This window comes from Leucopleurus acutus (genome assembly GCF_964270905.1).
Source record: "Leucopleurus acutus genome assembly, chromosome: 8".
Lineage (NCBI taxonomy): Eukaryota > Metazoa > Chordata > Mammalia > Artiodactyla > Delphinidae > Leucopleurus > Leucopleurus acutus.
In genome coordinates, this window is record NC_139151.1 from 42,299,347 (window position 1) to 42,371,435 (window position 72,089).

Here is a 72,089-nt window from a genome sequence, read left to right on the forward strand (position 1 = left end):
TATGTGTATGATTAATTTACTTTGGTAACTTTTCAGAACTATTTTGCTGAGCTGAGTCACCTAAGCTTTTGACTCCTCAGCCATTTCTGTGGCTACACTATTGTCCCCTCATGCTCCTGGGCCTCCATCTTTAGGCTGGCCAGTTTAGCCTCCACATGGTCTTAAGAGGGAATAGTTTCATTACAAGATTCCTGTGTTCAAATATAGATGGCTGTTTTGGACTTCAGAACCAGATGAACTATGTAAAAATGGCTGTAAAAGATCTTGTGCACACAGTGAAAAACAATCTGGACACGAATTCTCATCATGCTACCTCTGGTCAACTAAACTACATTAAGATAATTGGGTCATTCTTAATATTTCAACAAATAAAAACTTTCATAAATGGTCCCTTGAATCAGAGAAAGAAATGCTTCCTGGGCTTTCTTAATGTGACTCAATTATAATACCTGCTATGAATTTCTAATTTCTTTTAACATGAGTCTTGTGAGAAAATAGTATTGAGTTGGAATTGAAAACAAAACAAAACTGTGGAATGACTCTTGAACAGCTAGGAAATGTCTTAGAATGTTTGCATTTTAATAGAACAGTGTTAAGAACAAGACCATTAATACATGAGAAGTTAACTAGAGATGTTTATTTTAAATCAAGTCCAGTATCTACTTTAATAGAAGAATGTTAAGCATGAAGCTATTATCATATGAACATTTAACAAGAAACAGAACAAGCCAACATTTACCTTTAAAATATCTTCACAGCAGAGTTATCGTCTCACAACTTGTAGTTTCAAGGTTTATGGGCTATGTAATGGAAAAAAAATCTAAATAAGTGAATTTGACCACTGGAGGGCTGTAACTTTAGTAGGAGCAAAGTAGACATCTATTATATGGCATATGGACTTTTAGTTATAAATGAAGGCCCTTAGAATACAATGTTGAGGATTAATTTATTAACTCACCTAGTCATTCAAAAATATTAAATAATTGCCTTCTATGTATTAGGCCCTGGATAATGTAGGTATGTACCTACAAATAGGAAGGTAGGAAATGGTCAAGCAATAAGTGATTGTGTATAATACTCCTGTAGGTTGAAAAATTCTCCCCAAGTGTAAAGAATGATATTCCTAATCACACGGAGAAGAAGCATTATATTGCTAATTTCAGTCATTTCACAAATGTGCTTAAACATTGTTATGAACCAAGCAGAATGCCAGATCCCTAGAGTCTAAGAAGACACATAAACCCCATGCCTTTACAGTGACTATAGCCTGATGTAGAAGACCAACAATTAAATCAACAATTAAAATCATTTATGAGCGGGAGGTCAGAGGGCAACTCAATATTGTGTGAGAGGTCATAGCAGGGATGTCTACCTAGTCCAGGGAATGTCAGAAAAGACTTTCCAGGGGAAGTAGAACATCACCTTCCAAATTAAGGAATTCCACATCAAATAATTTTACAGCATGCTATATAGCCTGCCAGGCCCTACACTTATCTTTGTTGCTCTGTGCTATTACATGTGGTATAAAATAAAGAAATTAGCAGCTGTCTTGTCTCTTTAGAGTGAATCACGAGTTCACAGAGTTAATACTGACAAGCAGAATCTGGTGTCAGTGAGGCAGGATTTACATCAGTCACAAGGTCTCTGAGGGACTGGTGGTCTGTAATATGCTCCACAGACTGAGAAATAATAAAATAGATTGTGAAGTTATGCCTCGTAAGTTTTACTTGCTAAGAAATGATAACCTAAGCATTCTATAGTGATATGAAATAGAGAGGTGGCTAACACCTAGCACTGTGCCCTGAACATGTAATAGTCAGTGATGATGGGGAAGAGGGGAATAGTGGTGGTAAGGGTGTATATTATGAGGAATAAGCTACTGGTGTCTGTTTGTGGCTTTTATGTACCGTACCCCAAAAGAAATTTCTAGGGCTTTTCTTCAAGGTATCTTCAACTGACAAGGAAGGGTTTATTAAGCAAATTTAAATTTTTATCAGTTCAGTCTGTATTCAGACTCTTTGCCTTTACTATTGCTTCTAGAACATTCTAATTCAGAAGGAAGGCTAGTTGCTTGTTTTGGAGTGTCTGGAATGTTGACTAGAACCATATCAAATACAAACTCAAGCTTGCAGTGGCTCTCAGTGTCCTTTAAAAACTCAAACCTGGCTCCTCATTTTGTGAAGGTTGACATCCTTGCTTCATTCTCAAGAAGTAAAAGGAAATAACATTTATTGAGCATGTGCAAAATGCCAGAGATATTGACTTGTTATCCAAAATATCCTGTGAGGCAAGTTGTCCTCATTTTACAGAGGAGTTAATTGAGACCCTGAGAAGCTAAATCATAAGCCTAAGTCCATCTGTTCATATTGCTAATACATGGAGGAATCTGGATGTGACGCCAGAAAAACCTGAGTTCAATATTCATTATTTTGACTAAATTTGTGCTAAAAGCTCATTTTATATAGTTATTGTGAAGAGGATTGTCAGTCATGCTGGCATTACAAGGCCAAGCATAGTTGATGATGTTTTATTTTATAATGTGGTTAAATGTATTTATATGCCAACCGGACATCACCAGTGCTTAAAATGCTCATTTTTTGCGTATTAGATATGATTGGAGACTCCAATTCATTCAAGTCACTAGTGTGCTGTTTAGGCCATCAAATCAACTTAAACTATGAAACCTTCAATATATGTAAAATAAATCACGAGTTTTAATGATATGTTGTTAGATGATGTTTATTACTGCAAATTCAAACATTTTGCTGTGGAATGTAATGCATGGTTGGATGTATATGAATATGCCTTCAAGTTTACATACATAGTTTGGTATTTTCTAATTATATTCTGAAAGTTACCAGTTCTTTCTGTTCAGTGGTTAATGAGCTGCCTTGAAAGTAATCCTTTAGTTATGGACAAATAGTTAATAGGTATGTTGATGTATGAATTATTCTTATTGTGCCAGTTATAATACCTGTAATTTGATTATAAACCTACACCACTAAAAATGTTTCAAGCCAATGATTACTGGCATTATCTAACTGGAGAGTCTTGACTGAATTTCCTAGGCAGCTATGACTATCTTCCAAAGACATTAGGGTATAATTTGAAAGGAGTGTGTGGGAAGTATCATATCCTCATATATTCAGTTAATAAAAAACAGGATTTCTGTGTCATTTTCTAATGGCTGCTTTGAAGTTCACTCTGTAATTTCTTTCTCCTTCCATTGTACAATTACACTTAAAAGTCTGATTATGAGAGAATTTCAGAGACAAGTAAATGTTTGATTAGTCGAGACCAAACCTCTCTGAGTTTGTCCCATTTCTCTCTCAGGTATAAAAGATAAACCTTTGGCATTTGCAGCATAATTGGCAGTGGCCAGTCAAATGAAAGTCACATTTATGTTTAGCTCAATAATATTCCTGGGATGAGCTGGTTATAAAAACAGTGGACCTAAAAAAGAACGAAAGAATACTTTGGAACAATTTTTTCAGAGTGAGTTATAAAAACATGTTTTAAAAGGACACTATTTGCATGCCTAAAAAACATGCATTTGGCAGAGTATCCAAAGCTTGATTTCAGTTACAATAGCAACATGTTTATGACACTACATCTAATGCTAAAAACATGCATTTTGAGCAGAAAGTTGATATACTGTTCCTCATCCCTGTGACTTTATTTTTAATTCAATTGAAGACTAACAAGCCTCTTTGTGTTTCGGTTTGAGAGAAAAAATAGTTTGGAGTGGTTTTAAAAGCTTTTCTTCTCTCTCCATTCTGGGAAGGAAAGATCAATTTTCAAGACCTAAATTTCTCTAACAATTAACATCGTATAATGGCATAATTTATTTGCTTTTTTTCCCTATGTACTCTGTTCTGTTGGAAGATTGCTCTTAAATCAGTAACCATGGACCTGCAAAAGCAATTTGTTTAACTTTGAAATTATACAAAACGCATCTGGATTCTGAGTTTCCTCTATTTTGAACAGAATTGAGATGTATCTAAAATTCCCTTGGATTTACTTAATGTGGGATCTGTCCCTTTGATTTGATTCAGAAACACTTCAGGTTTCTTTAACACAGATAATTTGCTAATCTCAGATGCTCTACATCAGAAAGTCTATCTGGATAGCTTTCCATGAGGTAGTAGGAATCAGATGCCCAGACAGTGGCAGCCCTAAGATGTTTGGCTGTCCATACACTAACGCCATTTGGTTACCCCCTTTTTTTTGCTTGCTTTTTATTTCTCTCCAGCTCTACCAACTTCATTCTGATAAGTGAATTGGTAATAAAACCAGAAGAGGTGGAAAATAGAATAATTATTTTTCTTTTTTTCTTGCAACCTTCTGGAAGGCCCTGAGAATATAAAAGTTCAGGAATAAGGCAAATAGTACATTACTGTTTGTTTTTGACTTGTTCCTTACTTACCCAGGACCTTAGTGAGGGAAACAGTTATGTAGCCTTCCTCCATATTTACCTCATTCTCAAATCGTCCCTTATTAAACTTTTTTTTTTTTCGGTACACGGGCCTCTCACTGCTGTGGCCTCTCCCATTGCGGAGCACAGGCTCCGGACGCGCAGGCTCAGCGGCCGTGGCTCACAGGCTCAGCCGCTCCGCGGCATGTGGGATCTTCCCGGACCAGGGCACGAACCCTTGTCCCCTGCATCGGCAGGCGGACTCTCAACAACTGCGCCACCAGGGAAGCCCTAAACATTTATTTTTTATCAACCTTCTCCAATGGAAACTTTGCTGAATGTGTTGTGAATCTGGAGAGTGTCTAAAAGACTCAATGGTAAATTGGGTTGCTTATAAAATAGCAATAACAATAGTGATAGTAATACCTAACATTTATTGAATATTTTCTGTCTGCTGGGCATGAAAAAATTTTCTCTTTTAATTCTTACTGTAGGCTTATAGGGCAAGTACTGGTTTTACCCCAAATTTAATAATGAAGAAATAATGCTTTTAATACTTTTAAATTTGATAACTTGCTCACAGCTACCCAAACTATAAGGACTGAGATTTTAAACCCTGATAATCAGATTCGATCTTTGTTTTAAACTCCATCCACGTTCTGAGGCCAGACAGTAAATCAAAATCTATTGGAGTTGAATTTCCTTTTTTTCCTCTTCATTCATTCAATAAATGTTCAACTTATCCTATATGAGATAGACAAGTTCCCTGCCTTCATGAAAGGAAATTATGGTAGAAAATTATGTAACAAAAATATGAACAAAGAAGAGATAAACAAGCAAAAAAAAAAAAAAGATTGCTGAATTGTACTAAATATTATAAACAAAAGAAACTGAGCAGTCTGTATTATATAAGGTGGTCAGAGAGGGCTTCTTTGAAGGATGACATTTAAGTTGGTAGCTGAGTGATCAGAAAGAGCCAGGCATCAAAAACACCAGGGGAAATGTTATAGGTAGAGGGACACAAAGTGCAGAACCACTGTCATGGGAATAAACTTAGCATATTCTAGGAACTGTCAGAATGCTAGTATGAGCTGTGCATAGTGAATAAAGGGGGAGTAACACCAAAGAAAGTTAGAAAGTCAAAGAATGGCCTGATTTTACTGGGCCTTAAAACTAGAACTGCAAGATAAAATACAGGATGCCCAGTTAAATTTGAATTTCAGATAAATAACTAATGCCTTTTTTTGTGTAAGTATATCTCAAATATTGCACAAGACATACTTATACTGAAAAAATTCATTGTTTATCTGAAATTCAAACTTAACTTGGTGTCCTGTATTATTATTTGTTAAATCTGGCATTCCTACTTATAATTCATGGTAACTAGGTAGAATTTTAACATAAGTGGTATGGGAAGCTACTATTTTAAGAAATAATTTTTAGAAAAATGATGTATTACCTTACTTACATTTTAAAATGATCCTTCTGGTACTTAAAGAGAATAAACTAGAAGGAGATGAAATATAAAAAGAGGTCACTTAGGAGGCTATGGCAGTAGTCCAGAGGAAAGGTGATAGTAGCTTAGACTGGCATAATATAGGTAGCTATGGGTTCAAAGTTTATTTTGGTGTTGCAACCAACTGAATTTGCTGAAAATTTAGTGCTGGGTTGAAGAAAACAAAAAGAAATCCCCAGATTTCTATGGAGTGTGATACTGCTTACTGAAAGGCAAAACACCAGGTTGGACAGGAGAGGTGAATACAAGGACCATGGTTTTTTGAGGAATCTCAAGTAGAGATGTCAAATAGATAGCTCAATGAATAAATAAAAGTTCCTCATCCAAGAATATTTTTGTCTTAATGAGATAAATAGAATGGACGGCAAAAAAGTGAATGACTTCTCTGTGCCAGGACTTAACCTAGGGTACTAAAGATACAGCAATGTTTAGAACAAATTAATTTGGAGAAGAGCTCATGATTAGGGGACATTTTGTTTTGTCCAAAATGTCCACTGAGACATTTGGTCCATGCCAGAAGGTCCTATCACAATTGTCCACACTTAGAAAACATCCTTGGGTTCAAATAGCCCATAAAGTTCATTTATACTTTTGGTTTACAGGATTAATACCTAAAATACTATCATGTTTTATTTGTCCAATAATTGTATTGTGGCTGTATAGCCAATAATAACCTTTCTTAGCCTAGCTGGTAATGGCACCTAAGGTTAAGGTAGATGGATTGGGGTTCGAATCTTGCAGAAGAGTGGGATTGATATTAACTATGTATATGAAGGAAGAGAGTCCTACAGTTAGAGAAATGCACAGAGGACAAGTTGAAGATGGATCTCTCTATGCAAGTTGCATTAATATGGCACTGGGCATTTGGTTGAATGTGGCTGGGTTGTTCAATAAGAAAGAAGTTTGAAAGGAGGAGCTTGATCAAGCCCCTGTATCAAATGGCCTAGAACACATTGAATAAACTCATTACAGAGCATCTTGATTGTTCGGGAGGAGTGAAAAATGAATGTGGCTCTCCTACCACATAGTGATCAGGTTTAATAGCCTCCATAAGGGGGATACTGGGTATCTAATTATCCCCCTACAACTGTACCATTGCCCAGGGTTAATGGGTGATGTTTCCCTTGAACTGACATCCTATAGAGGTATGATCTGGTAGACTGAAGGAAGTGTCTGTTGCTATTTGTAGGGGTTTTAGTGGTTGTGACTTCCATGCTAACCTGCCAATCAGTATGGACCACCACACCCTTGGCTGGTGTCTACCTACTGACTGGTTCAGCTTGGGCCAAATGGGGTGTTGACTCCATAAGATGTTAGTAAGTTTTTTTTTTTTTCTTTACCAGTAAACCAGCAACCATTGGTTAGATGGTTGAAATAAGAAGAAGAAGAAAAAAATCTCTCTTTTTGTACTTAGTAATATGACATCTTTATTTGAAAATTCTCAGTGGAATATGGCAGAAATAGTGTTCTTATCAAAAGAAAAGTCAATATTTCATTATAATAGTTTTAGTTACCATTTAAATTCCTTTAACAGAGATAGGAGTAAAAGGTACTGGCTCTGTGAAGAGATGAGAATCTGCAATGCCTCATATACAATCAGTCAAAATAACATTGGATAACATTACAATCATTCATAATGGGACAAGATAATATCAACACAATGTGGGTGTTGAAGGGGAAGTAAGGAAAACCATGTAGATTAAAACAACATGCAAAATAAGAACCAAATGCAACATCATCACAAGTACTTCAAAGTACTCTCATGATACGTGTGAAGAGGTCCTGTTAATGCTACCAGAAACTTATTAAAGAAGCAAGTAAATAGAATTCAAAACAGACATTCACCTCCAAACCCAACTTCATTGCATGGAATTGAAATTCCAGAAGAGTATAAAGTGATCAGACGGGGAGAACCACTTTCTTTTATGCATGATTCCAGTGCTCAAGATGACAAAAGAATTCTTATGTATACAACTTATGATAATATTTGTTAGTTAAGTGTCAGAACCACATTATTCAGTGATGACATCTTCAAGACAGCACCAACATGATTTACTAAAGTTTTTTACTTACTGTGCATGGTATAGTATTGGGTTGTACTATGCCATTGATTTCTACACTAACAATGAAAGGGTGAGAAGACATTTACAAATATATATGCATATGAGAAAGTACTTGCATTTACATGGGAAAGAAATCTTTACATTAACACTTCATTGTGCATGATAGATTTTGAGATGGCAAATATAAATGTGATTCAACTACAAATACCAAATGCACAAGTAAAACGATGATTGTTTTACTTTTCACAATAACTGTGGCAAAAAAAATCCTCTTTGGATCTAACATGCAAGTATATGAAAACCGAAAGTAACACCATTTTGGACTTCCATTTGTACCTTTGGAGTTAGTAAATGAAGCTTTTGAGTACATTGTGGAGAATGCAGAAGAAAATTTGGATGATCTAATGGATTATGTCGAGAGAGTGTGTGTCCATGGAAGGCATGGCAGAGGCAGAAGAAGACCACCAGAAACTTGATTTCCACTGAAGACTTGGAATGTTTATGCATCAGTATTGAATGACAATCACAGGAAAAACAATGCAGTGGAAGGCTGGCACAGCAAATTTCAAAAAGCTGATGGTAGTGCATCATCCTTCAATGTGGAGATTTATTGAATTGTGAAAAGACAAAACAAAACCATGAACAAATTATGACCTAGATTCTTGGTGATCACACTCAAATAGGGCCAGCAACTTCATGATGATATTAACAAAATAAAATTTGTACAACCAAAATTGTTAACAGTTATACCAAATAAAAAAGCCAATAATCAAGTCAATATATATTTGAGAGTGAGTGCTAATTGACTTAAGAGTAACCCTGCTGAATTTCATGACAAGGAAGAACAAGAATAAATGTGAAATCCACAATTCATCCTGAATTCCAATAAAAATATGTAAATAAAAATTTAATGAAGATAATGTATTATTTGATGAATCATGGACCAAATGTCTCAGTGGATGTTTTGGACAGGACCAAATATCAAGGACATTTTGGCGTGAAACAAATGTCTTGAGGGAAATGATGTTTTAGTAGGAGACAGATATGTAAAGAAGGACAGTACAACTGGTTAACTGCTATAGAAGAGGTATCTGCAAGGTTCTGTGTGGGCATGGGATGTGTGGAAGCAGAGAGGAGATTAATTTTGCTTAATAAAGGGTTACAGCTGGGTTGGGTCTTCAGGGAAAGTAAAACTTTGTACAAATATAGTGTGGGGAAAGAATGTGGCAAAGGGAAGAAAAAGCAAGGGAAAAAACAGGTATGAAGAGGCATGGCTTGTAAGAAGACCAGGGAGAAGACTCATGTAACTGGAACTTAGTGGTGCTGGGAAAAGGTAGGAAAGAGGGCGAAAAATGTGGGCTATATTGGATAAAGCATGTTGTGACTGTGTGTAAGCCAATTGGACTATTCATTATAAGTTTTGTTCATTTTAACTTCATGTACTGATAAAATTAACTGTTAAAATAACACACGTGCATCTCTACTTCTAATTCTCCCTTATGTCATAAAAAGTTGAATTTTCAGCATGAACTTGTAGTAATTTTGTATGCATTTCCTTCCCATTTCTTTTAAGTCTTATGTCAGATCAACCTTCTCCACAGTTGATTCAATGGAAAATATGGAAGAAGAATAATTAGATGAAGTAGTGGAAGATATAATGTTTACTAGTTTGTGATACTATGTAACTAATAATTAAACATGCTATAGAGTTACCCCATACTTCTCTTGAGACTAAGGTGCATATGCAGGAGTAGATACCCATTTCTACATTTGAAAATTGTGTTGTCCTTCCTCTAGATATTTTTGCCTTCCAAAAATACTCTGAGTCAAAGATTCTAAGAGGGTGCTAATGTACTTTTAACATTAACCCAGGGCAGGAAGAACTAAGGACACGTATTATTTGGTAAATATGTCAAAGTTCTGAAGTTTTCTTGTAGGCAATATTTTGTTTCTGTTCATGGGGCCACAAAAAAGTTGTGCTATGAAAGTAAATCACTTGTGCATTTTGAATGATCTTTAATAGTTATTAGGTATTATTTATTAAGATGCTACTAATGCATCGACTTTTTAAAATTGAACATTGAATTCTAACAAATTAAATATAAATAATTAATCTAAAACTAATAGAAATGGATTAAAGTGGGCAAAATATGATCCAGGATCTTTTTTTTCCCCCTTAGCTAAAAAGAAATTAAGCAAAATAACATGGATGAATACTTATAGTTTGTGACTTGGTGGACTTCCTGTGTTTGATTCATCTTCCAGATAGAATCCCTAGCTGTTGTTTGGTGCCTTTGTGAATTCTCTCCTGACTCAAGAATCAGTTCCTTAGAGTAATGCCTTCATCTCTAATTACCCCATGACCTCACAATTCACTTGTTATTGTCAAACCTGAGTAACTCATATTCTGAACAGCTACTTCACTTTGGCTTATTCATAGAGCAGAGAACAGATTATGTATGATTTTCTCATGTATGGCTTGTGTGACCTTCTTCAGATAAGTCTGAGGTCCAATCAGCCATTCATTTCTTTCTCAGAAGTAATTCAGAACATTGTCTATTTCTCCTTAAATCTAGACCCCACTCAGCCTAAACTCAATGGACTTGAATGCTAGAAGTAGTGAGTTTATACAATTATAGAATTATAATCCTAAAAGGAACATTAAGAGATCATGCATTGCACTGCTAGTTCTGCTCAGGATCATGTGCAAACCAACCCAGATATAAAGATCTATCTTAATTACTGAACAAGTTAAACTCATTTTTTTCACCTTTTTCAATGTTTGTTTTTCAAGCTGGACAGTGAAGACTGGTATCTAGAGTCCCTTGGCATCAAGAAAGATTAGTTCAGCTGTGGAAGAGCCACAGCATTTACAGCCTTGTCTTATGACCCCTCCTACTCCACTGCTTAGCCTATCTCTTTTCAGCCATCCTTGCTTCTCTTCATACCAATGAACAGAGAAATAAAGTGCAATCCTACTACCAGTGATAAGAGGAAACATATTTCTGTAGTACAAAGAAATGAGTTTGGGAGACCAGATAGACCCGGGTTCAACTCCTGCCTTTGTCCCTTTCTCTTTCTGAGAAATTGTTAAAGTTTCTTAATATCACCTAGCTTTAGTTTCTCCATATACACAACGGGTTTAATAAAGCTTCCTTCCAGACTTCATGAATGATTGCAAGGATTAGAGATGACTGCAGTGGAGATTTTCAGGTTGTGGCATAGTTATCAAATCTCTCCCCAATTTCCCACATGTAAGGTATGTCAACCTCCCCAAAATGTAAGAAAATGGAGGCGTGGGGGAACCACTCACAGCAATGAAAACCAACAAGTTATCAGTAACTGTGTGTGCAGTGACAGACGAAAGGCAAAGGGATTTTGACAATATCAAAAGATAGAGAACCCCCAGATTTCCCGAGATTCTCACTGGAACATGTCTAGGCCCATCTGAAAACAGGAGCCACACCCTGGAAAAAACTTAGTAGCTCAAACTCACTTGTGAGAGTGAAAGTTAGACAGCACTCGAGCAGTCTAGACCCGGGAACAAGCCAAAGAAATTTTCCAGGAAAAAATGGCAAACTGAGAGAAATTGCTAGAAGTAGAACTGAAATTTAATAGAATGAGGATAAGAGGGAGGAAGAAAAGAGTAGAACCAGATAAAAGTGGGAAGGAGCAGATAAAAGAGGAAGGAGCAGAAGGCACAGATTTCAGAAGGGGAGAGGCCATGATTTGAGCACTCAAAGAACATGATAGGAGAGGGGGCTCCAGCAAACTGTGACGCTAAGGAAGACAATGGAGCTCACAGGCTCCTGTGAAGAGCACGAGAAAAGTCATCTCGCAGCACCATCAGAACTAGAAAAGCATGGCAGTAAAATCCTGTATGTGAAGTTTTTATTAAAAGAGAAAGTATGACAGTGGGAATGAAAGAGAGAGAGAGAGAGAGAGAAGCAGAGTAATTCTTCTACAATGAAGGCATTTCAGGATACATTTCTATGAAGCAGGTGAACACCATCAAACACTGTGACCTAAAATTTTCAAACAAACAAATTAAAAATAGTAGAAACTATGAACAAGCAGCATAAAATAATAAACAGAACTACACAGACATGAGATGACGGGAGGGAGAATTTTGGAACTTAGGAAAGAATTAGAAATAAAAGGAAGGGCCACTCCCAGAGGAAGTCTAAACTAACAGAAGAGCAAGTAAACACTTCAGAAAAGTCCTTAAACAAAATAAAAAGGGAAAGGAGAAAATATAGTAAAATCTAAAACAAAGTAAGAAAGAGATAAAAAAGTTTCAAGAGAAAGTGATACAGAAGATGAACAAAGAAGACTCATTCTATGCATGGTAGCTGCCCCCAGAGAAGAAAAGGCAAGCAATGCAACAGAACAAAAGTCAGGTATTACAATCAAGAATATTTCCTAGAAATAAAGATGTAAAAGTGCACATTAAAATGCTGACCCACACACCTGGGAAAAATCCAACTGGAGCAGGTAATAACAAGACAGATTTCAGTAAAACTATGACTTAAAATATAATAGAGGGCTTCCCTGGTGGCGCAGTGGTTGAGAGTCCACCTGCCGATGCAGGGGACGCAGGTTTGTGCCCCGGTCTGGGAAGATCCCACATGCCGCGGAGCGGATGGGCCCGTGAGCCAGGGCCGCTGAGCCTGCGCGTCCGGAGCCTGTGCTCCACCACGGGAGAGTGAGAGGCCCGTGTACCACCAAAAAAAAAAAAAATTATATATATATATATGTATATATATATATATATACACATATATATATATAAAAAATAGAAAATAAAAAGAAATCCCTTTGCATCCAGGGCAAAACTGAGGTCACTTAAAAAGAAAAGAAATTGAATTATCATCAGACTTTTTAACTGCAATAGTTTATATCAAAAGACAAATGTCACCAAAGAAAGAAAATATGAGCTTAGGATTTTATATCCAACCAAACTATCCTTTAAGTTGAAAGTCTCTAGAAAATCTACCACGATTATTTAATATCTCAGGAAATAACATTACCATAAGATTTCCTTGAGGAATCTACTAGAGAGCAAATAAAAACAGATAATATCATGAAAAATTATAAAGGTCTTCTGTGTGTGTGTGTGTGTGTGTGTGTGGTGTGCATCTTCTGACCGAAATACAAACACAGTACTGAAAAGAAATTGGACCAGAATTAATAAGAATATGCAGCTTAAAGTACTGATATACAGGGAAATCATGGGACAGAGACACATGCTGAATAACATTATGGATGCAATAGCAAAACCCAGATTGAAGGATATTCTAAAGGCGTATCCTTTGTTTTCTTTACCAAATAAAGTAAGAGGAGAGATAAATATTTTTAGCTGAACCAACTGTAAAAATTGAGACAACTTAGAATATTTGAACATTGGCTTGATATTTGATGACAGTAAGGAGTTATCAATATCTCAAGGTACAATAAAGCTTGTGTTTTAAAAGATTTCTTATCTTTTTGAGATACATGAAATATGAAATATTCATAGATAAATTGATATTAGTGACCTCTGCTACTACATTTGAATATCACATAATTACATCTTCATTAATATCACTCTGGTCAAAAGACCATCATCTTTCGCTTGCACTAATACAGTGGATTTCTCACTGGTCTTCCCACTTCTACTCTTTGCCCTCTAAAGTTTATCCTCAACACACCAGCCAGATAATCTTTTAAACATATAATTAAGATAATAATCTTAGCAAACATTTATGAAGCACATGTTTTATTTCGGGCACTGGTCTAAGTGCTTTACATATGCTACTCATTATTAGTAACAGCAATCCTACGCAAAATTGGCCCCATTATTATGCCTGTTTTATAGATAGGGCAATGGAGACACATCAAAGTTTAATATCTAGCCCAAGTAAAGGAGTCAAAAATGAAACTTATGCAGTGTGAAGTCCGTAACTGTTGTATACTCTGCTATTTTTAGCACTTGCTCAAACTCTTCAACCACTATCTCCAGCACTTGTAATAAAATCCCTTTCCTTTCCATATGGTTGGTTGTGCAGCTTGTATTTCTTCCTCCAGCTTGCTGCTACCCAAGCCCTGTCTCAGGGAATAAGGTTATGTCAACAGAAAAGACGGAGCACCTTTTTCTAATTTCCCAAAGAGAGCACTTTTTTCTAATTTATCTGCTCTGGTGAGGCACATTTTTCCAATTTGTACAGAGGTGCCAAATGTGCTACTGCAGCCCTGACAAGGCCCTGCACAGTCTGGCCCTGTCTCACTCTTCCCCCCATTAGGTGCGCATCTCTCTCTTACTCATTTCATTCCAGTCACGTTGGCCTCTGTCAGTTTCTAGAATTTACCAAGCTCTTCCCTAACAGAGCATCTTTGCTCTCTGCCAGAAACACTTTTCCTTGATCTTTATCTTGCTGGTTTCCTCTCATCTTATGGACTCTGTTAAGTTATAACTATTTAGAAAGGACATTTCTTACCAACTTCTCTATGTCCTTCTCCGACACAGCATTCTGTTTGTGTAAAACACAAATTAGGTCAGTTCATTCTCATGTTACACTCCATTTTGCTCTTATGATAATGTTGAGTTTAAGGGTAGAAAAAGAAATTGACACCCATTAATTTCCCCACTGGGTTTAGAATTGAGAAGTCCACACAAGAGACAGAGAGATCAAGAGCCATGTCATCCTTAGTGGTAATGATAATTGGAGAATATGTCTTAGCTGTGAGACCACAATGGACCTGTGACTTCTCTTCCCTGAACTTCACTTCAGAATTGCAGGCTCCACTCTACCCAGGAAAAGCCACTTCCAAATGTTTTCCTGCATGTGTGAGCAGGTCAGGATGTTCTCTCCTTGTGGTCACACAGATTTTGAAAAGAGAATGTCTGCAAGGGTCACCAGCTGACATGTCCAGTTTCTTTTCTCAAATTCACTAATCAATCAGGTAAGTCACTCCTCTTGTCTCTGGTGGGAATGGAGGAAAGATAGAATGGTTGCTGCATATTTTTATCTGCCTAGGAATACAATGGATAATCTCCCATCTCTCCCTTCAGTGGAAACCAGTGTGGTGAAACCCGAGGGAAAACCTACTTGGGATTTCTCCCCAACAAATGCAATCCAGTGTTCTTACTCTGCTGGATTGTCTCACACTGGTTTATTAAATTTTCAGGAATTTTGTGAGCTAGCTTCGAAGCTTTTGAGAGTGTGAAATTATTCATGAGGAGAGTATTCACATCATGAAAATTGAAAATTGGTGAGTGCTACAGATCTGTGAGCAGGTTGTTAAAATGTCCCAACACGCCCATTGAGGTACCCACCTGCCCATCTTTCTGACCTCTCCAGTTACTACTCTTACCTTCCTCACTGAGTTCCAGTAATAGGTCTTTCTGGTCCCAAAATGCTAAACTGGTTTCTGACTTAAGTCCTTTGCACTTGTTCTTCTTTGGAATGATCTCCTATACCTCTGCTTGGCTTACTCCTTCTCATTCAGATCCCCAGTGAAACACTACACCCTTGGAGAGGACTTCCCTGACCATCCAAACTAAAGAAGTTAACAGTCACTGTCTATCATGTTGGCTGTTTCTGTTTTTTTCATAGTCCTTCACCATCTAAAATTTTCTCAACTATACTTTCTCCATAGGATGTAAATACTATGAGAACAAGATCTTGATATATCTTGCTCACTGCTGTATTTCCAATCCCTAGAACCATGGCTAGCACACAGTTAACTGAATATATTTAACAACCATGGTTCAATCCTGACTATAGATTCCAATGGGTGAAAAATAAAGCAGTGATAGGTCCAACTTCAAATCTGGATAAATATATTTTTTTTTCTGATGCCATAAATGGTACATTCCTTACTTATGAAAAATAGGATACTACCACACAGAATGAACTCTTATTCATGGTATTTACAGTATACATCATACTTTATACTTGGGATTCTCCAAAGAAAATTGGTGATGCAGTTTTTTTCTTGAATGTTTCTTGAAGTCCCAAGTAGGGATTTCAAGGGCCAAACCCAGTGATTTCCTTTCAAGTAACTTCCAGGACTTTTTCCTATAATAGGAGACCTGAAAATGTATCTTCCTTTTATAGAAATTTTGATTTTAAATCATACTTTGCTTTCAGTGAATTTTTGACATTGTTATTTTTCTAGAAAGCTTTTTCCTAAATATTTTATAATTGGTGAAGTCTGAAATAAACTGGTTAGTTGGAATGGAAAAATCTCTTATTATCAAGCTTGGCATTTATTGTGAATGTTGGCTTTTGTGTGTGTATTTTTTATTTTATTTATTTTTTATTGAGATATAACTAACATACAACATTGTGTAGGTTTAAGGTGTAAAATGTGTTGATTTGATACATTTGATATAATGTGTCAATATGGTTTATTGCAATATAATTACAGTCTTAGTGTTAGCTAACACCTCTAACATGTCACATAATTATTATTTCTTTTTGTGTTGAGAACAATTAAGATCTAGTCTTTGGGCAACTTGGAAGTCTATAATACAGTTTACTGCCTATAATCACTATGCTGGTCATTAGATCTCCAGGACTTATTTATCTACTAGTTGCAAGTTTATGCTCTTAAACAAGTTGGCTCTTTAATTGGTTAACTAAGAGCTGATTTCAGATTCAGAATAAATGTCAACTCTTTAGAATCATCCAGCTTCTTAAAAGCTGAGTGTGCTCAGCAGAACATCTTAACTTTCCATAAGGACACATTGCTCTTTTGTAGGAACAAACAAGCAGCTAATAACATTAGCAAGCTCATTGAAAAAAATTTTTTAAAGAACTTAAAAAAAAAAGATTGAAATACAATATAAATCAAAGTAGGAAGTCAAGACAAAGCAGCATTCTTAAATGTCCTGTTCAGAGATTCAATACACAGATCTCCTTCAAGATGGTGAGAGAAGAGCCACCCTTTTCTATGGCTGCAATGTCTCCACCTTTACTACACTCTTCATTGGTGGCTCTGACATGAGCCATTCTATGAAATGGTACAGAGTCTCTCTTGACTTGAGATGTTTTCCCTCTTCTCTAGACTTGAGGCTGTTGAACTGAGACCTTTTTCTACGATTCTGTGACCCCTGCCTCCTATCCAGGAAAACATGACATCTTATTTTATGGATGTTAGAAACATGATGTTTATCAAAACCTAAGGTCAGATATTGATTTTGACAAGGGATATTTATAATAATGAGAAAGAACTTTATGATAGTGAGATTTGTGATGGGATCAAGGGCGACTGTTCTTGAAGCTCTTTAATGGGTTGGTTGACACACGAGTAGCCTGAGGCAAACTTGTCATTTTATTGACAGTTTTCTTTGAGGTCCCTTAGGACATCTAGGTTCCCATCCATGCTAAGTGGTAACTGGTAGTAACATTTTCTTCTAGGGTGCTGGCCTCCATTCTCCCTAGCCCTTCTCTCTCCCTCATTGAAATGGAACATAACTTCCTTGGGGTCTCTGCTTCAAGCTACCTATAGAATACATCCATTGAGGTGAGTTGCATTCATTATTAATGACAAAATAAAATCAGTTATCTATTCCATGCATGATTTTACTTTGAACAGCAACACACACATGACCAATTATTTAAATCTGTGATAATAATTTCCATTCATGAAATGTCCAGGTTATAAAAATGGCACTACAGTGTCTTTATAATGCTCTTCAAAGCTCCTTAGTTTAGATAAGCACCCAAGGGGTGAAAGGAAAGGAGTCTAATGTTTACTGAGAGTATGTAATGGAATGTTTCTATGTATTCCACTCTTGGTTAAAATTTTCTCTGAAAATGAAATTTGTTGTAAACAAAGTAGATGGAAAGGCTGTTTAATGCCCCTATGTCTATTTCTTAAAAATCTGGATTAAAAATATTCCAATCTCAACTCCGTAGCACCATGAAAAAACAACAATGACAACAATAATACCTTATTTATTCAGTTATTGGCATATTTGAAAGGATAAACAAGCTTTAATTTACCATCCAGTTGAAAAATATAAATATGAAGTGGACGGGTGCATGGAATCTTGTGTCATATAAATCTCAGGATAATGGGGACAGCAAGAATTCAATGTTATTTAGATTACAGTTTTAGGCACAATATCTCCAAGTTTTACACAAAATATATCCACAGACTCAAGCTTAAGCAGATGAAAACTTAAAACTTTTGCCTAGACAAGTTATTGTCAGAATCTGAAAGAAATGTCTATTCACTAAAAGATCTATAGAACTGGATTAAAAAATGTAATTCATAAAAATAAAATGCGTCTACCTACCTCAAAGTATGTATTAAGACCTTTTGTACTTTTGGCCTCTGGATCTAAATGCAGGTTCTAAGTTAAGTAGCAAATGTGGTGATTGGTAGTTTCTCTTTGAGGGAAACAGATCTCTGTTTCCTATTCCCCAGCAAAAGTATCTCCTTTAATGTTTATTGGCTAGATTGGGAGAATACAGTGTGGTGGTCCCCAGGGTTGCACATTCATCTTAAAAGGTATAGATTCCTACAATTAAAATACCAGTAGCCAGAATCAGAAAATAGCTCTATTAGCCATGCATCATGGAGATTTTATTTTCCCAAATATTTATTATGTTCTAAGTATGAGATGGCTGGGCTTTTGTAGTGCCACAGTCCCAAAGTCAATGAAAGCCCTTGAGTCTTTGGTAATTTCACCAATGACTAAGCAAACTAACTTGCCAGACAACTTATAGTTTGAATAAAAAAAAAAACACTAATAAGACCTTTGAACTATTCTCCTTTAGAATAGATTCTTCCCATCCATCCCCCCCCCCCATTAAGGAAAGTCTATGTGAAAACATTGAAAAACAAGGAAAAAGTATTATCATTATGAGTGTTCAGAGGAAGAGGAGATCTTTGCAACTTGTTTAAAGCAAGAAAAAATTTATGAAGATGGTTAGTATTCTCAATAGAGTATCATAATATATCACTCATTTGAAACAAGTTCAGAAAACCATAAAAAAGAAACACTGAGCTTAGAAAACAGGAAAATGTGTAAGATAATGAGCTTTTATATGGAAACTAAAAATGTAATAGCAGAAATAAAATTTCCAGTGGAGGTAGTGAAGAAGAGTTAATTACCTTGGAAAAATTAATCAGTGATGTGGAAGATGAACTTGAGAAACTTGCCCAGAATGTAGAGATGAAAAAAAAAAAAAGTGTGAGAGAACATAAAAAAGCCCCACAGAATTCAACTTAAGAATTATGTATTGGGGCTTCCCTGGTGGCGCAGTGGTTGGGAGTCCGCCTGCCGATGCAGGGGACACGGGTTCGTGCCCCGGTCCGGGAAGATCCCACGTGCCGCGGAGCGGCTGGGCCCGTGAGCCATGGCCTCTGAGCCTGCGCTCTGCAACGGGAGAGGCCACAACAGAGAGAGGCCCGCATACCGAAAAAAAAAAAAAAAAAGAATTATGTATTTTCCTGAAGCTATAATCAGAATAATCAGAAATAAAAAAATTAACAAAGGTGCATCTAAAGAAATCTTTCAGAATTTGAAAGAAGTGTGGATATGTAAATCTAAAATCATCTTTTCCAAAAAAGTCAGTATAAAGAAAACCATACCTAGACTTGTCTTGTAAAGATTTTTGAAATACACTTATAAGGGGTGGGGGACAGGGCATTGGATAAAGGTAGTCAAAATGTACAAAATTCCAGTTATAAGATAAATAAGTGCTAGGGATGTAATGTACAACACATTAAATATAATTAGCACTGTTCTAGGTTACATATGAAAATTATTGAAAGTAAACCATAAGAGTTCTCAGTACAAGGAAGAAGTTTTTTTTTTCTATTTCCTTAATTTTGTATGTGTATGAAATGACTGATATTCACTAAACTTATTGTGGTAATTACATCGTGATGTATGTAAGTCAAATAATTATGCTGCACACCATAAACTTATACAGTGTTGTGTGCCAATTATATCTCAATAAAATGGGAAGAGAAAAAGAAATACACTGACATGGAAAAAAGAAATTAAAGATTTACAAAGACAAACCAGTATAAAAATGGAAAAAATGGAAAAAAATTGACTCAGATGTCTCTTTTGTAAAAATAAATATTAGAAGAGTGTCTATAGAATTTGGAGACAGAGAAAAAAGAGACTCAATAACTTTAAACCAAACCAAGAAATTTTCCTTTGGCTAGGGAAAGAGCAAGACACTCAGATTTTCAAAGTCTTAAAAAATATACCACCCAGTCCCTTGCTCTGCTCAGTGTAGACCCACACTTCCAAATGTGTGTGTGGATTGCATACTCCAGGGGTCTTCATTTTGCTGCTATCTCTTCTGCTTTCCCCACAGAAGGATATTTATTCATTGTGCATGACCCTCACCACTCAATGCAGATGGAATCTCTTGTTGTTGAAAACATACAACTGATGTGTTTGCTCTGTGCATGGCACTTTAGAGGCATGGGAATACACACTGCTGCCTTTATCAGGAACTCTGAGTGTGTATTGCTTGTAGACTGAGAATCCAAATATGAAACCAGAGATCCTGGGTTTAAATCTTAGCTCTGTTCCCAACCAGAAGTGTTACCTTGGACAAGTTATGTAAACTCTCTGTCCCTTAGTTATACCACTGCATAATGGAGATAATCATAAGTATATGACATGATAGTGTCCTAAGATTAAATGCAATAATAGATGCAAGGCAGAAAGGATAACATCTAGAGCATGGTAAACTTTGTGCAAGTTAACACTTTTTATTTCAGCTGTAGCTAAAAATTGATTGCATGCTTCCAGCAATAATTGATGTGTTGGGGCCAAGATGGTGGAGTAGAAAGAACCAGACCTCACCTCCTTCCACAGGCACACCAAAATTGCAACTATTTACAGAGCAACTATCCATGAAAGTGATCTAAAGACTAGAAGAAAAGATTTTGTACAGGTAAAGATATGAAGGACCCACAGCAAGACAGATAGGAGAAGCAGAGATGTGGTATGGTCAAGACACATACCTCCAGATAGGTGACAGGCAAATGAGAGGATAAATAAAATTGCAGACGTTCTCCCCAAGGAACAAGGGGTCCCTAAGTTATATATCTCTGTGACCACAGGGGAGTGCATTGCTGGGCCCCATAGGACGTTTCCTACATAAGACCATTTTTCAAAGATCAGGAAACATACCCAACCTACCAAATACATAGAAATAAAAACAATGAGTTAGGGAAAATGAGGTGACAGAGAAAAATGTTCCAAATGACAGAACAAGATAAAATCTCAGAAGAAGAAACTGAAGTTGAGATAAGCAGTCTGCTCAGTAAAAAGTTTAAGGAAATGGTCATAAAGGTGCTCAAAGAGCTCAAGAGAAGAATGGATGAACAGAGTGAGAAGTTAGAAGTTTTTAGCAAAGAGTTAGAAAATATAAAAAAGAACCAAACAGAGCTGAAGTATACAATAACTGAAATAAAAGATATACTAGAAAGAATTGACAGTAGATTAAATGATACAGAGAAATGGTTCAGCAAGCTAGAAGACCAAGGAGTGGAAATCACTGAAACTGCATAAAAAAAAGAAAAAAAGAATAAAACAAAAATGAAGACAGTTTAAGAGACTTCTGTGACCCCAACAAGTGTAATAACTTTCACACTGTAAGAGTCCCAGAAGGAAAAAGAGAGAAAAAGGGGCAGAGAACATATTTGAAAACATAATAGCTGAAAACTTTCCTAGCCTGAGAAAGGAGACAGACATACAGGTCCATGAAGCACGAAGAGTCTCAAACAGGATCAACCCAAAGAGGACCACACCAAGACACAGCGTAAATTAAAATGGCAAAAAATAAAGATAAAGAGAATATTAAAAGCAGCAGGGGCAAGCAACAATTTACCTACAAGGGAACTCCCATAAGGATATCAGCTGAGTTTTCAGCAGAAACTGCAGGTCAGAAGGGGTGGCTTAGTATATTTAAAGTGATTAAAGGGAAAAGCCTACAACCAAGAATATTCTACCCAGCAAGGCTTTCACTCAAATTTGAAAAAGAGATCAAAAGTTTTACATACCAGCAAAAGATAAGGAATTCAGCACCTCAAAACCAGCTTTATAAGAAATGTTAAAGGGATTTCTTTTAGCAGAAAAGAAAGGGCAAATTAGAAATATGAAAATAAAGAAAGGAAAAATCTCATTGCTAAAAGCAAATATACAGTAAAGGTTGTAGATCAACTACTGATAAAACTAACAGGAATGTTAAAAGACAAAAGTAGCAAAATCATCTACATCCACAATAAGTATTTAAGGGATTCACAAAACAAAAAGATGTAAAATATTATGTCAAAAACAGTAAACATGGGGGGAGAAAAATGCAGGGTTGTTAAAATGCATTCAAACTTAAGAGATTAGCATCTTAAAATAATCATGTGTGTTAGTGTATATATATTTATCCTGTTGATCATTTGAAATGTATAGAAATATTGAATCACTATGTTGTGTATCAGGAACTAACGTAAGGTTGTAGGTCAATTAGACTTCAAAAACAAACAAATAAATAAACAAACAGATTTGTGGATACCAGAGACAGGGAGTTGGAGGAGGGGGAATTGGATGAAGGTAGTCAAAACATACAAAATTTAAGTTATAAGATAAATAAATACTGGGTTGTAATGTGAAGCATGATAAAGATAATTAACACTGCTCAACATTATAAATGATATTTGTTAAAAAGATAAATCCTGAGTTCTCACCACAAAGAAAAAGTATTTTTTTCTATTTCTTAATATGGTATCTATATGAGATGCTGGATGTTCACTGAACCTATTGTAATAATCATTTCATGAAGTATGTGTACACAAACTTATATAATGCTGTATGTCAATTATATCTCAGTAAAACTGGAAGAAAAACTGCCAAAGTCATGAAAAGCTGGGAAAGAATAAACTGTCACAGACTGGAGGAATCTAAAGAGACATGACAATGCAACATGGTGTCTTCAATGGGATCCTGGAATAGGAAGAGATCATTAACGGGAAACTGGTGAAATCAAAATCATATTTGGAGTTTAGTAAATAACAGCGTTCCACTGTTGGTTTCTTAGTTTTGACAAATGTAATGTGGTGACGTAAGATGTTAACATTGGGGAAAATTAGATGAGGGGTGTATGGAAACTCTGTCCTATCTTTGCAATTTTTCTGTAAATCTAAAAATATTCCAAAATAGGGCTTCCCTGGTGGTGCAGTGGTTGAGAGTCCGCCTGCCGATGCAGGGGACACGGGTTCGTGCCCCGGTCCGGGAAGATCCCACATGCCGTGGAGCAGCTAGGCCCGTGAGCCATGGCCGCTGAGCCTGAGCGTCCGGAGCCTGTGCTCCTCAACGGGAGAGGCCACAACAGTGAGAGGCCCGCATACAGCAAAAAAAAAAAAAAAAAAAAAAAAAAAATTCCAAAATAAAATGCATAAATATGGTTTAAAAAATAATTAACAAGAGTTATGTTTTCAACCCTCCATAAACTGGTGCTGAATGGAGCAACATACTGACAATCTTAATTCCAAGGAAATTGATTAGAAATATTAATGCTTTAAAACTACTTTTGAGGGCTTCCCTGGTGGTGCAGTGGTTGAGAGTCCGCCTGCCGATGCGGGGGACGCGGGTTCGTGCCCTGGTCCGGGAAGATCCCACATGCCACGGAGCGGCTGGGCCCATGAGCCATGGCCGCTGAGCCTGCGCGTCCGCAGCGGGAGAGGCCACAACAGTGAGAGGCCCGCGTACCGCAAAAAAAAAAAAAAAAAAAAAAACTACTTTTGAATGTCCTTCATTTTAAACTAGAACTAGTGAATAAGTGAGCTGCATGTTCAATCTTTTGTTTATATAAAATTTGGTCTAAAACCTATGATTCATAATGTGTTATCTGTTCTTTAAAATCTGCATGTATAGCATAAGCCCAGTTTTACAAAAACTCACTAGTCATTTCTGGGTGTTAGCAGAATTTTTATATTCCTTACTCTTAATTTTTTATATATCAATAAATATTTAATAAAAAATTTTGTATGCATAAAGAATAATGTAAAGGACACTCCTATAATTATACCTGAATTTAAACAATGGAATATTCCCATTGTAGTTGAAATTCCTTGTGTCCTATTTATTTCTTTATTCCCTTCCTGGAGGAGACACTGTTTTGAATTTTGTATTTATAATCGTCTTGCTTTTCTTAATGGTTTTATTCCACCTATTCAATATGTTGATTACTTTAAATGTTTATGAAATTAATGTTAATGACATAATACTGCACATATCTTCTGAAACTTGCTGTTTTCATTCTATTTTATTTTTTGTGATATCCATATCCATGAAAATAGCTGAAGGGCATTTATTTTTACTGCTTAATAGTCTTACATTATATAAACAGAATCTAATATTATTCATATCTCCTGTTTCTAGTTGCTTTCAGTTACGTGCTAATACAAATAAATATACTATGAACATTCTTGTAAATGTTCCAGGGAGCAAATCTTCATGTTTGCCTAGGACGGTAGTGTTCATTGCTGACTCAGACCTAACCTCAGAGTTTCTGATTTCTTTAGTCTGAAGAAGGCCTGGAATCAGTATTTGATGCATATCCAGGCGTGGCTAGGGGGGTCCAGTTGCCTAGGTTAAAATCTCCATTCATAGCTGTGAAAGTTTGCACGAATAGATTCATAATGTCTATGTTCTTCAGTTTTTTCATAGGAAAAATTGAGGGTGAAAACAACCCCTACCTCATTGGATTAACAGAATTTATCTAAGTGTAAAATAGAGTCATGTTCAGCACTCAATAAATGTTAGCAATTATTATAAATTCATTATTTCTCTCTTCAGTTGTGTTCCAAAAATTGCCCCCAAATTTACATACAATAAAATAAACAGATGAATGACTACTGACAGTTATATACATCTATATATAAGTACCACCATAATTTAAATATAAAAAGATAACCCCCAGAAAATTTCTTCATATAGCTTTCTAATCACGCCTCCCCAAACTTTCTGACCATTGATCTAATTTCCATCATGATAGAATATTGTGCTTGTGTTTGGACTTCTATAGATGGAATTATACAATATGTACCCCTTTTTGTCTGGCTTTGTCTCAACCCAATTCTTTTGCATTTTACCCATATCATTGCATGTATCAGTTTAGTATTTTCTATTCTTGAGTAGTATTCCATTTTTTGATCTCCCACAATTTGTTTAGTGATTCCTCTGTTGATATAAATGAATGGTCTTGAACAGCCACGTACAAATCTTTTGGTGGGCATAGTTTTCCATTTCTTTTATATAAACACCTAGGAATGGATATTTATTTAGCTTTTAACTTTAACAATTATATTTTTTCACTTCTAGATGCATCTGTTACTTTCTCAAATAATCGTGGAAAATTTTATATTACCCTTTTTGGCTGATAATTTTAATTCTCTTTTTATTCCTGAGATTATATTAGAATATTCATTTTATATTTGTATCCAGACTTTCCAATATTTGATATATTTCTACAGGGTGGGCTTTTCCTGTTGAGTTACTTGTGATTTTTGAAAATGAGATAACACTTGTTGTGACATTACCTGTGCAAACCTAATGAGGTCTATTCAGAGGATTCTTTTTATAAGAGGGCTTGATTTTGTTTCTGCAGAAACAGAGTTCTGAAACTATTTTAAATTAATTTATTTTGTATGATTTTCATTCTTCAGACCTCTCAGTTGGTGTGATTTTGAACCTTACATGTCTTTGAATGCCAGTTTATGAATTTGTAATCTTAATTATTCCCTCATCTCAAAACCAAACTTAGGTTAGATAGATTTCTTTGCTATCATTTTTATTGAGTAGGGTAGAATTTTTTTCTAGTCACTCTTTCACTGAAGGTATAATATTTCATAGAGCCAAGGCTTCTTTATGGTTTTCTGTTACAGTTTCCTATTTCATATGGATCAAAGGCCATTTTTAAAAATGTTAATTTGGCTGGTATATCCCAACACTCTGAATTCTGGGCCACCATTTTCATGATTTTCTTACCACTCTGTATACAAAACCCTGATTTACTTTTGGTCTCTGAAGGCATCTTTTCTTCCAAAACAACTACTTGCTTAGAAGAATATGTTGCATTTTATCCATAATTGTGTTTTGACAGGGGATAATATTGCTGGAAAATGTTTGCTAGAATAAAGTTTGTATTGATATAAATGGAAAAACATATGTTACTTTCAAAAAAGAGACACAACAGGCATTGCAGGAGTATCAACCTTGTATCAGAATATATGGTGAGGGCAAATGGAATATGGAGATTATCCCAGTGAGAAAAGATAAAGGTCTGAGTTAATTTAAGGTTGTGGGCAAGGAGAGGAAGGGATAGACTGGATGATCTGTAGGATGTAGAACTCACTAGACCTAGGAACCGATTGGGTATCAGTTGAGATGGTGAGTGAGAGAAGATGAGAATTGTTCTGGTATTCTGACTTGGATAATGATGTTGCCAAGAAAATTTGAAAATTAGAATGTTTCATTCTCATAACTGTGGTTGTGCTATGGGCTGAATTGTGTCCCCTCCCTTTCATATGTTAAAGCCTTAACCACCGCCCCGTGTGATGGTGTTTGGAGATGAGGCTTTTGTGAACTAATTAGGGTTAAATGAGGTCATAAGGTAGGGCCCCCATGATAGGATTAGTGGCTTTGTAAAATGAGGAGGAGAGACAGATTGCTCTCTCTCTCTCTCTACCTTGTGAGGACACAGTGAGAAGGTGGCCATTTGCCAGCCAGGAAGAGAGCTCTCACCAGGGAAATGAAAAGGCTGGCACCTTGATTCAGTACTTTGCAGCCTCCAGTACAGCGAGAAATAAATTTATGTTGTGTAAGCCACTCAGTGTATAGCATTTTCTTATAGCAAATGGAGCAGACTAACTCTAATTACCTGTGTATGTGTTTTCTCCAACCTGATGTCATGTTGTTTGTTTGCTTGCTTACAATTACATTCTTATCCGTCCTACAAGTTGAACCTCCAAACATCTTTTTCATGCAAACAACCTTCATGCTTCCGTACAAAATTGCCACATACAAATCTCTCATAGGATTTACTACTGATACTCTAAAGTTTCCTCCCTCACCTCACGCCCTGCCATTCTACCCTCTCCTACCACTCAACCCCCTGTTAAGGATCGGTCATATCCCAGACTCCAGATTGGACACAGCCGTCACTGAGTTGTCACTTGTAGTTGGCTCCAGGGATAGAGTTGAACTGGGGCTTGCTCCTGGTCGTCTTTCTGGCACACTCTGCTCTTTGATATCTTTTCTTCCATGTACTAACTTGAGAGTGATAAGAATCAAGTTTAGGTTTGAGGGAGAAAGGAAACATTTTGTATTTCTAGTTTGGGCTGCTTACCTTACCTCTATCTAGCTTATGTGGTGAGTGCTGTTCTGTTTCCCATTACATTATTTCTTGTGTGTGTATTTCACATACTTTGCTCATAAAACGCAAGGGTGATTGGTAGAGCAGAATCTAGGCATTGTAATAAAATCAGAACTAAATCTCAGTACTAACTAACGTATTTATTGAATTCCTTATTATTTTTAATCTTTTACTGATCTTTATTTTATTTCTGTGAGTTGTTGCCTTATTAAGATTGTAAACTTCTGAGGGAAAGGGTTATTCCATATACTGTGTATATGAGGTAGCACCAAACATGTAGTCATTGTGCCTTAATAAATCTTCATTTGGTTAGTTTTTATTGTGACCAATAACAGTAACAGAAACAGCCATTCTAAATGATGCCATTGTAAATTGCTGTATTCTAAAGTGATGGCTTCATCTGTTCACAATAATAATAGAAAGATGGTTATTAAAGTGTGTTGTGTGGCCAAAAATGAAGGCCAAAGAGTATGTACATCTTGTCTGATTTTTTGATCTGGCTTCAAAAGTTACAGCGAAATGGGTAAAACAATATATGATAACAGATCTCAGGTGTTCCCTTCTTCCATCATAGAAGACACAGAAGATGTTTCCTTAAACTACTTTAGTATGTAGAGTGCTCATTTTTCTTTGAAGGGAAAGAAAGTCACTTAACTGTGATCGATTTTCTAAAGCGTAGTTTTGATCAGGTATATATCTTTAATAAAAGGTTCCCCATGGTTTACATTATACAATTTAAGCTCTTTATAATATCTTAGTGTGTGTTCCTCCAGAAGAAAGATTCCAGTGCAAATAGTTTATTTGGGAAGTGCAGGGAACTCTGTTAGGGGAACGGCAAGAAATTCCTGAAATTAGTGTGTTTTAAAGTCAGCTACCATGGTGGACACCTGGAGATTAACTCTTATTCCAGTCAAAGGGTGAGTGAGGTGAGATATACACCAACTCCCATCAGCCACTGGTTGAGGGCTGCTCTCCAGAGGTTCTGGTTTCCTGGTATTTCCAACCAACTGCAGTCTGGAGCAGAGCAGCCATCAGCAGTTTCAGAGAAAGCCTGGAGCAGAGATACATATACTGGCAATGGGGAGTCATCAGGATAGTCAGAAATTATAATGCCTGAGGATAATGCTAAACACTGACAGCATCTACACAGCATCAAGGTCTTCTGTGTTCTGGCCCCTCCCTGTCTCCCTCTGTATAGTGAGTCTTGTATTATACAGTTGAAAGAATTTCTAGAAGATTACATGAAAAAATGTTGAAACACTAAGCACAATTCCTGGTGTGTTTCAGATGGTCAAAAAAGTTGTTTTCTTTCCTTCCTTCTCAATTCAATTTCTATGCCTTCCACATTTTCTTCCCTAATCTGTTGATTCAAAACCATAACTCTTCTGAACTATCAAATTTTACTTACAGATATATATTCTGTCTTTGATCTTGTCATTTTTCTGTAGGTTTTATCTACACCAGTAGTTTTCAAATTCCTTGAGATCTGGGTTTATAGTCTTCATCTTTGTAATTTCCATAGCATCTGGCACATTGCCTTGCATAAAATTGCATTGTGTTTAATAAGAATTCTTGAATGGACCTGAAATGAAGGATGTGTTTGATTTAATGACTCTTGAGTTTACATAATTTTCTGATTACCAGGTATCATGTTCAAATTTAAAACACACAAAAATAAACAAATAGAAAACCCAATAGTAACAAAATTTGGTTGAGGTGCACCCCCATTTCCACTTCAAATCAACTCTAAGATTAGTTAAGAGTAGGCACAAATTCTTTCCTAAAAATGATAATTTGTTTCTTACCCTGAAATCACATCTAAATTTCCTGATTTGAAACACCAGAGTTGGAATCTCATAAGCATCAGAATTCACAGAGTTGATAATTTGGTAGAAGGTTATTTTCAGTGTGGAGTTACACCTTCAGCCCTGGAACAGATATGGACTGTGAACTTACTATGTACTCATGCTAAGCAGAGTGGGAGAAGAAAGAACTCTCATGCAATTGCTGCTTCTGAGAGCTTTTGGATTACTTGTGAAGATAAATACGAAGTGTGGGAGAATCAGACAGTTCTGAAATTGACTATTTAACTCTGCTAGCTGTGTGACCAAGGACAGGTAACTTACTTCTATGTTAGGACTCCATTCTACCTTCTCCTTTTATTAAACTCACACATAATGCTTTATTCAAGTCTCACCTGATTTGTGTATAAAATGGGGATAATAATGATTATCACAAACTATTTCTGATCATGCTTTTATTGAATCCTTTTTATATGTCCATCACATAATAAGCCCTCGTTAAATGATAGCTTTTTAAAACAGCTGTTTATTAAAAATAAACTGTGAAAAATGGGGTGAATGTGGCTTTGGCAAAATAATGTATATTGTTCTGACGTGGATGTATATTGATATTTGAGAATGAATAGTCTGAAATAAAGAAAACATGATTCCTTTAATCAGCAGAAAAAAGTATTTGCAATGAATGACAGCTCACTGTAGTCATCACTTTGACGAAGGCTCAGAAGATTAGAAAAGGTGAGAATTGGTGAGGTTTTGAGGACTAATAATAATATTAGTAATAATAATATATTCTTTGCAATTTTCAATGAATTATCCATCATAATATATTCTCTTTCCAATGCCCTTATTTTTCAAACTTGGATGGATAACCCAAATCCTTGAGCTTCCTCTATTTATTCCTTCATGGCTGTGTGTGACTACTTCCCCACTTTATCTGGTTTCTGCCAATATTTGAAGTGAGATGTTTTCCTCTGAGGAAGGTAAAACTAAATCCATTAAGGTCTGCTCAAGAATCACCTTTCTGGGCTCCCCTGGTGGCGCAGTGGTTGAGAGTCCGTCTGCCGATGCAGGGGACACGGATTCATGCCCCGGTCTGGAAGGGTCCCACGTGCTGCGGAGCGGCTGGGCACGTGAGCCCTGGCCGCTGAGCCTGTGTGTCTGGAGCCTGTGCTCCGCAACGGGAGAGGCTGCAGCGGTGAGAGGCCCGCGTACCGCAAAAAAAAAAAAAAAAAAGAATCACCTTTCTTCATGGAAAGTTCATCTTTCTTTAAAATGAAGAGTTTGTGCCTAGCTATGCTGAGATCTTGGGCTTTATAAAAAATTAATGTTGCATCGGTGTTTACCACATATAAACGGTTTATTCTTTTCCATTAATCATGGGGAATGAAAAGTTAAGCCTAGAGAGAACATTAAAAATGATTTACATATTGTACCTATATTTTTACAAGTTATATCTAAACATATTTAAAGTTTTATATACAGATTAGCTCTACTAAATATGTATATGCTTAACTTAGAATTAATATACCATATAGCCATAGATTTTCATTGTTATACCTCAGTGAATCATTATGTATTAAAAAAAATATTACAAGCAAACTCCGACTTATAAAAAAAGATAATACCTAGTAGTGATGCTGAGATTGCATTGAAGTAATCCATTAATATATGGCTGATGAGAATCTAAATCAAGACAACTTTCCTGGACATTATATAAACTGTATCAAGTATTTTAACAGTGTTGTTTAGCATTGTTCTATTAATATCATGCCTAGAAAGTGATCTTAGGAGATGGCTATTTAGAGATTCACTATTCAGAGATGGATACAGAGATTAATATAGAGTGAAGTTTATCATAGCAAACTATAGAATGATGAAAGTTCATTAAAATCCTAAATGTCTAACAAAAGGTGAATGATTAAATACATGTTTTAATCATATGAAGCAATAATGCAAAAGTGAAAAAACTCATGCTTTGAAAAATATTTAATGACAGGGATTTAAATGAAAAACACTTGTGTCAAAAATATGATCTTGATTTTGTTATGTGTGTGTGAGAGTGCACATGTAATTATCTATATAAACATGGTGTTAAAATTGGATCATTTCTCTCCCTGGTAACTCAGTCATCAAAAGGACAATAACCAAGTAACATGGTATAAATACTCCTGTATTCCAAAGTAAGTTGCTATTCCATCTATGTAGGACTTGGAAAGAGTCAATATTATGACTATCAGCCTAATACCTTCTTCAGCATACAAAATGGTTGAGATTAAAAGAGGCTGAGAGAGGAGTTTATTTGGAGAAATTTGTTAGAGTGTGACAGCATTTTCCCTTCTCTCTCCCAAACCCTGTGAGGATGAGATGGGGGACTAGGGTGCCACCTCTTTCTCTCAAGCGAACTGAGAGAAACTTTGAGAAAACTGATCAACAATATCCTTCCAATTACTCAAGCCTAAAAGACCTTGTTTAATTTGACTCCACTTTCCCTTGCATGTCCTGCATGCAATCCATCAGGAAATTTTGATATCAGTTTATTCAAAACATATCCAGTATCTGACATTTCCCCCCACCTTCACTCCCTCCCTAACACATGTCACCATCACCTCTCGCCTGTGTTATTGGAAAAGTCTCCTTGGATTTCTCTGACTCCACATTTGCCCTTAGACTCTATAACACAAAGTTGGTTCAATCCTGTTAGAAGGTGTCAGAATATGTTACCGTTCTGCTCAAAACTGTTGTGGCTTCCATCTCACTCAGAGCAGAAAGAGAAGTCTCCACAAAGACCTACAGAGCCTAAATGCTATCCTCCCCACTGAGCTCATTCCCTGCTCTTCCCTTGATCACCCTAAGTCCTTTAGCACTTTGTTCTCTTTCTTTTTTTCTCAAAGACAGAAGGTACATTCCCACTGTGGCCTGATATTTACTATTTTCTCTTCCTGAGAGTTCTTACCTCCTTTACTACATAGCTTCTCCCTCCCCTCCTTGTGTTTGTTTAGATAGCTATCCCCTTTACAGTGAGACTTTCCCTGATCACCATGCTTAAAACTGTAAGCTCTGTATTCATCCTGGCTCTTCTAATCCCCCTTATTCTATACTATTTTTTCATTACATTAATTTTAATACATACTGTATAGTTCAGTCTGTGCAGGTTGATCCTATGTCCCCATCCACCTGAGACAGATTGGTTTATGCCTAATGTTATGACAATTATGAAGAGCATTCTCTTTCACTCTCATTCTTACTTTCACTCTCAAAAATGTCTTGGTTTGATTAATCTATAAAAACAAATGTTTTTGTCTGTTTTGTTCATGGTTCAAGGACAATGGTTCCTAAATGGTAGATGCTCAATAAATGCATGTCGAATGAATAAGTGAACTAATTGATGAGCACAGTATTTTGTCCATGAAATTAGGAGGAATATAAAGGATTGGTGTTTGACCCATACCTATGAAACTCAGAGGCAGTGGGCTATGTCAGGACCTCTCTGGTAGCAAAAAAAGGACAGGTAGCACCCTGGGAACCAGCCACACTTCCGTTGAGGCCCTGGCCCAGGTCCTGTGCCTCACAGACCAGAGGTGGATGACAAAGGGAGGAGCTGGCTGGGGGTCAACGTTTGATGATTGCTGTACATTGGATATTTCAATTAATGACATGGGACAATTCTTGGGACTAGATGTATCCTGAGATTGTTAATATTTTTGGCTGGGAAATTAGTCTGAGATTTCACTCAGAAAAGGATAGGTTCAGGGGTGGAGGGAAGAAGAAAGGTGTGCTATGATAGTACCTTTGTTTACAACTGTTTGTAAGTTAGTATTTAAAAGTATAAGACAGGGACTAGGACAGATCTGAATTGAATGCCATTTCTGCACCTTAATAACTGTGGGACTTTGGTCAAGTTGCTTGTCTTCCCTATGTTTCAGATTGCAAATGAGCCAATACATTTATAAGGGGGTATTTTTCACATATAAACTTTATTCAGCAAGGGCTCTGAATATATCTCTATCTATCTGTTTATCTATCCACCTATCTTTCTATCATCTTTGTATCTAGCCAGTTAACTTGGTTAAACAAGAAATTTTTGAGACATATTTTAAAACACTGTTGTTTTTCTTTTTGAGAAAAATAGAGTAATTAAAAATATATTGGCATTCTTTCATTATCCATTTAGTACTTCTATAGTTCAGAATACCCATGCCCTATCTTTAATGGCCTATATACTTGGGAAGTCAACACAGACACATAATAAACTTTATACTTATTACCTGGATACAGATCAATTTCCCATTAACATGCTGATGATGTGTAGAGGAGAACTGGTGTCTTCTGTATCATGATTATGAAATCATCATCATTAGCCTCCTTTTAAAAATCAAACACAGGAAAGATTAATATCATTTCTACAAGAATTTCCTTAAATATGTATTGTAAGATTCACAGAGAAATTTGTAAAATTTGTAGTGATTCTATCTTCTGTAATAAAGCTTGGAATAAAGCCTGATAACTAAAGCAAATAGAAACAAAGAAAAAATGTTGCTTCCAGTTATGTAAATTTTTCTGGTAAAAGTGATTTTGTTAAGTGTGGAAAGTTGTTTGGACTTTCTTTGCTTTGTTTGTGTATTCAGTCAAAAGGTAAAAAATGAATACAAAAAAATTTCAATGTCCAGGGTATGTCTATTTTAGAGATGAAAAGAATAGTTTTGGGGAAAAATGTGTCTTTTTCATCAAGCATTCCACTTTAGATTCTAAGGGTGGTCAACATCCCCTTGGAAGCTGTTATTTCTTGACTGGAAAGTGGTCTGTTGTGCCTGGAAGCTTGAGTTCTTCTTTACGTGCTTTCTTTAAAAATAGCAATGACTTCTAGAGATTACCATTTTCAGGACTCAGCCTCAGGACTTCAGCACTCTGTTAGCATGGGAGCTAACTGAGATCTGGTTTGATGCCCACTTGCAAGCTGGTTAGGTTGTAACTGACAGGAATCCTCCTGTTGGCTTTCTTCCCTGCTGCTTTAGTGTCCCCCTGCTCCACTGTCACACCCCAACCTTCAGTCTTTGACTCTCAACACAGGATAGCCAAGTCCAGCTAAGGCATTAAAGTGACACTTCTTAAACTTTTCTACCCCTATGCCCCAAATTGTGGAGGAGAATGTCTGCATGACCCTAGGGAGCTTAAAATCTGATGAAATCTGTCAGGTTACTAATTTGTTTTAATTGCTGAGATGGATATTTAGCAATAATCATTTAAAAAATTCTTGGCTGAAATTTCTATAGGCATGTTTTATATCATAGGCCTCATGGACCTTGGTCATCCATTTGTTTTTCTTTTGAAGTAGATTCCAAATGGTTTTCCTAGGAAATTCTCATCTCTTCCTCAGGTACTTCCTCAGGCAACTTTTGGTCAAGCTTCTTAGTTTTCAATTCTTTTTAGAGATTGACAATGAAAAGCTGAATGATGCTGATTGAGTATCTGAAAAGCTGGGGGAAAAAAAAAAGCACTCTGGTTAATTTTAGTTTATTCTTTTCTTTTGCGATACGCGGGCCTCTCACTGTTGTGGCCTCTCCTGTTGCGGAGCACTGGCTCCAGACGCACAGGCTCAGCAGCCATGGCTCACGGGCCCAGCCGTTCTGCGGCATGTGGGATCTTCCCCGACCGAGGCGTGAACCCGTGTCCCCTGCATCGGCAGATGGACTCTCAACCACTGCACCACCAGGGAAACTAAGTGGAAACACTTTTTATATAACACTTATTAACATCCAGCAAACTTAGTATTCTGAGGAACACTTAGAGAAATTATGCTCTAAATACAATATACATTTTTCTTTGTTAAACTTTCAGGAAGCTGCATCCTTGGACCTCATGGTGTGGATGCTCTGTAGAATTCTTTTTAATGAACTTACTTTGATATAATGCAGCTAGCCTACAAAGAGGGAGAATATAAGGAAGAAATGAAAAAAATCTTTAGGCTTAGGGAGGTTGAGTGACATGCCCCAAGCTCAGTGAATTAGTCTTCTGTTGCTGCATATAACATTATTACCACATACTTAGCAGCTGCAATCCCCACACATTATTGTCTCAATTTCTGTGGATCAAAAGTTAGGGCCTGACTTAGTGGATCTTCTGCTTCAGGGTCTCACAAGGCTAGAATGAAAATGTCAGCTGGTACTGCAGTCTTATCAGAGGCTCAACTGGGGAAGGATCCACTTCCAAGCTCACCATTCAGTTCCTGGTACGTAGGTGGACTGAGGGACTCATTTTATTACTTACTGTTGGCCAGAGGCCACCCTTAGGATCTTGCCACATGGGTCTTATGAATATGAGCACTTGCTTCCTCAAAATTAAGAGAGAAGAGGTATTCTCCTAGCAAGGTGAATTACAATCTTATAAAATGCTATCAGATCCCATCATCATTATTACATTATATCGACTGGAAGCAAGCCACAGTCCCCTCTCACACTACAAGGAAGATTACAGGGGCGTGGGTTCCAGAAAGTAGAGATCATGGTATCTGTCCACAGCCACACAGCTATTAGTGGATTCTATAAACTGGTCACCAAACCATATATGATTCCAGAAATATGTCATTTAACAACTGACTATAGAAAAAATAGGGAAACATGAGCTCCAAATTTATTTCTCTGACCTTTCTGAGATTCCAGAAACATCTCACAAATCCTATATACTGAGGATCTCAACTCTGGTCCCTTTTCACTGGGACTCCATGCTCTGAACATACGTCTCTTCCTATCATCCCCCATACCCCAATCAAAACTTCTCTCTGTTATTTGTCTTCTTAATTCCCCACCCTCACACACATTAAGTTGAATGAAGGAATACATTCTAATATAAGTGCAATTGTTATCCTCTTATTTAAATATTTGTGAACTATGTGTATTGTTTTTGTTCAAAGGAATAGCTCTAAAGATAAAACTTTTTATTGACAAAACATCTCTGCTAATTTACAGAACCATGTTTGTCATGGCATGTGCGAGAAGCATGTAAGATTTCTGACTCATTCTTCTTCTCTACCCCTGCAGGTTGTCCCCATCTTTCTCTTCTGCAATTCTGGGCCAAGAGTGCTCAAGATTGAAGTGAGCGTGTTAGCCAGTATATATATATATATATATATATTTTTTTTTTTTCTCCTGAAACTGTTCTTCTCGCCATATCAATGAGACCAGGTAATTCAAGGCAGGAATTAAAATTGTTAAGTTTTTCTCCCAAATGGTTTGGTCACACACTACTGGTCATTTTTTTCTGTGATTCATACCTCAGTCCACAGGTTACAGAACACAATTAGTACCAGGTTTTAAGAGCAACAGTAAGCCATAGACTGTGCAGACCATGAAATGTGGACCCCTGAGAGCCCCACGCAAGTCCAAAATATAGTCAACAAGAAATCTTTACTGTAAGTTTGTCAAAGTTAAATTTCATAAGTAAATTAAATGCATAGGAAAAGAAAACAGGAAAGGCTCCAGAAAGATTACATGAATTGAATAGTACCATAGAAGTTTGGGAATGGGGGAAGTCAATGTGTTTTCCAATAAATAAAATATAAGTCATTCCTTCAGAGAGCATTTTGAATGGTATTACTTTTTGGCTAAGAAAGAATGTGTAACATTGTAAACATTGTGCTTATTGAATTTTAAACTCCATAAATTTCATAAAAGGTGGCTCTTCCCTCATCATCTTAAAGGAAATAGAAATGGTTTATATTATAAATATGTTCCTGCATTCAAATACATTTCTAAAGAGAAAAAGAGCTGGGCTGTGGCAATTTTCTTCCATTATACAGTGTTACTTTGCTTATTGTGAACTTTCAAAAATCATTATACATTGTATCTTTTGAATTCCATCCACAAAAGTGAAAATGTTTACTTTGAATAGAAATTCCATTAACTATAATCTGTTCTCATTCCATCTTTCCAAACTCATCTGCTTCTATTTCATATTACCCACCTGACATTCTAGATACATCAAAGTGTCATCTGTTTTGTGAACCTGTCTTGCCTTTTCTACAATATTTATCTCATCCCTAGCACAACGCATGGCACATAGAAAGTATAACTATTTTACTGAATGCCTCAGGGCCATTGTGCATTCTGTCTTTTGACAGCCTTGTCACAAGTAACTTTTCCATTCAAAACATATCAGTCATCGAAGGCTGTACTCAAATGCCATTTTGTCTTTGAAGCTGACCTCTCATTTGGGATGTTACTCTCTCTTCCATGCCCCACAGTGTATATCTTGATTATAGCAAGCATTTAATTTTCATTTGTGTCAAAGGAGCCTTCACAAGAATTTGGGAAACTACTCTGGAATTTATGATGAACTAGTAAGTGTCTGAAGTCAAACTGGGTTTGTTTAATATTTTAGTCTCTAGCATTAGGTCTCATATCAGCTCTCCATATTCCTGTATGTCATTATGTATTTATCAGGGTGATAATGTGTGCTCCCTTTTATCTTAAAACATGTTACCTTCTTCTTTTTTCCATCAATGTGATGGAAGTTTTTGTAAAGTTGCTATTCATTTGATCTGCTAATGTTGGACATGAGAGTCAACTTCAGTTTTATCTCAGGAAAGAAACAGACTAAATGCTCTTCCATTTGCAAACTTTGTCATGTTAATGAGCAACTGAACATAAGATACTGAGAGTTCACAAGAAAAATAAGACAACATCATAACTCCCAAACTAGGGCTAGGTCCTTCCTGTCATGTCTGTATGAGAGGCAAAATAGTGGTACAGTTAAAAGTATGGATTTGGAGACAGATTGCCTGAGTCTGAATCCCAGATCTGTTATTTATTAACTGGGTGTGATGGCTTTGTGCTGTGTCAACTTAGATAAGTTGGAATGACATTTCAAGAATTTCCTTTTTTGTATGTTTCTGGAGTAGGGTTGGCCACAGGAGAAATTTGTGCCTCCTTCCAGGTGTGAAAGGCATCATGATATCATTAAAATCTCCTGGGAATCTAGGACCTAGAATAGTTTGTGATCACTCAGAATCTCAAGGGGCCAAAGCTACAAAAATAATAAAAATAAACACTGTTAGTAATAAACATTATTAGTAATAAACACTGCTGAAAAATATTTTATTGTCATCAAATTTTTATGTGTGTCTCTTCTACCATATAATTTGGTCCTTAAGATCAGCAGATTATCTCAATTATTTTTCATCTTGTATCACCCACACTGCTCAAGATAATGCTTTACACATCATAGGAATTTCATTGAAAATTATTGAATTAAAATAGAATAGTATTGCTGTGATACTTTTAAATGGTGTATCAATTATGAAAATTTAAGTTTCCTAGGAAAGAAGTAAGGAATCTCATTTTTCTCTCACAAGAAATCTAAGATAAGCAGTCCAGGGCAGAGATGCTCTTTCTGCCTTCCTGTTTTTTCATTCTTTCTATGCCATTTTCATCTTCATCATCATCATACCACATAAGATGGCTTCTCTACCTCCATTTTCCATTTGTGTTCCAGCCAGTGACCTAACAAAGAGGAAAGCAAGGAAACCTTTCCTGGAAAGCCATTAGAAATGAGATTTCTTTTACCTCATTGTCCTGAACCATAATGCACACTTCCCTAGCTGCAAAACAGACTAAGAAATGTAGTTTTTTTTTTTTTCCTGGGCACATCATCTTCATGAACAAAATCAGGATTCAGTTAGTAAGACAGAAGGGGAAAGTAGACATTGGTAGGCAAATAGCAAAGTCCTTCACAAGTAGGAAGAAAAACCTTGAGCATAAAGTAGAGTGGTTTTGCTTTGAGCTCTTTAAAAGAAACTAAAATTTTCCCTCTTTGAAGATCTCAGGTAATGTTATGAGGACACCTGTGCCAGGGAAACTCTGTCCGGAGGGAAGTTAGCAAGAAATCTGTAGCAGTTAAGTGAAACTCAAAGGACTAGAACTGTGAATCTGTTAACTGAAAAGAAGCGGAGGAGCCCATAATCATTGTTCAATAACTGATAATATCAGACTTGATAGTATCAGACTTGATAATGGGATCATTGAAATCATTTGTAGCATTATCTTAGACATGTGCTTAATTAATGAGGCAAAAGTAGTGTCTCAAGTTTCTTATATTTGGAGGGCATGATTATAGTGTTTGTAACGTTGCTTATAAGACTGGAATTATGAATTGAGTTGATTAAGGGCTAATTGTCTAGTTTTAATGTCACTCCAGAAATCACTTCTCTTTCCCCTGAAGTGGTGAGTTTTTACATAAGGTTCGGATGTGATGGTTATTAAGCTTTTGCCTCTTGGCTCAAAACTCACTCTTCCATACTTTGCTTTGTGAGGCTGGGACTCTGCAGATTACATTTCTCCTTGGCCAGCTTTCTCTCTGTTAGGCTTCATTGATGAGAATGCCAGACACTGGAAGAAAAGAAGAGAGACATTGGACTTTTTTGGTTTGATTCCTATTCCTGTCTGTGCAACTCCAAACACCACCTTCCACTCTGGCTACAGCTATTGAATCCAATAGCAGCAGTTGGTTCCAATTTTCATAATTCTCCCCCCCTACTCTCAGAACTACCTTAATCACGTCAACTCATAGACACCAACAGCAGACAGACAGCATCTCCTTCTTAAAGATTGAGTCCCCACTTGGGGGAAGGGGTGTCCCCCAGAGCTTCTGAGTATCAGAGCCATCTGCGATGTGTTCCCTCCTTAGAAATCTGAGTCCCAGATCAACAGGGACTTCTCCAAGTTTCTAAATCCTAGTAACCTCTGGCTGTTGTTTGACCAGCTCTGGAAGTGATAGCAGCTTCTTCCAGTTACTATTTCTATGTTATCTCAATGTCCTCTTTTGGTCTTTCTGTCCTTCAATACTTATTTAAACAATCCCCTAGAATATGATTCTTGTTGTCATTAAAATAGCTAGTTTGGTCCTTGTTTTCATAAGTGGACAATGAGTAAAGGTAAATACATTTTAAAGCTAAGTGCAATCTTTAATAAACACAATGAGAAAGAAAGAGAATGAACCCTAGCCAAAGGGAAGAGTAAGGTCCTTTTTTTTCTCAACATGGCAGGTAGGCTGGCATACATGTTGACAAGAGAGAAAAGGGAGATCAGTTTGTTCCAGTAGCTTGCTTGTTCTCAAAGAATGTGGGTACTTTCTTATATAGTCAGGAAAAGAACAACACTTCCCAGAAGGTTTCAGCAGGACTAATATAAGTGGCATGAGCTGTGTGTACCTTATTGCCTGAAACTGTCCCCAACAGATGGCTATTAGTTACTTTCTATTAATGGGGACTGCCCAGTGCATGTAAGATAAGAGCTGGGCGATCCAGGCACAAAGAGTAGTTTCAAGACCATCACACTTGTACATTTCAAACACAGCAATAGATTCTAAAATCAAATGGATGCACTGACTATAAGCTATACTAATTTAGTGAATATTTTGGTGTCCAAAGAAAGTCTCATACAAAGTGAAATCCCCAAGTCCCCAATTGAGATTATTCCAGGAATACCTACCAAGACAGATGATATCTGGTTTACCTTTGTAAATTGCTAGAAACCTTTCCCCACTAAGGTGATGTGTTGGCCATGTGTATCAAAAAAGGGCATTTTAAATGTTTAATATTGTAGTATAGTAGAGGACAGAGGCTAATGGTATCTGATGAAGCATAGGACAAAATTAAAATTATTTATATAGGCATTTGTTGTCACCTGGCACTTCTGTAAATAATACTTTATAATAATCTTCATATAAATATTTTGTTTCTAAAAATTATCTAGCTATATAGAGTATATGGCATGTAAAATAATTAGACCCTCATATTTCATAAATGGGGTAACTAATAATTTCTAAAAAATCAAGAAATGAGTAAAATTGCTTAGAAAAGTTATAGTACATGTCAGAAAACAAGTCCAAGCTCAACTCCTACTTGAAGACAGATAGGGTCATATCAAGGGATGGCTGTCTTTCGTTTTGACCCTCAGGACAACTTGATTGTATAAATGTGAAAATGGATTATTTTGACAAGAATAAAAGTGGTAAAGCTTAAAAAGGCAACAGCATCAATTACAGCAACCAAAATATTAGTATACCCAAAACTTAACCACAAAATATCTCAACTTTTATTAATTTCTGCTGACACATGACATTAGATAAGTAAGTAAATATGTAGCCCTCATGGAAAGGAAGGACATCTTTGTGATTTTAACGTTCATATTTATTGGAAGACAAATGGTCTCTTGGGGAAAGCTCTATTTTCTGATTACCAATAAGAAAGTCATTTAAAAGACTATCAGAATATCTATAGGATAAGCAACAATTTCCAGAGTCTCTACTGTAGAAGCAATGAAAATAAAAGAGTTCAAAGCTTAACTAACAAGTAGAGTAACTTACCATTATTTTTATCGGACCAAATCTTTGTAATGATCTTATGAGTTATATGTACTTAAAAATAGGGTTAGTATTATTCATTGCTCATATTAGATATCTCTTCCTCTGCCTTGAACTTTTGACAAAAGAAGAAGAAAAAGGAGAAACTGATCTGTTTAGCAGTGATTTTTCAAACTCTTTTTTGTTTTCTGCAGTGAAATTTTTCTAGAGGTGAAAAAATTGCAATATGCAAAGTGATTAAGACGGCAGTTCTTCTAGGCCAAGGTCCAAGTTAAGTAGCAGATGGACCTGGCATCCTCCTGTATCATTCCCCCGTTGTATCAGTGCCTCACTTCAAATACTTTTATACAAAGTATACAATTGACTGGTTCAAGGAATGACTTCTAACTTTTCAATTGCAACTCTAGAAATTTTGGGAACACCAATCTTTGTAAAAAATATAGCATGGTATCTTACTAATTCAAAAAACAAAACAAAACAAACTAAAAAAAACCCCCACAGATTCCCTGAACAAAAGTTCTAGCCATTTTTTTCCTTTCATCAGAGTATATAAGCAAGTGTATGAATCTAAGAAATTATAAGTTTATTTTAAAGGTTACTTTTTTTTTTTGCGGTATACAGGCCTCTCACTGCTGTGGCCTCTCACTGCTGTGGCCTCTCCCGTTGCGGAGCACAGGCTCCGGACACACAGGCTCAGCGTCCATGGCTTACGGGCCCAGCCACTCTGCGGCATGTGGGATGTTCCAGGACTGGGACATGAACCCGTGTCCCTTGCATCAGCAGGGGTACTCTCAACCACTGTGCCACCTGGGAAGCCCCTAAAGGTTACTTTTAATTGTATCTTTGTATAGAAATGTGAGATGAATTTTTTTTTTAATATTTATCTGTGATGGTTTTTCATGAAAATTCAAATAGAATTTCAATTAAAATTTAGCATTAGGCTAAACAAACACTATATTTTGGAATGTGTTTGGAATTTTAAAAGCAGAAAACAATTTTATTAAAACATAACATTTTCTTCTCTCTCCCATCCTTCCTTCCTTCCCTCCCTCCCTCCCCCTTCCTTCCTTCCTTCCTTTCTTTTTCTTTCTTTCTTTCTTTCTTTCTTTCTTTCTTTCTTTCTCTCTCTCTCTCCTCTTTCTTTCTTTCTTTCTTTTCTTTCTTTATTTCTCTTTTTCTTTCTTTCCTTCTTTCCTTCCTTCTTTCTTTCTTTCTTCTTTCTTTCTTTTCTTTCTTTCTTTCTTTCTTTCTTTCTTTCTTTCTTTCTTTCTTTCTTTCTTTCTTTCTCTCTCTCTTTCTCTCTCTCTTTCTCTCTTTCTCTCTTTCTCTCTCTCCCCCTCCCCAGCCATCCCTAAGCAGGTGGGACTGTGAATCAAGCAAGTGCCTCTACCATTACTTTTCTGCATAACTATAAGTGGCTTCACATTTCAAACTGGAGTTTATCTATCTTTGGAGAGGGTGCAATGGTATTTTTGAAGCTATTCTCCTGCCCTCATAAGATATAGATTATTAAGGGCAGGAAGTTTCCCTGTACTTAGGGTCCTAATCTCTTCTAACTAGTCTCCAAGGTCAGGGCTCCTGAGAACATTCTCTCTAAATTTGAATTCCCTTTGCTTCATGAGTGTGTCCAAAATGTCCTCTTATTTCTAGATGTACCTCAAAAGTATTGAATCCATCCAATAGTCCATTTATCCCATCACTAATTCACATAAGTACTTATTGAGTACCTACTATGTGACAGGCACTCTATGAGTCGCTAGATTATGAAGAACCTAAGGAGTTTGAAATTTATCTTGAAAGCTAAGGACTGTTACTGCAGGATTTTAAGCAGAACAATGGCATGATTAAATAACAAAATAATTTAGGAGACCACTGCAGGTATCTACAGTAGCAATTTTTAGAATATAACTATAATAATGAAGTGTGAGTAGAGAGGACTGATTCCAAAAATATTCAGCACACAGTATGTACAGGACGAGATGACTGATAAAATGTGGCATTGACACACAAGAGAGGGAGATGTCCAATATGATTCCCAGGATACTAGCTTGGTTGATTGGACGGACAGTGTCATTCAGTGAGCTGTGGAGTTGAAAAGGAAGAACACATTTGGAGGAAAATTTGCTAGATTTTGCATTAAGTATACTGGGGCTTATAAGTAGAAATGATCAGAAGCCAGTTGGATACACAAATCTGGAACACAACAGAATCACTTCCATGAAGAAATTTTTCTATATTTGTCAGCTGGAAATAATCTTTATTCCTCACACACCCATAATAGTTTATATGTACTGCCTTGTATCATTTACCACCATCTACTATACATTTAAATTATTTATTTATGTGTCATGTCTCCCTTATTAGCAAGCTCCTTGAGGCAGGACCCATGACTGTTACATCTTTTTATCCATAAAAATGTCTAGAAAATGACAGGCATTCAAAATCATGTGCTAAATGAAGGACAGACTTAGCCATCTCACTGAAGATGTTCCCTGGAGGTTTTATGAGAATGACCCTCAGAGTTTATCCCCATTGTTATTAATGTTTGCTTCATTTTATTTTGGCTACAGGGTTATTTTAATTAGATTGATGATTTGTAATCAGATTATCTCCCACCAGCATCACTGGCAGAACCAGCTGTCTGGTTGACCGAATTCTATTAGATACACCTTTCTTTTTTCCATTGATTTGCATACACAGAATCAGAAAGGAAAGGCTCTTTATTCAGCTGAGCCATCCCAGACATGGGCAGTACCGCATCAATGTTCTCAAGCTTTAGGGCGAATTGAAACTTCTCTCATTATAAACAATCTTATGTAAGGGAGATACATGTATATTTTAATAGATATCTAGTATCCCTTTTCCTAACAGTGATATTATGTGTTTCTGAGTAGTAAGTTTATCGATGGTGGTGCACCAAGACCAAAAATACTTAAAAGTTTTTTGTTTTTTGTTTTTTTAAATAGGAGATACAGTTTTTTGGATGAATCTTAGCCAGTGAGAGCCTGCCAGGATTCAGATGTACCATTTAAGAGGGTTGACATATGGGAGCTGATTGCTTGATATACACAGATTTAATGGTATATTAAACTGTTTTTATCACTGATGGCTTAGCTTGGCATATCTAAAACATTACAGGTGTCACCCTGTAATCCTGAGCATCAACCTAGTATTCTGTTTCTGATATTGAGACCATGGAATGTTCTGTGGGAAAGTTTTCTAGAACCCACTTATATCTCCATCTTGTTAATCTGGCTTATCCATTAAGACCCAGATCAGGTGCCATCCTTCCGGTAACCCATTTATTTTCCTTCAGTCTGGGTCAGGCACCTCTCTTTAGAGTTCTTAAAACAACTAATGGCTATCATTCTAACAACACTTGTAGGGTTATTGGTCTTGGACATTGAATTATAATAGTCTTAAGAGCTGGTGAGTGTCTTTTTTTTTTAAACATCTTTATTGGAGTATAATTGCTTTACAATGGTGTGTCAGTTTCTGCTTTATAACAAAGTGAATCAGCTATACATATACATATATCCCCATATCTCCTCCATCTTGAGTCTCCCTCCCACCCTCCCTATCCCACCCCTCTAAGTCGACACAAAGCACCAGGCTGATCTCCCTGGGCTATGCGGCTGCTTCGCACTGGCTATCGATTTTACATTTGGAAGTGTATGCATGCCATGCCACTATCACACTTCGTGCCAGCTTACCCTTCCCCCTCCCTGTGTCCTCAAATCCAAGTCCATTCTCCAGGTCTGCATCTTTATTCCTGTCCTGCCCCTAGGTTGTTCAGAACTTTTTTTTTTTTTTAGATTCCATATATGTCTTAGCACACGGTATTTGTTTTACTCTTTCTGACTTACTTCACTCTGTATGACAGTCTATAGGTCCATCCACCTCACTACAAATAACTCAATTTTGTTTCTTTAATGGCTGAGTAATATTCCGTTGTATATATGTGCCACATCTTCTTTATCCATTCATCTGTCAATGGACACTTAGGTTGCTTCCATGTCCTGGCTATTGTAAATAGAGCTGGAAGTATCATTGTGGTACATGACTCTTTTTGAATTATGGTTTTCTCAGGGTATATGCCCAGTAGTGGGACTGCTGGGTCATATGGTAGTTCTACTTTTAGGTTTTTAAGGAACCTCCATACTGTTCTCCATAGTGGCTGTATCAATTTACATTCCCACCAACAGTGCAAGAGGGTTCCCTTTTCTCCACACCCACTCCAGCATTTATTGTTCTTAGATTATTTTGATGATGGCCATTCTGACTGGTGTGAGGTGATACCTCATGGCAGTTTTGATTTGCATTTCTCTAATTATTAGTGATGTGGAACATCCTTTCATGTGTTTGTTGGCAATCTGTATATCTTCTTTGGAGAAATGTCTATTTAGGTCTTCTGCCCATTTTTGGATTGGGTTGTTTGGTTTTTTTTTGATATTGAGCTGCATGAGCTTCTTGTAAATTATGGAGATTAATGCATTGTCAGTTGCTTTGTTTGCAAATATTTTCTCCCATTCTGAGAGTTGTCTTTTCATCTTGTTTATGGTTTCCTTTGCTGGGCAAAACTTTTAAGTTTCATTAGGTCCCATGTGTTTACTTTTGTTTTTATTTCTATTTCTCTAGGAGGTGGGTCAAAAAGGATCTTGCAGTGATTTATGTCATAGAGTGTTCTGCCTATGTTTTCCTCTAAGAGTTTGATGGTGTCTGGCCTTACATTTAGGTCTTTAATCCATTTTGAGTTTATATTTGTGTATGGTGCTAGGCAGTGTTCTAAATTCATTCTTTTACCTGTAGCTGTCCAGTTTTCCCAGCACCACATATTGAAGAGTCTATCTTTTCTCCATTGTCTATTTTTGTCCCCTTTGCCAAAGATAAGGTGACCATATGTGCGTAGGTTTATCTCTGTGCTTTCTCTCCTGTTCAATTGATCTATATTTCTGTTTTTTGTGCCAGTACCATACTGTCTTGATTACTGTAGCTTTGTAGTATAGTCTGAAGTCAGGGACCCTGATTCCTCCAGTTCTGGTTTTCTTTCTCAAGATTGCTTTGCTATTTGGGGTCTTTTGTGTTTCCATACAAATTGTGAAAATTTTTGTTCTACTTCTGTGAAGGATTCCATTGGTAGTTTGATAGAGGTTGCATTGAATCTGTAGACTGCTTTGTGTAGTATAGTCATTTTCACAATGTTGATTCTTGCAATCCAAGAACATGGTATAACTGTCCATCTGTTTGTATCATCTTTAATTTCTTTCATCAGTGTCTTATAGTTTTCTGCATATAAGTCTTTTGCCTCCTTAGGTAGGTTTATTCCTAGGTGTTTTATTCTTTTTGTTCCAGTGGTAAATAGGAGTGTTTCCTTAATTTCTCTTTCAGATTTTTCATCATTAGTGCATAGGAATGCAAGAGATTTCTGTGCCTTAATTTTGTAACCTGCTACTTTACCAAATTCATTGATTAATGCTAGTAGTTTTCTGGTAGCATCTTTAGGGATCTTTATATAGTATCATTTAATCTGCAAACAGTGACGGTTTTACTTCTTCTTTTCCAATTTCGATTCCTTTTATTTCTTTTTCTCCTTTGATTTTTGTGTCTAAAGTTTCCAAAACTATGTTGAGTAATAGTGGTGAGAGTGGGCAACGTTGTCTTTTTCCTGATCTTAGTGGAGATAGTTTCACTTTTTCACCATTGAAAACGATGTTGGCTGTGGGTTTGTCATATATGGCCTTTGTTATGTTGAGGTAAGTTCCCTCTATGCCTACTTTCTGGAGGGTTTTTATTATAAATGGGTGTTGAATTTTGTCAAATGCTTTTTCTGCATTTATTGAGACGTTCATGTGATTTTTCTCCTTCAAATTTTTAATATGGTTTATCACATTGATTGATTTGCATATATTGAAGAATCCTTGTATTCTTGGAATAAACCCCACTTGATCATATTGATAATCCTTTTAATGTGCTGTTGGATTCTGTTTGGTAGTATTTTGTGGAGGAATTTTGCATCTATGTTCATCAGTGATATTGGCTTGTAGTTTTCTTTTTTTGTGACATCTTTGTCTGGTTTTGGTATCATGGTGATTGTGACCTCATAGAATGAGTTTGGGAGTTTTCCTCCCTCTGCTATATATTGGAAGAGTTTGAGAATGATAGGTGTTAGCTCTTCTCTAAATGTTTGATACAAGCCATCTGGTCCTGGGCTTTTGTTTGTTGGAAGATTTTTAATCACAGTTCCAATTTCAGTGCTTATGATTGGTCTGTTTATATTTCCTATTTCTTCCTGGTTCAGTCTTGGAAGGTTGTGCTCTTCTAAGAATTTGTCCATTTCTTCCAGGTTGTCCATTTTATTGGCATATAGTTGCTTGTAGTAATTCCTCACGATCCTTTGTATTTCTGTAGTGTCAGTTGTTACATCTCCTTTTTCATTTCTAATTCTGCTGATTTGAATCTTTTCCCTTTTGTTCTTCATGAATCTGGCTAATGGTTTATCAATTTTGTTTATCTTCTCAAAGAACAAGCTTTTAGTTTTATTAATCTCTGCTAGTGTTTTCTTCATTTCTTTTTCATTTATTTCTGATCTGATCTTTTTGATTTCTTTCCTTCCACTAACTTTTAGGGGTTTTTTTGGTTGTTTTTGTTCTTCTTTCTCTAATAGCTTTAGGTGCAAGATTAGGTTGTTTATTTAAGATCCTTCTTGTTTCCTGAGGTAGGATTTTGTTCCTATATAATTCCCTCTTAGAACTGCTTTTGTTGCATCCATAGGTTTTGGGTCATCATGTTTTCATTGTCATTTGTTTCTAGGTATTTTTGATTTCCTCTTTGATTTCTTCAGTCATCTGTTGGTTATTTAGTAGTATATTGTTTAACTTCCACATGTTTGCATTTTTTACAGATTTTTTCCTGTAATTGATATCTAGTCTCATAGCATTGTGTTCGGAAAAGATACTTGATATGATTTCAGTTTTGTTAAATTTACCAAGGCTTGATTTGTGACCCATGATACAATCTATCCTGGAGAATGTTCCATGAGCCCTTGAGAAGACCATGTATTCTGTTGTTTTTGGATGAATGTCCTACAAATATAAATTAAGTCTATCTTGTTTAATGTGTCATTTAAAGCTTGTGTTTCCTTATTTATTTTCATTTTGGATGTTCTGCCCATTGCTGAAAGTGAGGTGTTAAAGTCCCCTACTATTATTGTGTTACTGTCAATTTCCCCTTTTATGGCTGTTAGCATTTGCCTTATGTATTGAGGTGCTCCTATGTGGGATGAATAAATATTTACAATTGTTATATCCTCTTCTTGGATTGATCCCTTGATCATTAGGTAGTGTTCTTCTTTCTCTCTTGTAATAGTCTTTATTTTAAAGTCTATTTTTTCTTTTATGAGAATTGCTAGTCCAGGTTTCTTTTGGTTTCCATTTGCATGGAATATCTTTTTCCATCCCCTCACTTTCAGCCTGTGTGTATTCCTAGGTCTGAAGTGGGTCTCTTGTAGACAGCATATAGACAAGTCTTGTTTTTTTGTCTATTCAGCCAGTCTATGTCTTCTGGATAGAGCATTTAATCTATTTATATTTAACATAGTTATCGATATGTATGTTCCTATTACCATTTTCTTAATTGTTTTGGGTTTGTTATTGAAGGTCTTTTCCTTCTCTTGTGTTTCCTGCCTAGAGAACTTCCTTTAGCATTAGTTGTAAAGTTAGTGTGGTGGGGCTGAATTCTTTTAGCTTTTGCTTGTCTGTATGGTTTTAATTTCTCTGTTAATCTGAATGAGATATGTGCTGGGTAGAGTAATCTTCATTGTAGGTTTTCCCTTTCATCACTTTCAATATGTCCTGCTGCTCCCTTCTGTCTTGCAGAGTTTCTGCTGAGAAATCAGCTGTTAACCTTATGGGGATTCCCTTGTACATTATTTGTTACTTTTCTCTTGTTGCTTTTAATATTTTTTTCTTTTTATTTAATTTTTGATAGTTTGATTAATATGTTTCTTGGTGTGTTTCTCCTTGCATTTATCCTGTATGGGACTCTGAGCTTCCTGGACTTTATTGACTATTTCCTTTCCCATATTAGGGAAGTTTTCAACTATAATATCTTCAAATATTTTCTCAGTCCCTTTTGTTTTCTCTTCTTCTTCTGTGACTCCTATAATTTGAATGTTGGTGTGTTTAATGTTGTCCCATAGGTCTCTGAGACTGTCCTCAATTCTTTTCTCTTTATTCTGCTCTGCAGTAGTTATTTCCACTATTTTATCTTCCCAGTCAGTTATCCGTTCTTCTGCCTCAGTTATTCTGCTATTGATTCCTTCTAGAGAATTTTTAATTTCATTTATTGTGTTGTTCATCATTGTTTGTTTGCTCTTTAGTTCTTCTAGGTCCATGTTAAACGTTTCTTGTATTTTCTCCATTCTTTTTCCAAGATTTTGGATCATCTTTACTATCATTACTCTGAATTATTTTTCAGGTAGACTGCCAATTTCCTCTTCCTTTGTTTGTTATGGTGGGTTTTTGCCTTGCTCCTTCATCTGCTTGTGCTTCTGTCTTCTCATTTTGTTTCACTTACTGTGTTTGGTGTCTTCTTTTCACAGGCTGCAAGTTCATAGTTCCCATTGTTTTTGGTGTGTGCCCCTAGTGGCTAAGGTTGGTTCAGTGGGTTGTGTAGGCTTCCTGGTGGAGCAGAGTGGTACCTGTTTTCTGGTGGATGAGGCTGGATCTTCTCTGTCTGTTGGGCAGGACTGTGTCCGGTGGTGTGTTTTGGTATGTCTGTGAACTTATCATGATTTTAGGTAGCCTCTGTGCTACTGGGTGCAGTTGCGTTCCTGTCTTGATAATTGTTTGGCATAGGGTGTCCAGCACTTTAGCTTGCTGGTCTTTGAGTAGTTCTGGTTCTTAGCATTGAGATGGAGATCTCTGGGAGAGATTTTGCCAATTGATATTATGTGGAGCCATGAGGTCTCTGGTGGACAAATGTCCTGAAATTGGCTCTCCCACCTCAGAAGCTCAGGCCTGACACCCGGCCGGACCACGAAGACCCTGTTAGCCATATGGCTCAGAAGAAAAGGGAGAGGAAAAAAACAAAAGAAAGAAAGAAAGAAAAATAAATAAATAAAATAAAGTTATTAAAATAAAAATATATTATTAAAAATAATAATTTAAAAAGAAAGAAAGAAGAGAGCATCCAAACCAAGAAACAAATCCACCAATGATGAGAAGAAATAAAAACTATACCAGAAAAACCCCAAAACGGACAGACAGAACACTAGGACAAATAGTAAAAACAAAGCTTTTGGGAAGTCTGTGGTCTTTGTCAGCATTCAGTAGGTGTTCTGTTAGAGTTGTTCCACATATAGATATATTTCTGATGTATTTGTGGGGAGGAAGGTGATCTCCATGTCTTACTCCTCCACTATCTTGAAAGTCCCATGGTGAGTGTCTTTAATGTTCTATCTCCAGCACCTTGAAAAGTACTAGACATCTAGTAGGTGGCATGCTACCAATTGCAAATGTCTTCTGATCTTTGGTTTTATCCAATAAAATTCTGTCATGTATTATTTTATCTAAACCAGAGGTCACAAGTTCCTAAAAGATTGAGGTGATTATCCAGGGACTAAAAGGTAACATAAATGAGGGCAGCAGTTAGGTACAAGGCAGTAGGAAGAGGTGGGAAACTAGAAAGTACATATATATTCTTTCTAAAAGTGTTCAAGTTCTTTTCTTTTGTGACTTTCTCCAGTAAAGGATATAACACAAAACAAACATCTATAGATAAATTCAGATCTCTGGTCAACATTTTTGTACCATTTGTATGGTTTATCTCTTAACATAACACACTTAAAATGACCTCTTAATATAATACACTTCATTAGTAATGCAACTATAACCACAGTATTCCCTATGTGTCCATAGAAATTGCTGATCTGGGACTAAATTTTTGGTTTGTAGCTTCATTCCCAAGGCGTACTAACAGCAGATTTCTGGAGCAGCTCAGATCCCACAACTGAGATCATTATGTTACTGTCTTTGAAACCTCTTCTCTTCTGATCAATCCTTTGCCAAGCAGATCTAGAAATCAATTCTTGGAGAGTCCACCCTGCTAGCTAGTCAGACAAACCCTAACATGTTAGAATCCCCACTGAGGAAAATCCTAACTTTTGCTGAAGACATCTACTACATTTACTTAGAGTTCCTAGATCCCTCTGTTGATAGGTTATACACATAGAAAAGATTATTACATATTTTTTAAACTATTTCATAAGTTATATTGTGTCTTTAAAAAGCATTAAATGAATTCTGTTTTAGCACATAGTCAACAGTCAAATAAAAGTTTTATTACATGTTAAAGTTTCTGTTTCTTGTAACCAAAATGAAAGAGGTCAGCCTTTCCTCCAGATTATATAGATTATTTATGATTTTATGTTAATTATTCAGGAGCAAATCATATCACTTGGAGCTTCCCAGTTTTATCATTCAGCCTATCAATTATATGCTACTTCATCCTTACCAAGAATAGCTGAACTCACACTACTGGGATATTAGCTGTGGACATACACTATATTTTAGTCTACTGGAATAACAAATTATGAATTATGTTTCACCAATCCATAATGAATTCTACTGGCATTCTTATAAAACACTGAATTTTCAGGTACCAATGAGCAAGCACCTTGTATTTAGTAGGTGCTCAATAAATAGCTCTTGATGTATTGATATATGCTTCAATAAAATAAAATGAATCCATTTCTTCTTTTTCCTCTTTCTCAATTCTGTTTTAAGAAGTTGAAATTGCCTGATCTGAGGATATTTTAAGCAATGTAGATGCCTTAGGTTCAGCATTCACTGACCACATTTGTCTTTTTCATGATAACAGATGAAAATAGTAATGGAATTGTGGAATGGGGTTTAAGTTTGAAGTTATACCTGATCTGTGTTTAATGGTGTATATATATATTTTTACCCTTAAAATTTCCCTGGAGTGTGAAGTAGCATTGTCTGTATCAAAATTGGCTTTTGCTCCTAACACAGAATATTTTATTTCCCTATTCATGCTACATTTCCTCATCCTTCTCTGCTTCATTCCTTCCCAGGTGCAGACTTGCCATTATAGTCAGTTGTGTCTCATTCTTCTCTCTCACTATAGGGTCTGCCTCATCACACATGGTCACAAATCATATTCCTTTCAAAGTTAAAATTTCCCTTTAGCCCCAGGTTTTTATATCTTCATGTGTTTTTTTCAGCCTACAATGAAGTTTCTACGGTATCAAATGAAGGGGATAGCTGCCAAAGGTGTCACTTCTTACTGAAATGATAATTTATGATCCCCTTCATGATTTGTGCATTTGATGTCATATTTCACATCTTCATATCCATCCCTTAACAGTTTATTTTATTATAACTGATTTTTTTTAAAAAAGATTTATTTATTTATTTATTGGCTGTGTTGGGTCTTCATTGCTGTGTGTGGGCTTTCTCTAGTTGTGGTGAGCAGGGGCTACTCTTTGTTGCAGTGTATGGGCTTCTCATTGCAGTGGCTTCCCTTGTTGCAGAGCATGGGCTCTAGGTATGCGGACTTCAGTAGTTGCAGCACATGGGCTCAGTGTATGTGGCTCATAGCTCTAGAGCACAGGTTCAGTAGTTGGGGCACACAGACTTAGTTGTTCCGAGGCATGTGGGATCTTCCCAGATCAGGGATTGGACCCTTGTCTCCTGCATTGGCAGGCAGATTCTTAACCACTATGCCATCAGGGAAAAGCCTGTGTGTTTTTTTCTTTACAGCCTTGGTTGTAGGAGAACTAGTCTGCTAGTATTCAGGTGGCTCTCAGCAAGGGTTGTTCTATATGTTATTACAGCTTTGATTTGTTTGTGGGGAAAATGAGCTCAGGATCTTGATCCCTACTCTGCCATCTTGATCCCGCCAATAAAGAAAAAAAGATGATTTATTAGCACAGTACTGAAGCACAGAGCGTAAAAGAATTTCACACATACATGACAAAATATAGAGGAGCTGATTTTCACTAACAGTTAATAAACCAAGACAAGTGGTTTGGTATTTCAACAAGATGATTATTTTGGGGGAGGGGGGATCTGAAGAAAAAACAATAGTTATAAATTGCAACCTTAACCCAGAAGTGATAAAATACTCCCTGATAGCTTGCAAATTAAATAATGTGCAGCTTTAGACATTTCATTCATTCAACACACATTTATTCTGTGTCTAGTGTATGCCACTCTTTGCTAGGAAATGATGCTGAAAAATGGCTTGTCCTTTCCTTCATGGGATTTATAGATTAATAGGGAAATATTACTAAGGATGCTGTGAAAAAGTATGTATAGGGCAAGGAGATGACCTAAAAGAAGGTTGGACAAATTTACATGAAAGACAGAGGGAAGATTAATGAAAAGCTTCAGAGAGGAAGGAACCAGTGAGTCTTAACAACTTAGTAGGTCATCAAGCAGACATGGCATAACTCATATGGAATGAAAATTAATCTTAATTATATCCCTAATAAAACAAACTAACCTAGTAGCACCAAATGTGTGGTACTTGACAAATGTCTTTTTATATTAAACAAATACACTTCATTTTTATTCATTTTCTCCTCTGTCAAATTGTCATACACAAATTTTTAATTATTATTTCTGAATTGTCATACAGCAAAATAAGCTTTTTTGGTTTAGCAAATTTTAACATGTATAGATTAGTGTAACCACCAGCATAGTGACTATTCAGAACAATCCCATTACTCCCCCCAAAAAACGCCTTGTGTTACAATCACACTCTCCCTACCTCCTACCCCCTGGCAACCATTGATCTGTTCTCTGTCACCATAGTTTTCTGCTTTTGAAAATGTCGTCTAAATTGAATCACTGAGTATGTGAATTTTTGAGACTGGTTCCTTCATTCAGTATAATCCATTTGAGGTTCAGTCAAGTTCCTGTGGTATCAATAGTTTTTTCCTATTTTATTGCCAAGTTGGGTTCCTTTATATGGAGGTACCAGTTTCCTTATCCACTTACCTGTTGAAAGAAATTTGGGTTGTTTTCAGTTTTTGAAGGTGATGAACAGAACTGATAAAATATTCACATACAGGTTTTTGGGTAAACATAAATTTTTTATTTCTCAAAGGTAATAGTTTAAAGAGTGGGGTTGATGAGTCATATGGTAAGCATATGTTAAACATTTTAAGACACTGAAGTGGCTGTGCCCTTTTCAACCTCCACAGCAATGTATGAGTGCTCTATTGTTTCACCCCCCTTGCCAAAACTTGGTGTTCTCAGTCTTTATTTTTTAAATTTTATCTATTTTCATAGGGTAGGTGGTAATATCTCACTGTGGTTTTATTTTGCTTTTAACTTTAGTGAAGTTCAATTTGTCAATTTTCTTTTCTTTTATGGATTAAGCTTTTACTATCATGTCTGGGAATTCTTTATTTCACCTTCATTCCTGAAAGATATTTTTACTGGACATAGAATACTGAGTTGATAGCTTTTTCTTTCAGCATTTAAAAAGTGTTGTGTCACTTCCTTTTGGTGTTCATAGTTTCTGATGAGAAGTCCGTGATAATTCAAGTTGTTTTTCCTGTATAGAAAATACTTCTTTTTTTTCTAGCTGTTTTCAAATTAGTTTTATTGCTTTTAATTTCCAGCAGTTTGATCTTACTGGACATGGACTTTGGGGGGATCCTATTTGATGTTTACTGAGCTTCTAGAATCTATAGTTTTATGTCCTTTACCATGTTTTTAACCATTGTTTCTTCAAATATTTTTTCAACATTACACTTTTTCTCCTCTCATTCTAAGCCTCTGCTTTAAAAAAATATTAGATCTTTTGTTGCTGTCACCCAGGTCTCTGAGGTGCTATTCACTTATTTTCCTTTTTTTCCCTCTGTGTTTTTCAGACTGAATAATTTCTGTTGATCTGTCTTCAAGTTCACTGAGTACCTTCTTTATAATCTCCATTCAAAGATTTCAAATTTTCAATTATTTTACTTAGTTCTAAAATGTGCTTGGATTTTCTTTATTCTTTTTCTTTTGTGGATAATTTTATTTTTCTTCTCATTTCAATAATGTTTATGATTGCTTGTTGGAGTAATTTTATAGTAGCTACTCTAATGTCTTTCTCAGAAATTTCCAAGTTCTGCATCACCTTGGTACTTATGTCTGTTGATTGGCTTTTCCCACAAGAATTGAGGAGGTTCTTTGTATGCTCAGTAACTTTGAATTGTATCCTGGATATTTTGAGTATTATATTATGAGTGTATATTATGAGTATGTAAGTCTTTTTTAAATCTTGTGGAGAATTAATTTTGTTTCAGTTATCTATCTACTTAGTTATGTTCCTTTGTCGGTTCAGTTTCCAAAGACTTTATTATACTATTTGCCTCTGTCCCCCACCTGAGGGTCATCTGTCTGTTAGTTTAGTTCTCAAATTGTTTGGTATTTTTATTACTATCAGATCTACACATATGTAGCTCAAGATTGAGCTCAGAAATTTATAACTTATTCTATAGTATTGTTTTCCCAAGCTCCTCCCTCCTTGCAATCTCTCTGGATGTTTCTTGTTCCCTGGGGCTCCTCTTTTAAGTCATGTGGCCAGCAAGCTGGGGCTTGGGTTGGTCCTCTCTCCTTGTCCTTTCACAAATATGTCCACCTCTAGGACAAAGCAGAGATATGACAGAGAGAAAAAAAATAGCAAGGGAGGATCATCTCACCTCTTGGGACCACAGGGCTGAATGTCCATATGCTTCACAGTTTTGCTCCTATGGGTTCTTATTACAACCCTTATTTCCCCCTCTGAAGTATTGTTTGGGGGCTCAAATGCAAAAGAATGGGAAAAAAGGGAAAAATACAAAAAGGTGATTTCCACAGTCAATCTGAACATTAGATGTTCCTTTTCCTGCTCCTGGAGTCAGAAATAGAGGGGTTTTCTAGAGAGCTCTCTGGCTGCACCCTGTGCCCACTTCCAGATTTCAGGCTATACTTAATCTAGGTCTAAGATACTTGAAGGATATCCTGGTAAAAGCTGGTAATCTCACCACTGGTTTGGTGATACTGTGAATTCTAGTCTTTATACACAAGTTTCCTGCATTACTTAATTTCCAGAATCCTCAAAATCTGCTCCATGCATTATATCCAGGTTTTATAGCTGCATTCAGTGGGAGAGACAGGGTAAAATGTGCTTATTCCATTTTATCCAAGATTGAAAACTCTTATGCTATTTTAAAACATTTGCTATTATTAATTAGGCCTATACTTTTCCTTTGAGGAGCTATGGAATATTTTTCATGTCTACGAGGCACATTTATGTAGAATCAATGGTACCACTTGTCAGTATAAGACTCTTTCAAAGGGCATTGAGGAAGACTTGATTTCAGCACATTGAAAGTTACCATTTGATATTTTGGAAGTTATAAAACATATTTTGTATTGTCTTAAATAGTTCCAGAATAGCACAAATAATCAACACAATTGAACAAAATAAGTTTGGCTTAGTAATATTAGTGTATCTACAATTGTAGTTGTAAATTGTAAGTTGTTTTTATCTCTTTTTTTATTTTGAGGATATATGTTTATATTTAATAAATATTGGTCCACATTTTATGTTTATCTTTCTTTAGATAATTTAAATTACTGAGGCTACTAACAAGATAAACTATTAAAAATTTGAACTAATACACATCCTTGAAAATCTAATGTAAGCAACAGACTTCTTTTCCAGGAAAAAAAAAAAGAAGCATAAAATTTAGGGCTTCACAGATGGATTAGAGTTCATCTGTGAAAATTAGTTAAGAATCTCTATTATGATCAACATACTCATTGCTTTTAAGTAGTCAGTTATTAAAGTCTAGTTAAAATTGAAGTTTTGATTAGAAAAAGCTGAAGGAGAAGACTCAAGAATGAGTATTACATGCATTTGAAACAGGATAATCAAACACTAAAATCTGAAGAACTATAAAATATTTTCCTGTCAAAAAGGTTACTTCTGTTCAACTTGAATATTCTACTTTCATTTGATATCACATTCAGTGTTATGAAGAAGAATCTTTTTGGAATTTATGCCAAAATCTTTTCACAGAGACACACAACTGATCTCTTAAAAATCTTAGCTAAATCGTGTGACCAAATTGCTGACAGCAGCTTCTAATCCAGAAAGCACATCTGCTGACCTAGAGAAAGGATGACTGGTTGGATTGGCATCTCCTTCTTCAATGTTAGGTAAGGGGAATTTATAATCGTGTATGTGATTGGAGCAAAAATTAGCGTTTTGGCTGACAGAATCATCATCTTAATGCTTCGCCTGAAAAGACTGATCTGGAAGCAATTTAGAGAGTTTGATTTACAACCAACTTTGAAAAGAATAACACATGTTCTCAAGACGTTTCGAACATGCAGTGAAGAGGGAGCTGTCCAGCCACTTAAACTTGCTTTAATCTTATAGTTTAATCAAAGATTCCCTCACAAACTTTACCCTTGGGAGATCAGGGACACTCCTTGGAGAGCCTTAGGTCAGAAATCAATGTGTAGTTTTACTACAGTCACCACATGTACCTCATGTTTGCAAGACATGTTTCAGTTTATGTGCCAGGTTGAACTTAATTGTTTCAGAATTGCAGACCCCCCCAGAGAGTGAAAATCAGAAACTGTGCACAAAATATTAGCAGACAACACAGCGTGTCCTAGCATGCCTGGCAATGAAATGAAGAGCATTTCTTCAGTGATCCTGGGATAACCAGCAAACAAGAGATTTTGGCATTATTAGACCTCTGCTTGTTGAGGATAAAGTGGTAGAGCTAAGACTTAATAGACTGAGCACAGTTCAAGCCACACTACATACATGCTGACATCCTATGATTACACTCTGGTAGGAACAGGGAGAGGGAAGGAGCTTCAAGGAGTTCAGTGTTTTTTAAATCTGTGATTCGAACTACAGCTTCACAATTTTTGATATACCCTCTTGGGGTACTTATATATATAGTATTTCCCCCAAATAATTCTCTCTTCTTTATTGTTGTTAAATTAATAACTCCTATTACAATACTCATTAATTGAAAAACCAGTACTCTTGCTACTAAGAGATGATAACCTTATGGAGAAATGTAGGGAAATACAATGAAGACAAAACAATATTAAACTATATTAACTATGTTAAATTATATTATTAGAAATACTATAAAATACAAATGGAAATAGACATGAATAAGGTAATTCAAATGCTATAAATTTAACTATTTATAAAATGTATTTCTAAATTAAAAGAAGAGAAATTCTTATTCTGGAGAGATGGAGTAGATATAATTTTCCCTGGTCCTCCTACTAAGTACAACTAGAAATCTTGGACACCACACATAAAACAAACACAAGAAGAGTCTGAAAGATAGAGAGAACAAGGCAGACCAAGTAGGAATCTTGGGACCCAGGGAATGACACACAGTATCCTTTAGTTTTCTTTTTGCCTCATATATCCCAGACTTGGAGCTAAAAAGGACAGCGACCTGAAAACACCAAAAGTCCCAACAAAAACCTGCTCTTATTAGTTAAATGATCAGGAAAGGGGCAACAGAGCAAGGTAGAAAACCTTTAGATAACAACTGTCCTACTCTGGTCAAATTCAATGGTTCCTGTGGCCCTACCCTGTCTATGTCAACAAAGGCACTTAGGGAACCTAGACATCTACATTCATGAGGTTGTAACAAGATGCTAATCAACCCTGACAGATGTTGTTGGGGAAAACCAAACACAGACACGGGACTTTCATCCCTGCCAGCTGGTAACAAGCCACATTACCCCCATAGTGTTGGTGGAATTCATGTGGAGAGCCTGGCTTTTTATCCCTCCCTTGCAGTGATGAGGCATCTCTCCTATCTGCTGGGGTCAGAGGAGATCAGTGGGAGTCAGAATGTTCAACATCTCCCAGAGATAATGAGGTCACCCTCAGTTCAATGTTAGTGGAGACAACAAGGGGAACCAGAACTCCTGCTTAGGCAGGAAGTAACAAGGACTACCCTCCCAAGTATCAATGGAAGCTGATTCGGAATCCTGAATTGCTACATCTATCTGGCACTAATAAGACAGCACTAACTTTTCTCCTGATTAAACAGTGTCAGAGAAAGCCAGTTAACAGAAAAGGTTTAAATAAGATCTAGAATTTCCTATATAATATGAAAATATTCAGGTTTTAATTGAAAATCACTTGTTATAGCAAGAACAGGAAGATTTCAGACTAAATGATAAAAAACAATAGATGCTAACACTGAAATGACAGAGAAGTTAGAACTATTTGGCAAATATCAAGGCATCCATGACAAAAATGCTTCAATGAGCAATTACGAGCAAACTTGAAATAAACGATAGACCAGAAAGCCTTAGGAAAGAAATAGAAACATTTCAACAAAGGAATAAAAGATATAAAGAAGAAAAAGTGGAAATTTTAGAACCAAAAAATACAATAACGAAAATAAAAAGCTCAGTGATTGGGCTTATAGCATGAAGGAAGAGGCAGAGGAGAGAATCAGTAAACTGGAAGACAGTACAATCTGAACAGCAGAGAGAAAATAGAGGGGGGAATGAACAAAGCTTAGGGTATCTGTGGGACTATAACAAAAAATCTAATATCCGTGTGATCAGAATTTCAGGAGAGAAGAAAGAGGGTAGGGTTGAAGAAGAAAATGTCCAAAAACTCTCAAATTTGGTAAGACATATAAACCTATAAATTCAGGAAGCTGAGTTAAATGAACCAGATAAAGAAAGACAAATACTGTATGCTATCACTTACATGTGGAATCTAAAACAGTCAGACTCATAGAAACAGAGAGTTGAATGATGGTTGTCAGGGGCTGGGGATAGGAGAAATTGGGAGATGTTGGTCAAAGAGTACAAACTTTCAGTTATAAGATGAATAAGTTCTGGGACTCTAATGTACAGCATAAGTATAGTTAGTGACACTGCACTCTATACTTGAAAGTTACTAATAGAGCAGAACAAATGTTCTTATCCCACACAAAATGTGGTAACTATGTGAGGTGATGAATGTGTTTATTAACTTGATTTTACTAATCACTTCACACAGTATACATATATTAAATTATCATGTTGTATATACCTTGAGATAATTAAATTTAGAGAAAAGAAACTGAGTGAATCCCAAACAATATAAACCCAAAGATATCCATGCCAAAGCACACCATAATTAAACTTGTAAAAGCTGAAAACAGAGAAAAAATTCTTGGGACCAGTCAGAGAAAAATAACATGTACAGGGAAAACAACTTGGTGACAGTGTATTTCTCATCAGAAACTGGAGAACTGAAGGAAGTGGCACGATATTTTTTCAAATGCTAAAAAAAAAGAACTGTCAACTCAGCTCTTGTACACAGTGAGGATATCCTTCAGGAATAAAAGGGGAAATCAAGACATTTTCAGATGAAGAAAGCCTAAGAGAACTTGTCGCTGGCAGTTCTACTATAAAAGAATGGTTAAAGGATGTTCTCTAAACAGAAAGATAATGAAAGAAATATGAACTTGGGAACATCAAGAAAGAGGAAAGAATATGATACATAAAAATATGGGTAAACACAATAGGCTTTCCTTTTCCTCTTGAGTTTCTATATTCTGCTTGACAGTTGAAGCAAAGGTTATTACACAGTGTGATGTGGTTCTAAATGTTTGTGGAGAAAATATCTAATAAAATCATGATATAATATAAATGAAGGAGATTGAGGGGTATAAAGGGAGGTAAGGTTTCTACATTTCACTTTAACGGGTAAAATGATGATACCAGTAGACCAGTTATGTATATATAATGTAATCCCTAGAACAACCAGTAAAAACACTATGCAATAAGACATACTCAAACCACTATTGATAAATCAAAATCAAATTGTAAAAAATATTCAACTATTTCAGAGGAAGGCAGGAAAAAGAAAACAGAGAAACAAAAAACTGAGAGAACAAAAAATAAAATATCATACTTTAGTCCAAATATAACAATAAATGTATTATATATATATATTTTCTAAACAAACAAATAATGAGACAGAGTTTGAAAGAAGAAATTGAAAAACATGACAGAACTATATGCTGTCTATAAGAAACTCCTTTCAAATAATAGACTTCAGAGGGAAAAAATATTTTACAGAGAGAGTGGGACATTATATAATGATAAACAGGTCATTTCACGAAAAAAACTTAGCAATCCTATGTATGCAACAAGCAACAGAGACAAAATATAAATAAAACAAAAACTGACAGAATTAAAGGAGAAATAGACAAATCAATAACTATAGTTGGAAACTTCAAAACCCTTCTCTCAAGGATTGATAGAATCACTGGACAAACAACCACTAAGGATATAGAAGAACTCAACAACATAAATTAATAGTATTTAATGAACATTTAGAGAACATTCTACCCAATAACAACAAAATTCATACTAGTTTCAAGTGCACACGGATTATATACAAAGATAGACAATATCCTGGAATATAAAACAAATCTCAACAAATTTCAAACAATTATAATTATAGGTAACAGTTAAAGTAATAAATTTTATTCTATTTATATTTTAACACAGTAGAAAAGGTAACTCTAGAATACCAGTAATAAAATGGTAGTGCCTTAGGCTGATAAAGAGTATCTATGAAATACATACAGCATGTAGAAGTCAGGAAATTAGATGCCCTCTGGGAGTAGTAAATGGAAAAAAATAAAAGAATAATTTAGGAAGTGCTGATTTCTTGATGTGGGTTCTTACAATGCAAATGTTTTCAGTTTATGGGAATTCATTGATCTACATAAATAGGATATGTGCACTTTCATCTATGTTTATTATACTTCAATAATAAATAAAAACTAAATATTTTTTTAAAATTGTAAAAAGCGTGTTCTCTGATTATAATAGAATCTTAGTGGAAATCAGTAGCAGAGATATAACAGGTAAATCTCCAAAGATTTGGAAATTAAGTAGCATACTTCCAAATAATCTATGAATCAAAATGGAAGTCTCAAAGGAAGTTAAAAAGCATACACTGAACAGAATAAAAATGCAAATACTACGTATCAAAATTTTGGGAAATAGCTAAAACAGAGCTGAGAGGAAAATTTACGACACTAAATGTATGTAATAGAAAAGAAGAAAATCTAAAACCAATAATCTATATTTCAACCTTAGTAACCTAGAAAAGAACAAAATACCCATAGCAAACAGAAGAAAGAAAATAATAAAGATAAAAGTAGAAAGCAAAGAAATTAAAAGCTGAAAACGATAGAGAAAAATCAATGAAACAAAGAGATGGTCCTTTGAAAATATTAATAAAATAGACAAACCTCTACCAAGATTGACAAAAGAAAAAAGAGAGAAGATACAAATCCCAATATCAGGAATGAAATTGGGATATCACTAAAAATGCTGCAGACATCAAAACAATAACAAGGAGAATACTATGAAATACTATACAAATAAATATGATAATTTATACAGAATGGTCCAACTCCTCAAAAAACAAAAAGAACTAGAATTCAACCAATAGATAATTTAAATTGCCTTATAACTATTGAGGAAATTGAATTTATAATTATAATTTCCCCCCAAAAGAAATCTCTAGACCTAAATAGTTTCCCTGGAAAAATATATCAAGCATTTAAAGAAGAATAAACAGCAATTCTACACCTTTTCTTCCAGAAAACAGAAGAAAAACACTTCTTAATTGATCTTATGAAATCAATTTACAAAATAAGAAACTGTAGTCATGTATACTCATGACTATAGATACAAAATTCTTTAACAAATATTAGCAAATGAAATTTAACAATATATAAAAAGAATTATACAAAATGACTATGTGGAGTTTATTCTATGACGAAAAGCTGATTCAATATTCAAAAATCAGCTGATGCAATTCACCACATTAACAGGTCTTTGTGGAGGAATACATCTATAAATCAACGGAACAGAATAGTGGGCTCACACAAATATGCCAAAAGGATTGTTGACAAAGATGCAAAAGCACTTCAATGCAGGAAAGATAGTCTTTTCAACAAATGGTACTAGAGCAGTTGGACATCAATAGGGAGAAAAAATGAACTTCAATCTAATTTTCACACCTTATACGAAAATTAACTTAAAATGGGTCATGGACTTAAATGTAAAATATAAAAGTATAAGTCTTTTCAAAAAAGAAATTTTGGGGGATCTAAAGCTAGTCAAAAAATGCTTAGATTTGTTTCAAACCATATATTCAACAAAGAATGCATGTGTAGAATATATCAGTATTTCAAAACTCAATGATAAAAATCCCACATATCCAATTAGAAAATGGGCAATTCATGAAATGACATTTCATTGAAGAGGATATACAATAACAACTAAATACATGGAAATGTTCAACATCATTAGTCATTAGGAAAATTCAAATTATAACCACAGTGGTTTATCACAATATGCCTATCAGAATGGCTAAAATAAGAAACAGTGGTCTAATTCTTGACAATCGTCTCTGAACCCAACTTCCGGTTCTACTTTCTTCTGAGTTTACCTTCTTGGAGTTCTTTGAAGTCCTTCCCACGAATTTCTGTTTTCCACTGGACGTTCTTACCCAGTGTGGAGTATACATAACCTTCTAGTTATAACTAGAGGTAGAAAGTCAATAGGCATCACAATTTGGTGTTGAATGAGATGTGTGTAATGACATTGCTCCTCTCTGCAGAGAATAGGCCATCTCAGCCAGCATGCACTTGTGGTACTCAGTGAGATGTTGTTTTCCCAGATAACCTAGTCCTCTTGAGGTTAGAAAGGCAGGTCAAAGCAGGAAATAATGAGAAAGACATAAAGTGAACCAGTTTCACAAATGTGAGGGAAATGGCGATTGTGAAGATAAATATGTTTTCCCTTTATAATGGGAACTTATTGACCAAGAGGATAGTTAATCTCATGAAAAAGATTTTTCTCTAGGGATCCACCAGCTTAAATTCCCAAAAGAAGGTATAAATGGTCTTGGGTGAGCTTTGGAACTCTGGGAACCCTAAAGATGGCATGAAAACATTTGGCAGCATTTACATCCTTGGGATGGTGAGAGTCATTTCAAGCTCTTGGTTTAGCTAATGTGCCTTTCAGAGAAGCAATAAACTGGCAGCCAGCAGGGACTGGGGAAATTAAAACATGGGCATAGTGCTTCCCCTTTATTTATCCTGTATGAATTATGTTATTTTGCTGCTGCTGCCATTACTGCCACCATTCCTGCCCCTGCCTCTGCTGAAAACCAGAAAGCTTAAACATTGCCATCAGTGCAGCTTATTTTTCCAGAGAGAGCTCAAACCAGGAGAACAAAGGAAAAGTAGATATCAGAGAGCCAGATTTTGTGGGAACGGTGAGCCCTTAAACAGACTGAGACTGTAATATGAGTGGAATTCATTCAGAATGAAATGTTCTGATTTCTAACATCTTGATTCTCCCCTCCCCCACCATTTAATTTTTACTTCTGGAGTGTTGATGTCTGCCTTCTGTCAGCAGATTTCCTCCTCATCATTTCTGGCTCTGTTCAGCCAATACTGCTAATGATGAATGTGCAGGAGAAATAAAGAGAGAGAGATTGAGGTGCAGAAGTGCATCTGGTCCTTCCACTCAGAACAGCTGTGTGGAATGGTTGCCTATGTAGACTGAGTCCAGCTGTCAGTCAGTTATTTTAGTTTGCACTAACAATTGGAATATATTATGATATATTTGATACATAATTGTTTCAGATGAACCTGAGTCTCCTTTTCATTTGCCTACAGTTCTGAGCCTTCAAATACTACTACCCAACTTTGTGTTTATATAATGTGTTAATTAACTTTGTCCTTACAAAAACTGGGTAAGACAAATAGGGTAGACTTTAGCATCATTTTTCACAGTGGAAAATTGAGGTGACTTTATTTTTTAAAAAATTTTTATTGGAGTACAGTTGCTTTACAATATTGTGTTAGTTTATACTGTACAGCAAAGTGAATCAGCTATATGTATACATATATCCCCACGTTTTTGGATTTCCTTCTCATTTAGGTCATCACACAGCATTGAGTAGAGTTCCCTGTGCTATACAGTAGGTTTCCATTAGTTATCTATTTTATACATAATATCAATTGTGTATATATGTCAATCCCAATCTCCCAAGTACAACCTTCTAAGACTGAACCAGGAAGAAATAGAAAATATGAACAGACCAATCACAAGTAATGAAGCTGAAATTATGAATAAAAATCTTCCAAAAGACGAAAGTCCAGGACAAGATGGCTTCACAGGCTAATTCCATCAAACATTTAGAGAAGAGCTAACACCTACCCTTCTCAAAATCTTCCAAAGTATAGCAGAGGGAGGAACACTCCCAAACTCATTCTACAAGGCCACCATCACCCTGATACCAAAAACAGACAAAGACATCACAAAAAAAGAAAATTATAGGCCAATATCACTGAGGAACATAGATGCAAAAATCCTCAACAGAATACTAGCAAACCAAATCCAACAACACATTAAAAAGATCATACAGAATGATCAAGTGGGATTTATCCCAGGGTTGCAAGGATTCTTCAATATATGCAAATCAATCAAAGTGATACACCATATTAACAAAATGAAGGATGAAAACCATATGATCATCTCAATAGATGCAGAAAAAGCTTTTGACAAAGTTCAACACCCATTTATGATAAAAACTCTCCAGAAAGTGTGCATAGAGGGAACCTACCTAAACACAATAAGCCTATATATGACAAACCCACAGCAAAGATTATTCTCAATGGTGAAAAACTGAAAGCATTTCCTCTAAAATCAGGAACAAGATAAGGGTGCCCACTCTCGTCACTCTTATTCAGCACAATTTTGGAAGTCCTAGCTGTGGCATTCAGAGAAGAAAAAGAAATAAAAGGAATCCAAATTGGCAAAGAAGAAGTAAAACTGTCACTGTTTGCAGATCACATGATACTATACATAGAAAATCCTAAAGATTCCACCAGAAAACTACTAGAGCTAATCAATGAATTTGGTAAAGTCACAGGATACAAAATTAATACACAGAAATCTCTTGCATTCCTATACACTAACAATTAAAGATCAGAAAGAGAAATTAAGGAAACAATTCCATTTACCACTGCAACAAAAAGAATAAAATACCTAGGAATAAACCTAGCTAAGGAGGCAAAAGACCTGTATGCAGAAAACTATAACATACTGAGGTGATTTTAAATGGTATCATTTTACTCAGCATCCAATGCTTCTCCTGTTTCTCTATGTTGTTTCTGCTGCCTGCTGTCTACATGGCTATTGTCTGCATGACTACTTTGCTTGAGGGTTGAGTCTACATCCTTATAATCCTAGAATATTGGTATTATTGGCCCTGATGTGCTTTTGTCGAGGTTAAGGTAAACCAAACAAAAATACCTCTTTAAAATTATTCCAAAACAATTTTTCTTTTGGTCTAGGTTCCCCAATTTTATGTTTTTGTCTATTTTTCTCGTCAAGAGAAATTGTGAGCTTGGGAGAAAAAATAACTATGGATAATAAGTCTGAAAAAATTGAAGTGACAGAGGGCTGGCCTCATGCTGATACTCTGTGGGGCATTAGTCCTGCAGGCTTTGGAAATGTGGCAACTTACTAAGGTTCTTGAAAACTAATCCTTCATATGACTGTGCTGGCAGTGTCTGGAGCCAGATCAGAGTTCTACTTTGTTTGTGGTAGAGCCTCCTGGACGAGGGGTCAGTACTTTGGCCTGGGTTTGTATTCTAGATCCGTCACTTATTTATGTGTGACAGGTGAAATTATTCACTCTTTGTGCCTGAGTTTCCTCATCCACAAAGTGGGCTTGTAATAATACCTATAACAGGGTTGAGAAGACTCCAGGAGTTAGTACATCTCAGTTATGTAGAACAATAATCAGGTACTCAATAAGCATTATCTATATTATTACCAATCTTTGCTTCCTTCTGCTACTTGGACAATATTTATCTTTTGAACTTATTTTCTGAGATTTGGTAGTAAATTCTAAGCTTTTGGTATTAGAGGGACTAGTGTTCATGCTCTTGTAGAAATAATTAAGTAATATTAGAGACAAGTCACTGGATAGATAAAGCTGTAGGAACCCAAGATTATGATAGTGGTTTTGTGCAGCAAAGAGTAGATTTGAAGTCTTGCCACTTAACTTGCCAAGTTAAGATTGTCTTGCCACTTACTATGTGTTCTTGGCTACTTAGATAACTTTTTGATTATGTATCTCTGTAAGATGGAGATAATAACACCTAACTTCCTTCTTGGTTATTGTAGTGCTCAGAGATCATATTCAAGAAATGGCTCTGTGAGTGTCATATTGCAGTAAGAATATTGTTTATTATGATTCGTATTTAGATAAAACTTAAGGGGAAGATACTAGCTTGGTGATGGAGTCTGCTTTCAAGAGTGATAAATGAGCCACATTTCTGCCTATGTAAGTTCTGGCCTGGAGACTCTACTTCCTAGTCTGCATGAAAACCAAGGTATCTCTAATGATTCACTCAAATAATTAATTTCTTGATTATAAATGGGTCACAAGCCATCTGTTTTAATGGTTGTGATCTAGAAGATGGAGAACATACTTATTCAGAAAGCTATTTTCTGTTTTTGCCTGGCTCTTATGACATCTGCAACAAGTAAGAAGGCTAGCAGTCTGTGGTTGTCGTGTTTCTTCTTCCCTCCCTTCATTCCTTCTTCTTCCCTCTTTCCTTTCTTGCTTTCTTTTAATGGGTAGTATGGAATAGAATGGCGGATGTTTATTCCACTCTGAGACCTTCTAGACATTAACTGCTTTAATATTTCCATTTGGAAAATCAGCTACTTCATTAACAATTTCTTACTGAATAGCTACTATGTTAAGTACTAAAAGGGATAAAATGAAAGCATAAGATATGCCTAAGAACTTGATGTAGTTAGCAGTACAGAATATTCTCATAACATTCATTGAACATTTTTGCAGATTACAGATTGTTTTTAATATGCACTATTTCATTATAATCATGGCATTACCTTATTAATAATAATATTACTATCACACTTTATGAGGCTCAGAGAATCAGAGACCTCAGATATTTAGTAACTAATGACAAAAGTAAAGAGTGCAATAAAAAATGGAAGAGCAGGGTACTGTGAGAAGATATAATAGAGGGATCTATTATAGTCTTGGGAGGAGGAGGCCAGAATGCACATGGGAACGACTCAAGAAGGAATTAACTTCATAATGATTTGTAATTAAGCAAATGGGGTCAGGTTGGATTGGGGAAGCATTACAGACAGAAGAAAGTCCATGTTCAGCAACCAGGAAGTGAAAGTGTGTTTGACGTATTTCAAGAACAGAAAGCAGCCCCGTATAGCTAGAGTGGTGATAACAAAGGGGGAGAGTAGCAAAAGTTTAAGCTGGTGAAGTAGTCATGGACCAGATCATGAAGAGCATTGTAAACTGTGCAAAGAATTTTAGATTTTACCTTAATTGTGATGGGAAATCATTGAGAGGTTTCAAGCAGAGGAACGACATGATTTTAAAATACCACTCTGGCTGCAAAATACAATATATGCGGTTATAATATTTAGTACCAACTGAACAGAGATCTATTAATTTAGGGTAGAATCTGACCTTTCAATTGGGGAAATGGAGCGAGTTAACATTAAGAATTATCAGAATTTCCAGTTGGATAACAGAGAATAAAGAATTCTAAGTAGAGAAATTGCATGTGAAAAGGTATAAGAAGAAATGGCATCAGTTCAATGCTGCTGCCAAGGAATAGGGTGCAATGTGAGAGAAAGATTTATAGTGATGCCTTTGTTTCTGGTCTTGGCAGGTGACAATTCCAAGATCATTTGAACCGTAAGGCAGAGGCTTTTAATGTACTTCTTGTATTTCTTGGCATTAGAGTAGCAGGGTGATGGCCTTGATCATGAAAATGGGAGCTGTCAGTAACTTTGCTTTAGGAAGCTAAGGAAAACAGATTGGCAGAATGGGACAAAATAATAAAGCTTTGAGACAACATAGGAGAGCTGGGACTAGGGGAAATATTTTCAAATTAGACTCAAGATGCCATAGCCACAAAGTAAAGAATGATCAATTGAACTACATTAAAATTCAGAGTTTATGTCCATCAAAAGTTGTCATTAGGGCTTCCCTGGTGGCGCAGTGGTTGAGAGTCCACCTGCCGATGCAAGGGACACGGGTTCGTGACCCGGTCCGGGAAGATCCCACATGCCGCAGAGCAGCTGGGCCCCTGAGCCATGGCCGCTGAGCCTGCGCGTCCGGAGCCTGTGCTCTGCAACGGGAGAGGCCACAACAGTGAGAGGCCCGCCTACCACAAAAACAAAACAAACAAAAGAAAGTTGTCATTAATAAGTGCAAAGGAAAGCCAGACAGTGGGAAAAGATATTTACAACACATAAACTGACAAAGGGCTCACATTCAGAATACATAAAAACAGATATAAATCAGTAAGGGAAAGGGCTAACTCAACACAAAAATAAGCAATAGATTGTCTTCTTTTGCTAAATTATCTTCATCTCATTTCTCTATAATGTTTTGTTGTATGAATTCTCCATAATTACCATTCTAATATTGATGGATGTTTGGGTAATTTCCAGTATTGGACTATTAATATCCCTATTAACTTTCTTGTATATATCTCTTTTTGCATAGATAAACACATTTTTATAGGGTGTATATTTAGTAGTGGAACTTCATAAAAAAGGTCTATTGAACATATTAAAAATTACAAACGTTAATTGTAATGAGAGAAATAAAAATTAAATCATAATGAGCTTTCAGCCTATACTAAAATTGAAAAGACCCACAATACCAGGTATGAAAAAAAAATTGATGCAAAGATAACTGTCATATTCTGTTTGTGGGCGTTTAAATGGGAACAATGATTTGGGAAATGAGTTTTGCATTATCTACTAACATTAATGATATACATGTCTTTTGCTTCTTGGTGGGGGAGTGATTGGAAGGGACACAAATGGAGTATTGGAAATGGAGTACTGTTTCTTAGTAGTTAGTGGTTACAAATCTATTCATTCTGTATCAGTTCACTTACTTATGTATTTATGTTTTGTGTAATTTTCTGAATGTATTATATACTTAAGAAATCTTAAAATATAACAATAATTTGACTTGCAAGAGAATTCTCCACAGTGTGCCATTTATTTGAGTTGCCAGATTATATTTAACTCCTAATTTATAGAGAGATGAGCTAGCTAACTGGATCAGAATTTCCACAGCTGAAGTTTCCTATGTACCAAGATTTCCCTTTGGAAGAATTAATGAAGGAATATGAAATACTAGCAATGTTTTGGAAAAACCTAATAAAAATTATATCAACATTTTTTTTTGCGGTACGCGGGCCTCTCACTGTTGTGGCCTCTCCCGTTGCGGAGCACGGGCTCCGGACACGCAGGCTCAGCGGCCATGGCTCACGGGCACGTGGGATCTTCCCGGACCGGGGCACAAACCCTTGTCCCCTGCATTGGCAGGCGGACTCTCAACCACTGCGCCACCAGGGAAGCCCCTATATCAACACTTTTGATGTTACACAGGCTAATGTCAAAACATTTAATTTATTTATTCCTGTGTGGCATGATATTAGTCAGTTTACATATACTGTATTTACTTATTTCAGACGTCTTTAATGAAAATATGAAATTATTAATCCATTTAATCCATTGGTAGGCAGGGTTTTTTCAGAAGTGGTTTCCATAAATGAAAATAATGAAAGTTGTTTTGGCAGGTACAAACACTGTAAATTTTGGATTGGATGATCTCTATAATTTCTCTAATTTTAAAAATTCCACAATTACTTCTTATGATAGTGGAAAGTGAGGCAGAGAAATGTATTTACTGGAAGATACAGAGTAATGGTAAAACAAAACAAAACCTTTTGTTTTCAAGAGACCGATCACAAAATGAAGGCAAGGAAAATCATCTAATTTACAAGCAATACTTCCATGAAAATAATTAGGAAACTGAATGCATGTCAATTCATTTAGTAAACTCCTTAAAACTGTAAAGTCTACACATTTTCTGAAATTTAGAAGTATTCTAAAAACATTTAACAAAAGTTGCACACATTTCAGGAAATCTGTTGCTTAACTTGCACAAAAAAAATTCCTCCAAGTTAGCACAATGAGAAGTAAAACAGGACACTCAGTAAAAGACAACTCAGAAACAAAGAAAGTAACAGAAAGTGAAGAGTTAGACAAAATACTTCCATATCACGTGCCTCTCTATTGTTTTACTCAAGTCTTTAATCGGTTTCCCTGAGGCATCTTAACTGGTGGTACTGCCTTTCTGTATTAATATTCATACTCAAGGATTCTCTTCTTAGTTTCCTGTTGTGTGAATGACACGAGTTTGAAAAAGAAAAAGTAACAGTGAGAGCTAGAGCAAGAGAAGACAAAAATGAAGGAAAGAGTAACTGGGATTTCATTTTACAGTAAATAGCACATTTTAAACAGTTCTATAAAGCCACTAAAAATTTCACCAACTGGTTGTCAAATATAAACT